Genomic DNA, 72,089 nt, shown 5'->3' on the forward strand with positions numbered 1-72,089 from the left:
AGTTACTATAAACTTGTAACTTTTTTTTCAGCTGGAGAACTCATTGGTTTTGTGTCTTCTGACTTTGAAGAATTCCTATGTGAGAGGTGGTATAAATGATCATTAATGCTGCTTATGGGAAATTTAAGGTGGAAGGAATTTGCTTACTGGCTTTGCAGAAAAGGTGATTTCCTGCCCCATGACCTAATTGGTCAGGAAATAGATAAGTCAATCTTCTCTATGCTCATTTTAAGCGGAAGTTTTAGAAATTGGGGCACTTACTCCCTCTCTCCTTTTTTGATGACTGTGATATTTAGACCTGCCAAAGCAATATGACTTCATTGTGCTGGAATTAGGTTGATTTCAACACAAATTTAAAAAATCAAATAAATGGGCTGGGTTTTAAAAATATTTTCATTATTGGGGATTTTTCGTTGTCACAGGATTGAGCCCGCAGAAGTATCTGAATAAACAACATAGAGAAATCTAATTGATTTACTGTGAAGTCAGGTCTCTCTAAGAAAGACTGTGGGAACATTCATTCCCCACTCTCTCAGAGACTCTTTTAGGTAAGTCAAAGCATGTTCCCTTTCTGTGTTTGCTTAACCATCTGTAAAATGTGAATAATAATTCTTGCCTCCAGGCAACCAAAGGTTCTTGGTGACCCTTAGATGAAGATACTCGGTATGTATAAATGACAGACACAATGATGATCAAACGCTATAGATACAATCTGGGAAGAAAAGAAGTTTAATCATCATCTTCTACATTGTTTATTCTGCTAATAATGAGGCAAGCTAATAAAGTCCCGTAATGAAGTGGTTAAAACAACAGGATTTGGATTCCAGAATCTCTTTCATAACTACATACTATCTTTTGGATCCAATTCCCCACTCCTTTGGAGTGGGAGTAGGTTATGAAGACAAATTTCTCACAAGGCAAGGGGCTTTCTCTCTGCTGTGTTCACACAGGGTGTGTAGTCTTGTGCAATCAGACTGGAGGAGGATAATCAGGTTGCTATGCAGCCTTGATTTCCAAAAAGGTAGTGGGCCTTTGGTACCAGCCCGTGTCAGTATTTAGAAGGGGCCTGTTGGAGGGCCTTCAATGAGGAAGCTTCTTCTCTGAAAACATTTCAATTTATGACTCCCGTGGCTAAGCATTTCTGTGAGGTCAAACTGAATCTCCAGTACATAACATAAAAGTGTCTGCTGTGTAGCAAAAGGGTCAACTTTAAAAGAATAGGCTTTTCCATGTTAAAATAAATTAAAGTGTAAACAACGCAGTGACTCCCAGAATAGGAACACGGGGAAGGAAAAGTTCAGGGCTTAAGAGAGCTGGATATTCTGGACATTTGGTTCCTCCTATTCCTACAGATGAAAGGCAACTTAATGAGCCTAGAACGAGGAAATTAAAAAAAAAAAAAAGAAGAAGAATATTTTGAGGACCAAAAGGGAAGATGGTATGTTACCATTGGAACCGACATTCTCTTCCTTATCTCCTAGCTTCACGCTCTAGAGCGTGTTCTATACAGCACATGATCGCAATGGCCAGCTTCTGGCTAGGAGGCAGGACCCTGGAGCTCCATTCCTGACTTAGATGTGGGCTTTTAGACAGACCAGATCCGGGGAGAGTGATGGAACCAAGAACATCAGAGGAGGCCTTGGTAATAACCTGTATTTTTACCTCTCTGGGCCTCAGTTTCCTCATCTAAGACAAGAAATGGTTGTTCAAAATGATCACAAAAGTTCCTGCCTGGGCTAAGAACTTTGAATCTATGGTATTTTAAGGACAAGAAATCAGTTCCTCATTGTGGACTTCTGTTTTTCCAGGAAGTTTAAGAATGCTCTACTCCAGTGATTTTCAACCTTTTTCATCTCATGACACACATAGACTAATTACTAAAACCCTACGGCACACCAAAAAATATATATATTTTTTGCCAATCTGACAAAAAAATAAGTATAATTTTAATTGATTTACAAAACAAATAATAATACCAATTTACTACCCTTTTTGCTCCAAAGTGACTTTTTAAAAAATCAGATGCCTATACTTGTATATAAGGATTCCTGGTACCAAGATTTAACTAATCAGACACAACTATATTATGCAACGTGACCAATAAGATGCAACTCTCCTATACGGCTCATGTATTTATGGTTCAAGATAGGGCATTCACACCAATTGCCTATTGTTGTGTTAGCTGTTGTCATTTATTAATTTGACAATCTAAGGGAAAAGAGGTCAGTACTCCTGACTAAACAGTAAGGTATTACATGTTTTTAAATTTTTTGTGGCATACTGGTTGGAAATTGCTGCTCTACTCCATGCGCTGTCTTTGAATAGCTGTGACTGACCCAGCAACCACTTAAATCTGACCAGAGTACAGACATGTGGTCCTTTTCCTGGGAGCAGGTTGTTCTCCAGATGAGGCTGTTTCTTAGTCTTTCCTACCTAAAAACTTAGGAAGGGTAAACCTTTGTTGGCCAGTGGCCAAGTCCTAGCAAACACAACTTCATAATAACAAAGCTTAAAGATGGGAGTCTGAGTAAGAGAGTAGAGATTAGAAGAGAATTATCATCATTAAATTGTTTCTCCTGTTTAAAACCGGGGCCATGGAAGTTGCTGAGCTTCAGCATGTGCTTTTTTGTTGGGTCATTCATTCGAATTGGGGAAGTGACTGAGAATCTTGGTTAGCCCCAAAGGAAAGATGAAGTAGGGAAATACTTAGATCTGCTTTGTCCTAAATTTCCCAGAGTATCTTAGACTACTTCTGTTTGTGGACCAGTAGCTCTTGTTCTATTCACTGCAGAAACGGAGAACTTCAGCAACCAATGTTAAAGAGAGTAAATGGGGTATAAAAGAGAGAGGAAGACTGCCTGACATAGGCTATTTCTAGAAGAAGCATTCAAGATGACTACACGCTCTGAGAGGTCACAGGACAAAGGTATCACATAGGCTCAGACATCTATGCTCCAGCAAAATTAATTTCCTTGGGGGCTTGTGGTTCACTAACTGAACCTGTGAACCAGCTGTATTTAGTGTGCACTCTACTTCCTTGGGCCTCTAAAATTGACAATGGTCTGTAGGTCAAGTTCCAACGGAAGTGATATTTCTGACCTAGCTCTATAAATAGAGCACTGGAAAAAACCCATCAGCTGCAAATGGCCCAGGGACCACACGCTATCTATTAAGCAAGTAACCGCAGTCTCTGTGCTGCCATTTTAGGTGAGAAAAAAAAAAAAATCTTTTGTTATTTATAATCCTCAGAACTTTGAGATTCTCAAAATACTTTAAAGCTATTAGTTTTCTTTCAGATTTATAAATAAAGGATCTGAGGCATAAAACCACATAATAACTGCCTCAATATCATCTGCCCACTGAGGAAGGCATCTGGCCTGGTAAAGAATAAGGCTCCTTCACTTTGGTAAAGCGGAAAATTTCATTTCCAATGTCTCCTGGCTGGAGGTGAATGCAGCTCAGAGTCTTTACTTACACAACACACCTAGACTGATCCAAGTTTCCATAAAACTTGTTACTGAGGAAGGTAAGAAATGTGAAGAAGACACGAAAAGGTGGGGCAGTCAGAACCTCTGGAATGCAAGAGTCAGGGATGGATTATTCCTTCACAGCAGAAGGCAGAGGCAGAGTCAGCTAATCACCAGGATGGAGACTGGTGTGCACCAGCACAAACCACTGAAACAGGTCGGTTGGCTTCTGTGGGGGGAGATAATACTTTAACTTTACCAGAGTCTTAGAACAGTTATACAAGTTATCGTCCAACCAGGACACTTTTGAAAGTGAAACTGGGACTTTTAATAATTATATCGGGGTAAGAGATATATCTTGGTTCTGGGCAAACCAAGAGGTATGGTCACGCTACAGAGATACCATGTAGCAAATGTCTAAAATTAGCACGAGGATGCTCACCCGACAAGAACATGGTCAGTCTAGAATCCAACTCGTTTATAGGGGATACTGTGTGGGACTTCTCTGCTATGTGTGCAGTGACAGCACCGTCTTTGGAGATAGCTGGAAAAACAACGCTAGGTTTGAACTAGGGTGTCTGAATAGAAGGAAGCAATTTCCTCTCCACCTGGCTCAGCTTCCCACATTCCCCAGGAGGCCATGGCTCTGAATCCTTTCTCCAATAATAATACAGCTTTCCTCCTGCTACCTTCTATTTTTAGGGGGAAAAAATCTGGAATGGTGACCTGTAGCTAGGTCTCCTGACCCTTTGAAAAGAACGCTTTAATTAAAAATAAATTCACTCGCTAGAGAAAACACATACTACCCTTAAGTAAATACTAACAAAATAGGACAAAGAAAACCCAACCCCAACCATTTAAGGGAATCAATCTGCGGCATTTTCTTTTTGAATTTAGGCTTCGTTCAACATAAACCAGGAAGATGCTTATGTGAAACAGGTTTTCTTTCACAACAGCGTGTCCTGTCTGCTCACTGTGTGTAAGTGAATTCCTGCAGTCGTCCCATCAGGCATGAGCTTTGCTTTTCTACTGCCATTGCAGAATCTGAGGCAGCTGGATTCTGATCTGATCATCATCTCATTTTTGGACCATTGGGTATTTTTTCAAGTAACTTTTTTTCCTTCTGGCTGAAGCAGAAGAAATACTTATTCTGATAAGTATCTTATTCTGATTTCAGATTGTTTATTGTCTTGGCTGGTGGGAAAAGAATCACGCTCAGACATGCGCAATCAGGCCACTGCCTTTGGAGAAAGCTGGACAGAGTAAAAAGTGGCATATCCTGTATCAGTTTGAAACTACAGTGCAGTAATATTTGGTAGCTTTACATAGCCAAGGAACTGGTTTGTACAGTGAGTAAGCCAGGGGATAGCCCACTTGACTGATGAGCAAAGGAACACACTAGTGGGCATGGGTTTGCCTTTGGGACTTCAGCACCAGGCAAGCCCAGGACCTGGGAGGCCTTGATTGACACACAGCTGGGCCCAGGTTCGTTTGCTTTTGCTTCAGGCTGGCCCTGGATCACCGGCTCTTCGCAAGTAACAGGGACAGAAGGGAAAAAGAAATGCTGTTTATCAGGAAATCTGTTCCTGAAGAAAAACATTTCTGTGAAAACATCAGTGCCTTAATATATCATTAATGCAAAAAAGCATTTCAACTAAATGCAATGTCTAATCCTAGACTGGACTCTGGACTAAAAAAAAAAAAAAAGAAAAGGCAAAATTGCCAGACAGACATTATTGGGACACCTGGAAATGTCTGAATGTGACTGGTGTGTTAGATAACAGTATTATATCAATGTGAATTTCCTGGGTGAGATCATTGTACTGTAGTTATATAAGAAAAGTTCTTGTTCTTTGGAGATAAATGCTAAAGTATTTGGGGATAAAGGATCATGATGTCTACAACTAACTCTCAAATGGTCCAGCAAAGATAATAATAATAATATTATAAAAATATATTGATAACAGTAATATGAGATAAAACAAATACAGCAAAATGTTAACAATCTAGGTGAAAGGTATATGGGAGTTCACTGAACTTTCCTTGGAAACTTTATGTATGTTTAAACTCTTTTTCAAAAAAAATAGTAGGTTGGCCTACCCTAAGAGTCGACCTGGATCTCTGATATAAAATTAGGACATGGGCCCGAGCCAGTATGGCTCGGTATGTTGGAGCATTGTTCCATGGATCAAAAGGTTATGGGTTCAATTCCCAGTCAGAGTACATGCCCAGGTTGTGGGTTTGGACTCTGGTTGGGGTGCATATGAGAATGCAGCCAATCAATGTTTCTCTTGCATCAGTGTCTCTCTCTCTCTCTCCCCCCTCACCCCCCCCCCCCCCCCCGCCCCAAAGCAATGCAGGTATGTCCTCAGGTGAGAATAAAAAATAAATAAAATAAAATCAGGACATGGGACTGGCTCTCTGGAGAAATTTCTAGGGCATTGTTTTATATGTTTCTTTATGCATCAGAATCACCTGGTTTACTTTTAAAAATGCAGAATCCTTGTTGCCATCTCACTAATGAACCAGAATCTCTGTGGGGTGAGCCTTAGGATTCTACTCTCCCAGATGATCCCTATGTACCCCAAAGTTTTAAAAAAATTATCCATTAGGCATTTGCTATTTTGCTTGCAACTGCAGACTTCTCAGGCTCCATGGATGGTGCATATACTGCCCTGGGCATGTTTGCGTTAGAACATTTCCACCTGGTATCTTGTGATGTGGTTCTGCATCCTTTTCACCACGAAAGATACCATTCTGGTGCATGTCCTTTGGCCCAGTTGTTAGGACTCCTGTCTGCTGACTTTAACCCCCTACCCTCCTTCCCAAGGAGAACAGAGGAGAGAGAGAAATGCTCTTTAAAAATGCCATAATTCATCTGGCCAAAGTTATTCTTAGAGGAGCCACCCCAGACCCTAATTCACAAAGTGGAGGAGGGGTAGCTGACAGCCTGCAGCATGAAACAGGACGGGGCTAGCGATGGTCCGAGCTCAGGCAGAGACTCTCATTAAGGTCCCGCACTTGGGACCCGTGACCTGCCTTTCTTCTAGATGGCAAACGTAGCTCAACTTTGGGAGTTCAAGCTTCCCTTTGTTTCTTTAGTGACGACAGGAACAGAGTGTAAGTAAGTAAAGGAGTAAAGAGAATAAAGTGGGACAGCAGATAGAAGCCTCCAGGTGCTTTGAAAACTCCAGAGTACTAAGGGCACCTGATGAATTCAACATTAAGTACATGAACACATACTGCTTCCCTCCATCCCACACTATTGGGATAGTCACTATTCCCATTTCATAGACAAAAGAAGTGACTTGACAACCGGAAGCCACCTGGCCAGAGGCAGAGCGGGGGCCCGCGCCCAGGAATTCTATGACTCTCCACTGTCCCAGCTGCCTCCCTTTTGGCATCAGAGATCACATCATTGTGGAGAATGCTTTTAATTATCACCTTGCCCAGAGCGCAGAGATTTATGGTTATGCTTTCCTCCGGCCCCATCTCAAGCACCCCTTTGGGAAGGAGAATGCTCATGATATGAATCAGGATATTTGCAGGCGTGGGAGGGAATGGAATGCTGGCGTCACACGTTTGTGGCCCCTGAAGGCTCTGAGCAGGGGTTGGGGATGGGGGTAAGAATCCCCGTGATCTCAGCACCCTAAGTTTCCAAAGGTTCTTTGGGTTTATTTTCCCAAACTGGTAAATTGAGCTTGGCTGCCAAGTTTCTTCATTTCAGCTGGTGTTTCCCTGAACTCCGGGGTTAAGAGAAACTAAGTCAAGGCTAAGAGAAGCTGCTGCCCTTCTCCCTTTTTGGGGTGTGCGCGTGTGTGCGGGCACATAAAATGCGAGCGATACCCCCACGGCCATCATGTTAACGTAAGGCTCACAACAGACTGGAGGCACAGTGAAGGGAAAACTCCACTTATGGCAGAAGTTCACAGCAGCCCCCAGACCACACGCGGCAAGCTCTGAGCAATGCGCAGACCGCAGGGTGCAGGGGAATCTCAGGCAATGGAGAGAACTTTAACTTCCTCAAGTATTTCTTCACAAGAGCATCCTGATCCCGAGGGGTGCAGCCTGCACTTTCAGGCAGCAGGCACATGGCGGGAGAGGGAAATGATGAAAAAAAACATGCTGATGCTAACAGGGTTATTTTAATTGGGGGAACTGGTTTGGTGGCATTGGATAGTCAGTACACATCTGTGAAATATGAGTTATTAAGCAAAGCAATTTTTCCTTCTTCCTTGAAGGCCCCTGTTTATCTAGAGATGGGAAAGAACTATAGGTTTACTGAAAATGATCAGATTCAGCAAAGTGATCAAGACCACCAACTTGGTGTAACTTGTCCCACATCTCAGATGTCAGTGGCTATAAGACATTACAGCAAAGAGTGATGAGGTAACAGTTTGGGATAATTAAGCTCCAGGCACTAGGCTCGATACTTTACATACATTATCTCTGTGAGGGAGGTACCATTATCATGCCAGTTTTCCAGGGAAGGAAGTTGAGCTGCACAGAGAGTACGTGGCTGCCTACGGTCACTCGGCAAGTGGCAGTGCAAGGATGTGAACCCAGCAGTCTGACGAGTCCCTTCTTTTATTGTTTCTTAGAAAGTATTACAGGAATGACTATTTGTCTCCTTCTCTGGGAGGGAGAACTCACAGATAGCCCTCATCCTGTTTTCTAGATCCTCGTTTTCTTTTCCTCATTGGAGTTGTAACATTCAATTTCTCATTCAGAGTTGTCAGTGCCCGTCTGGAAAAGCATACTTGAATATATTCTGTCCCTGTTGTTGGGAAACTCTTTGACATACGACAGGTTTCTAGAAATTGATAATGAAGAAAAATAAATCTCCAGGTTCTGTAGATTTCCAACAGAAAATGTGTAAAATAACTTTAGTTGCCAAAATCATGACTGGCTTTTCCTTCTATGACTCAGATCTCCACATCTGGTTCACCTTCTCTGCCAGAAGTACATGGTTTATTTATCCTTTTTATATTTTAGGGTGTTTCTATATTTTATAACATTTCTAAGTAGAATTGCTATGTTAATTATCATTGCAACCCCATTGATAATTACATTCCCTGTATCAGCGTTAACGCTACAAAGAAAAATGAGCAGAAGGTACGGGCGATAGGGTCAGAAGAGCCCCACAGGGAGCCAGCGAGTCCATTTTCTCACCTGCCATGTGTAATGTGTTTGTGGGACGGGCAGGGAGACAATGATCACAGTCCGCATTTCCATGCACCTACTGCAGTGTAGCCAGAAACGGTTCCTGGTGCCTTCCCCGAAAAAAATCTCTCAGTCATCTCAACAACAATGTGAAGCTGGATACTATGAGGGCCCTTATTTTACAGATGACAAAAGTTTCCCCACATTTGTTCAGCTGGCAAGCGGTGGAGACACGACTCAAACGCTGACAGTCGGGCCCCAGAACCGGCGTTCCAGCCTCCCCATGAGCCTGAGGAGCTGCCAGGGCTGGCAGTCCTTGTTCTAGCTGACTCCCCATGTCAACAGCTGAGTCTGATGTTTTGCACTGTATGTACATTTGAGTGGATTATTACAGTGTCCTTAGCCAAGGAGGGCCCATAAAGTTTTCAAGACATTACCATAGACTCATGTTTATGAAACAAAGTAATGGCACAAACAGAAGAATCACATATTTAGCAATTCTTTTTTTAAGTAGAAGATTTTATCATCATTGTTCTTAAGGAAAGTGACATGCCTAAGGTCGCACACTTAGTCACGGGTCAGTACTGGTACAAACACCCCTTCATATACAGTGCTGGAGCCTCAAGACCTGTTGCTTTTCCCAGAAGACATCACGGCCTCCCGCCTGCTCAGGCACCTCGATGCACAGCTCTGCGTAAGACCAAAGGGATCACCGCACCCACTTCGCAGCAGCCCCAGCTCTAAATTAAAAACAGCACAACAGCAACAATACAGCAGCAACAAGATAATCGCAAAATAAATGGCGGAAAAAACCTCTGAGTTTCAAAATTTCCTTACACTGATCATCAAGGGAAGGAAAGGGAGGGTTCCTTCTTGAAAGAGGCGAGCGCCTGCCAGCAGGAACCTGAACTGTTATTATTCTGTGTTTTCTTTTTGCAGGACTGAAAAGTTTTTCTATCCTCCCCCTTCCCATCCCTATCAAGAGAATATCCCCCAAGACAATCACAAACTTGAAAAGTCACAAACTCTGGCTTCCAAAAAAAAATTTAAAAATGAAAACTCAAAACCCCACAGTGGTCACAAAACAGCTTTGTGGGAAAGAGGGGCAAGTTTTCCCTTAAGAGAGGCTAATTTCATCGGGTTGGGAAAGGAGAGAGATGAGGGGGGAAAGGGTGGGAGCGCAGAAGAAGGGGAGGCGGGAGAGGAGGGGATAAAGGAGGAAGAATCGCTGGCTTTAAAAAGCAACATTGTCCAGAGAGGTGAAAGGGAACAGATGGCCGTGGAGAATGTGGCCCTCAAAGCCTTGAAGAAAGGGGCGCTGCTGACAGATCTTGCTGTTTCCCATTGATGCCTGAATGTTCTAGTGTGGGGAGCTGAGGCCAGTGCAGGGGACAGACCTCTGTTCCCAGAGGCTCACTGGGGCACTGGCGTTGAGGCTCCCTGAGAAAAGGAGCAGGCGAGGGGGGCGGGGAGGGCAAGCAGCTGTGGCCACAGAGGGAAGGCCAGTGGGGGCGCGGGGCTTCCACAGGCTCCTCTTCTGGCCGGGCCGGGAGGTCAGCCCAGCGCCGGTCTTCGCCCTGGCAGAGGTGAAGGAAAGGACAGCGGCCGGGGCCCAGGGTGTCAGCACCCTCTCCTGAAGACACTCTGGTGGCGGGGCATGTCTGGGGCAAAATAGATACCTTGGGGGAGGAAAATGAAGAAAACATTCCAAATGCTTTTAGGGGACTGAGATTTTCGACTACAATAAACAAAAAATGTGTGTCTTTGAAAGAGCTCAGAGGCTCCTGCCAAGTAAATCCCACGCTATTTCATGGAGTCTCAGGGCAGAGAAGTGATCTGCGGAGGAAACACAAAAAGGAGTTGGTGGCAGGCTCAGCGAGGAATCCAGGGGCTGGTCTCAGAGGTCTGAGTCAGCCCCAAGGAGGTGCTGAACTCAGAGTGGGGCTTTACCCGATCCAGCGGGATGACAGGAGGGGCGGAGCGGCCTCGGGCGCCCCGGGCGTGTTCACTTGTGCGCTCGGGACAGGCATCTGGATGGACTGCTTTCAGCTCGTTGCCTGTGGTTGCACCACCCTGACGGGTGGTACTGAAGACTCACAAGTCACCACAGAGTGACGCTCTGGCCTCTTGGCGGGGGAGCCCGCCAGTCAGGCCTTGCAGATGGAGGCCTGGAGAACGTGGGCAAAGAGGGGGAAGGGCTGGAGGAAGCCGTGATTACAAAGAGGCCCATAAACTTCAGGGGACAAAGATGAAATCACGGTAATTTCCTTAACATAACTTTGATCTCAAAAATTTTTCTTCCAAGTGACCTCTTGACTTCTCCCTACACCCTCCAAGGGACAATGACGACATGCAGCCCTGCTCCTGCCCGCGGAGGAGGGAGCCGCATTCATCCCGGCTCGCTGTCCAGCGGGCCCTTGGAGGGCCGCATGGACCCACACAGCCCTCCGGTTCCGGGTTTCCCTTCTCTTCTCCCCGGCCCTGAAAACGAGGGAGACCTGGACTCGGAACTGAGGGTCTAGAAACAGGGAGACTTGGGTTTGGAGGAACAGACCCTTCATCAGAATGATCGCTTGCAAACATTCTCACATGGCTCAGCCACCCGCCCTGCCCCCACCCCCACCCCCACCCCAGCCCCTCGACCTGGCTAACGCTCAGTGGGAGGAAGGGAAGTTGAAAGGTGGCTCTAAATCTATTTAGCGACCTGGCAAGGTTACCTTTACTGGGGCTAGGTCTCTGTTTCCACGTGAAAGAGGCTCTCACAACGGCCCCAGCAGCCCACGTGTTGTACTGTATGTACATCTGAGTTACTGGGAAAATTCCCAAGAGCAGCCCAGTAAAACAAGGTCAGCCACGATGGAGGCTTTGCCTTTTATTTCCCTGCTTCATCCAAATTGCTCCCCGGGTGCTTCAGATGTAGAAGCCCCACTAATCAACCTCATAAACAGCGCCCCTCCACCGCTTAGAAATCACTTTGTACAGCTCCTAAGTGAAACTCCCCCGGGGGAGAGAAGATGCCCTGGGCTTGAACAATCACACCATAACAGCCTCAGTATCAGAAGAGAAGACAAGTACACTCTGACATCCCAATGGAAACTCCTGGCTGAGTCCGACAGAGAAGAATGTAATTACCTTTCCCGGTCTGAGGGTACGCTAAAGAAATTGGAGAAGTGGAATACCTATTAGGTCCCCACTAATCCTCCTCCTAAATTCAAAGCAGGGCTAGTCCCTGGAATTCATTTCTCAGTATTTTTACCCTCCACTATTGTTAACCAGCTCAATTGATAAGTGCTTGCAGCTAATAATGCTTTCTACTGAGCTCACCCCCTCCTCTTTCCCAGCCGCTCAAAGCACTTTACAAATATCACCTCATTATTCTTTATAACACTCAAGTGAGCCTGATAGGTGGGAAGGTTCATTATCTTCTTACCAATAGGGGAAACAGACAAAGGAAGAAGTGACTCGTTTGCGCCAACAAAGCGGAGGCAGAACTGGAACTAAAACTCAGCGTCCTCCTGACTCCAAACGTGCACATGTCCTCTGTCAGCTTGTAAAGCCGCTCTGCTGACAGGGCGGATTTTCTGGCTGTGGGCTGTGTTGTAATCAACAGGTCCGCAGGACCGGGGCACTGCCTGGAGGGGAAAGGGCAGAAGATGAGATAGAGAAGCCCCATGTGATGGCCTTAACTAGTTCGGACAGGTCGCTTCACCCCTGGGCCTCAGCGCCCAGGAAAAGGAGGGGGTTTGATGAGAGGATCTTGAAAGTCCCTTCTAGCTCTTAGACAGTCAGCGAAGCGAGAGTCTCAAAAGCGGGGCTGTATTTTTCACCAGCTCCTTGGGACCGCCTGGGCTTCCTTTCTCTAGTTAAACCTGAAATAGCACCCTTGTGTCTTTATGCTCTGGGTCAGCCATTGTCCACCCACAGGATAGCGGGGATCAAATCAGTCAGCGTGAGGTGAAAAATGGAAAAGGGAGTCCTAGGGCTTCAAGGCCAAGGATGAGAGCGAAAAGGAGACAGGCAGGGAGCAGGGAGAGAGAGGCCTGGAAGGGTCATGAGCAGGAGACCTGGCAAACAGCACTGAGCTCTGCCTGGCCCTACCCAGGGGCACTCCCTACATTCCAGGGAACCAGCGATAAGGGCTTCAAAGCATAAGAAGGCCTCAAAGAAACAGGGTTTGCTTTGGTTTTTCTAAACACAGAACTCACTTGCCAACCCCAAACCTATGCAAAAAATGCCACAGTGTGCCCTATAGTGGCAGTCTTCCACTGAAATGGAACTTTATTTTAATGAACTAACATTGATGTGCCTTCAAGTTAATTAAAACCGATTTTACAGGTGGCTTGATAGTTTAGAATTTGTGTTGCTGGAGCCAGATATGCCTGAGCCTTTAGAAAACCCCAGAAGGATTGTATCTCTCTGATCTTTTACACTCTCTTTTCCTAAATGATGCTTTGATACTTTGTTGCCACAAAGAAAGCTAGAGGGAGAGCACATTTAGTAAAATCAACATTTGTTTGTCAGAGAAGCAGCCCCCGCAACCAGAATAATGACCTTGGAAAGAGTTTTGGGTGATGGGCCGATTACAGCGACCGAATATAAAGGACTGACTGTGCAGTTGCCAGAGAGAAACACATTTTTGTAATATCTCAGTTGTTTCTATTGGCCTGGCCTTCCTTGCACTCACCATGGAACTGAGTCAACAAGTTTACTTGCTTTTATTTCAGTCATTACAGTGTATTCTTTTCTTTTCTTTTTCTCTACATACAGGAAGAAAAGGAGAAAAGAACAGTTATCTCCTGAAAATCAAAGGCTTGATGATCCAAAAAAAAAAAAAAAAAAAATGGGTATAATTTTATTTATCTTCAAGTCCAGCTGTAAAAGCGACTGTTGCAAGCTTTATTCCATCTGCTCTCCCTGAGGACCTCAGCCTGACCTTGTGGAACCTTCTTTCTGGGAAGTTAAAGAATTTCCAGGATTAGCTCAAGTCCCGAGGCTGCCAACTGTGACAATCTACAAAGCTCTCTTAGGTAATGATTCAGACCCCATTTCTGCTCAAGGCCAAGACAGTCCCTAATGAGTCGGAAATATTCTCATTCCCTGGACCTCGACCAGAAGGCAAACTGACCCCGGAAGAATTTCAGAGGGGCAAGCTCTCTACCTCTGCATGCTGAAGACAAAAAAGGATGTTATCTGTGACATCAGAAATGTAACTGAAGATTAAGAGGTCGTCAGAAACAACTCTAAAAAATAATACTAGAAGAAAGGAACAGGAAGGAAGGAAGGAAGGAAGGAGAGAACAGAACAGAGGGAGAGGTGGGGAGGGGGAGAGGGAGAGAAAAAAAGAAAGAAAACCTCATAAATTTAATACTAACTATCTCCACCACCTGACTCTGGAGGAAGGCATCTCCCAAACTGAGCTTTGAAATTCTCCGGCAGGAGGCCAATAGTGACCAGGTAAAATGCCAAAGTCCTCTCACCGTCACAACCCTAAGACCTCAGAGAAAGAGGAAGAACAAGTCAATACTCTCAGTTTACTGCCCGGAGAAGAGTAAGGCTTTAGGTCCTCCCAGGATGGCATTAGTTTAATGTCGTCTAGAAGTTCCCCCCAGTCACGCCTCAGACACTGTCTTTCCCCGGATCTCCTACTCAGCACAGATACTTGGGCAGTTGATGGAACATCAAAGTAAACTTCCTTCTCAATTCTGTGACCTCCTTAAGCCTCAGGTTCCCCCATTTGAAAAATGAGGGAGCAGCACGTCCTTCCATCTCGGAGATGCCCCACTACCATTGACTCTCTGCACAGGTCGGCTCCAGCATTCCCCCAGCCACACTGTGTTTTCTGTCTTTTAAGTTTCATCCAGTGCGGGTCCCCAGGGGTCCCTGACAGAGTCTGAGGAGTCTCAGTTCACGGTTTCAATCTTCGCTGGCCAGCAGGAATATTTCCTTCTCTTCACTCCTGCCGAGGAAGGTTAACGTCAAAACACGAGTGTTCCAGGTGACCTCGCTCAGGAAAACTCAATGGCATGTGCCAGTAGATACAATGCAGAGGAGGTAAGGATGAACACCCAAATGGGAAGACTTAGCATGCAAACCAAAACTACAACCGGGTAAGCACTCAGTGTGAATATCTAGGAAATAAATGGGTATCTTTTAAAATAAATAACTAGAATTTTAAGTCTCAGATGTTTCCATGGGCCCAGGTTCACAGTGTAGTTATGACTTAGCTCAGAAACAGTATCCATGACAACGGATTTCCACAATGCTAGTTGAGGAAATTTTAAGAACAGTCAGCAACTCCAAGGAACTTCTCATTCAAGAACTCCAAAATGTTATGTAAGTATTATTTCTTATGATACCAAGCAGATGTGGAAATTAGACTTTCCATTTGAGAAGTAAGGAACATTTTTACAGACTTGTCTCAGGTTATAGAATAAGCTGGGACTTGAACAGAGACTCCAACAAGCCGCTCACAGAATTATCTGGATTCCTGATAGGTTTCATATTATCAACCTATACTTGGGCTTAAGCCCGTAGAGAAAAAATCAGAAGATTCCCTGAGAAGCAGAGTCCCCTCTCAGTCTTGAGTGCCAGGCCTTCCTAGCCATTCCCCGGTCATTCGCTTACCTTTACTCAAAGTCTCCTGGAAGCCTGGCCAGGATGGGCCATGCCTATGACAATGGCTTATAAAGATACTGATGTATGTTCCTGATTTTAAAAAAAGAATAAGTTTCCACTTTTCTATATTGCCTTTCTGGTCAATTCAGAATACAGCCTCCTTAAGATAGACTAACAGAATGCTTTGGTAGATTTGATATGCTAAACAATAAAGCAAATCACAAAATCATATGTACACTACGGTCTAATTTTTGAAAACAACTTACATAAGCATTCATATGCCTAGGAAAGTGCCTAGAATTACAAACGCTGATATTTTACATTATCTTACTTTAACAGCATTGTAATTTTTATTTTCTTTCTTGGCTATCTATATTTTCTATTGGTTTATACAACATGGATAAATGTTATAAACATGATGCTAAGCAAAATAAACCAGCACCAAGGAAAACCTACTCTATGACACCTTTTATATGAAGTTCAAAAACAGGCAAAACTAATCCACAGTTGTAGAAACGCAGACAGCGGTTACGTTCAGGGGTGGGGGCTGGGAGGTGACAGGGGAGCTTCTAGGGTGCTGTTCATGCTCTGTTTCTTAATCTGGGTGCTGGCTGCACATGTGTTTTCACTGAGAAGGTTCATGGAGTTGTGCCGTTATGATGTGTGTCATTGAAGGGCCCTGATTTGCGACTGTCGCCGTCCCTCACACCTCCCTTGACAACCCTGTATTAACGGTGACTCTGGGGATCCACGCTCTCAGCGGACTCGGGCTCAGTGTATGGGTGGAGGGATCAGCCCGCACCACACAGCCATACCGAGAGGCACCCTTCTGCACGGCACTTACATTCGTGCAAACAAGCTCCAAGGGGCTACATCTGCTAGAGAGATGCTCGGGGAAGGCCCGGCTCTTGTGACCTCTGGTCCTGATCCAAAAGACCTGGCACAGAACAGGGGGTCAATACATATTTTTGAAGTGAGTGAGTATATAAATTCCCTTTCAAAAAAAAAGAAACTGTTTATAGCTCAAGTAGAACTTAACATGGGTGGTAAAGGGAAGGGAGGAGGAAGGAATACAGTGATGTGCATTTGACTGGTGATATGTGTCTCTGATTGTCCCTTCAGTTTTCCTCCTGTAACTGACGTCGGGCTAACTAAGGCACAGGGAGATCTGTGCCGCTGTAGATATTTGGTAAAGCCATTTAGAACAGTGTTGTCCGATACAAATATAATATAGCTCCCAAATGTAATTAAAACTTTCTAGCCACAGGGAAAAAAATAAAAAGGTGAAATAAATTTTAATATATTTTACTTATTACCACACTTCCAAAACATTATCATTTTAACACGTAATCAATATGAACATTAAGACACAGTACATTATTTTCCCCAATACTAGGTCTTTGAAATCCATTGTATTTTATACTTACAGCACATTTAAAGCACTTCCTAGCCATATATCTAGGGACTACTGGGTCAACAGTGCAGGTCTAGGAAGATACCTGTTCGGTGGAATTTCTTTTGGAAAAGATGAAATGCGGGGGGGGGGTGTAAAAAAAAAAACTCAAGAGGGACTGACTTGATGGTATGGAACACTGGTCCCATCTGTTCCTGAAGTCCTCAGTTTTCACAGGTATGCCAGTGTTCTTGCGGTAACTCCCACTGTCTACTTTAGCCACTTTGAGTATGGTTTCAGCCACATGCAATACAAAGAACGCTAACTGACAGAGGAAACCCATGCATAGGCGCACACTGCTTTAAAGCACAGTGCCTGTCAAAGAGCTGAAACTAAACGCGCATTGCTGAATTTATAAATCAAGAAATAAAGTTATTAACAAAAGCCCTATTCTGAAGGGTTTTCTGTCACTTGCTGTAGGTTGCAATCAATTTGTACATCCCTTTTGAGAACAAGTGAACCAAAGTTTAGTTCCAACTTGAAGTATTCCAGGTGCATTTTGGCTGTAAATTCTGAATCAAACAGGAGTTTAATAAGGCACAGGCGCTACAAGTTAACTGGACACTATCCATCTGAGATTGCTGCGATGTAAAAGAAATGAATATAACAGCTTTTCTAGCGGCCAACATACCTCCTGCTTCATCTCAGGGTTTGTCTTCCTACCAACACACATTTTATTTCTGTGTGTCTTCAGTTAAACATGGAACTGGAGTTTGAGGGAATGGGGTAGTGGTTTAACTTTGCTGAGAAAAAGCAGCAGTCATCCCTGATACCACTGTGACTTAAATGCCATAAAGGAGTTCGGTATTCGGTACTGTCTTTCATTCTGCTCTACTAGGTCCAGACGTGCATGGGATAGGTGATAGGAAGGAACACTGTTTCATCTTGATTCCAATCTTTCCATGTCACAAACCAGTCCTTGGGCATCCTAAATTGCTTATGCTGCCACAGTGCCAGAGGTTTCCCTGCAGGCAGTTCAGTGGCAGTAAGCTGGAAAACTTACTGAATTCCCACTGCTTGAGGGGAAACCACTTCTGGGACTGCGAAGACAGAGACTGAATAACATGAGGGGAGCCCTGGACCAGCTTTCGAAACCTCTGGTGCTAAAGGCACATGCCGTCCAGTGAGACGGGAGGAAAGGCCAACGGGCAGTGGGCAGTATCGGGGCAGATAGTACGAAGGGGCCAAAGAGCAAGCCCTCTGTCATCTTGTGCTGTTCAAATTCCTGGATGAGCCCTGCATGGACTGAACGTGGGAGGAAATTTGCAGGATCCAGTGTAACCCCAGCCATCCAGAGAGGTGTGAGATATTTAATAAGGGCCTAACAGCAAGGAGAGGAATGGGGAATGAACGATATTGCGACATCTATGTGAGTCATAGGCTTGTAAATGCTTTCTCTTCTGCAGAGCTCATTCGGCATTTGAGTGGGGAATTTAACCCAGTTGCCTACGGAGCTGTGCCTGATTTGCCATGGTTGAAAGGTTAAGGAGGTCAAAAAATCCTTAACCTCTGATACTCAAATTTTCTGCACATCATAATTATGAGTGGGAGAGAAGCTTCGCAGACAGAGCCCCCAGCAGGAAAGCAGGACTCCTGGGTTCTGCCAACAGCTTGTGTGTGGCCTTGCAAAAGAGCCTGCTTTTATCTCGGTGCTTCCAGTTGTAAAAACGGGGGCAACAGTAACTCACTTCCAAAGGAAATTGCCCTAAACGTTGATAAGAGCACATGTGAAGAACCTGCACACCTTGGAAAGAGCGCAGAGGAAACAGAGCAGATGCAGTGACTGAGGAACCCCCGTAAGTGACCACAGTAAGTGGCTAAAAGCATAGGTTCTGGAGCCCAGCCTTGCCTTTCAGTTCTGGCTCTGTCACTTATTAGCTGTTTGCCTTTGAACCAACTACTTAACCTCTTGGTGCCTCAGTTTCCTCATCTGTAAATCAGAGATAATAATTGTACCTACCAGCGTGTGGCACATAACGTAAATACCAACAAAATTTACTATTAATGAGAACTGTATACATTCATCTTTTAGGTTAGAAAAGACTTTATATACTCTCTAGTCCTCCTCAGAAAACACCCATTCATGGATGAGAAAACCAAGGGCCAGAGACATCAAAATAAATCAGCAGAAATGATGTGCACATCTTAGCCAGCTCATCAGCAGAGACCATGTCATTTCTGAACAACTGTTCTTAGCAAGTGACCTGTCATCACAGAATGATCTTAATGCTAGACTAGGACCAGAGGCAGGACAAGTCCCTCTGTGTATAGTCCTGAGAGACAAATTAGGCCTTAGTCACTCTTAGCTGCCCGGTGGGCCCTTCTGAGACACAGAGAGCACGAGGGTAGCATTTGGTTGTGGAGAACTTTCACAGCGGTCAACCTGAAATTGCCCGTTGCCTTGAAGGGGCGCTGAGAGGAAGGAAGGAAGGGGGTGCTAGGGGATGAAAGACCAAAATCTATCACACCGAGAGGGAGACTTCTCGAAGAAGAGCTGAGTCCGGAGGCTCGTGTTCCTGTTGTGAGGACCGGGGAAGCTTCGCCTCGCGGCGATGCAGCCGGGAAGGGTGGCGGGCCTGGCGAGCCGCCCACTGCAGAAAGGCTGCGGCCCAGCTGACGGGAGAGTCAGCCTGAGCCGCACCACGATTCCCTGGAGATTTGGATCAAGCTCATAGCCAGGGGAAGTGGGGATTAACACAATGTGGTGTCCGAGCTAATGACTTAGCAAAACAGAGACAGATGGCAATTGCAGTAACTTAACTCGCCCATCTCTGTTTGCAATGCACTCCCACAAGCTTCTCCTCTGTCCTCATGCTATCTAACCCTGCCCAGCCCTCTCTGTCCATCCCGGAAGATCACAGTCACAGAAAAATTATCCTGCATGAAAAGGAGCTGTAATACTGCTTTCTAAACACTACTGTCACGCACCAGTGGGGGATACTGGGTGGGGGCAGGGGAAGAGGTGTTTCAGACCCTTTGGAGAGATACTGACCTCTGGTTGCAGAGGAAAAGCAAAGTTACTTTTACTGAACTGTTGTTTTATCCTTGAGATATAATTTCTGGTAACAATTGTTTCACAGGGATACAGTTGCATAGGGGAATGCTAAAAGGGGGTGTAACTTGCAACTAGGGGATGAAAACCCCAAAAGGGAACCTTTATTCTGACCCCAAAACAAGTTTTCTGTAGTCAGGACTATACGCTGTGGAGTAGCTTCCCGCCCAGGCACTCACACAGGTGATAGGGGATTTAGTGTGTGCTTAGACCAGACATGCCGCTCTTGCCACTTTGGAAAGCAAACAACCGCTTTACAAATTACCTACCGCTCTGTGCCTCCTTCAGGGTCCTTTCCAGCTTCTTTTCCAATGATTGCTGTTTCCCGGGGGCATTTACTGTGCCAGCTGCTGGGAGACTCACGTGGTGCCAAGGTCGGCCAGGACAGAGCTATACTGGAAAACCCTGCCTCATCCTTTTGAAAATTGGTTCACTTTTATAATAAAGGTCTCTTTGATAATAAAATTCCAACCATGTAAACAACAGAAGACTTTCAGGAAGAAAAGGAGGCTTAAAAGAATTCCCGATTCATGCGGGTTTATTTTTCCCCTATTCTACCTAGTTATTTCATTCAATAAAGTAATAAAAAACTTAAAAAATCTGGTTAAACTTCACTGATGCAAATGGGTTTTGCTTTTACAAAGTGAAAAGCTGACTCATGAGAAAAAACTTAAGTGGTCACTGAATTACTCAACAGAATATGTACTAAGTAGGCATACTGGGAAAGAAGCTTGTAAGGAGGGTACTCCTCATTCCCACACATACTCCTAAACCTTCCTACCCAGGGACCCTCTTGGGGGTTACCTGCTCCCTTCTACCTTCTCAGAACAGAGCCGTGGGACTGACACAAGAGTACAAGAGCTCAGCTGTAAGAACTTACCGTTTACCAGATGGCAGGGTCGACTTTAGACTAAATGATGTCAGGGAAATACTTATATTCTTCCCCAATCACATGTCTGAGAAGAAGAGGCAACACAATTTGCTGGTGGAAAACTTGAACAGAGAGTGTGGAGAGTACCACTGTGAGGGAACCAGAAACAACCTTCTTGGAAACAGAAGTTTATCGTGGAGCCCACTTTCCAAGCCTAAGGGGTCAGCCACCTGTCACGGGAAGTAGCCAGGCACGACCCCTTGTTAAAAGAGGAGGGCGGTCTGAATGTGTCAAGCTGGTAACTGACTGACACCGAGTTCAGCGACGTTCCTCCAGTCTGTGTATCTGGATTACATTTACACCAGGGGTTCCTTAACCTCAGCACGGTTGAAATTTTGGGCTGGATGAGTCTTGTTTGTGGGAGCTTCTGCATTGTAGGATGCTTAGCAGCATCCCTGGGTAGATGCAGGTAGCATTTCCTTCTGGTTATAACAACCAAAATGACTTCAGGCCAAATGTCCCCTGGAGGGCCACACAACCCAGAGACGAGAACCACTGATACACTAGCTGAAGGTTCTGAAAAAGTGAAAAAGGGAGACATCATAATCTTATAGTTGCTACTTTGAAAGTCTAACTAATGACTTGTAAAATATATTTCTATCTTGTTTAACTAGATTCCAACTCATAAGTATCCAAAGATATTAAAATACTAAAGGAGCACTAGCACCAAATGACAAGAGGCACTGGTTCCTTCCAACGGGGAAAAATTTAAGAGCAAATTAAGAACTAATGACTTTTTTTCCATTGTAGTTTCTTATCTAGAAAGGGATCAGAGTAAACTGAAGAACTATAATGAACATAAACAAGGCTCCTGATACCTGAAAGTACAGTGGTCTGAGTCTGAAGACCAACAGGGCTGGGCCCAGCTGGGCCAGAAAAAGTCATGTGCTGGTGACTTAATAGAAGTTTTTTTCAGCCCACTTGTCCCCCAAGGGTCCTTTCAGCTTTAACCATGACACCTTCCTCTCCCAGGAAGCTATCAACATGCCATGAGTAGGATATGTCTTTAAAGTGCTATTTTAGAGTAAATAGGAGACTTCTACATTGGTCCAGTCGGTAAGATGGCTGGTCCAAGTTAATGCCAAATAAAGGAATACAATCTCATAATCTCCATTTTATTAGCATTGGTGAGCAAATCAACTATACTGAGTAGAATCTAAAGAGTACTAAGTTCTGAGTCCTTGTGGAGCAGATCCATCTTTTCATCTAGATTTGGCAGAATACGTAACACAATGTCATCTGCAATAGCTTCTCCTTCCGTGGATGAATGAAGAAATAGCTTATAGGGAAAGTGTACTCTGTGGCTTTTAAACAGAAATTCACCATGGTCAATTTAGGGGAATTAGAAAAGACATCAGTATTGCTTTCAGTGATGCTCACATTAGCGAAATCCTCAAAGAAAGAGGTAAAAACAGATTTCCCAGGGATGCCCCCTGGGTGAAGTGGACAGACTAGGACGCTGATGAGCCCAATTCTAACCAGCTCACTCGCTGAGTGATTCTCAAAATCGCTTACTGTCCATGGGACGCGGTTTTGTTGTCCAAAATAAGAGACCATTTCCCGTACCTAAATTTGGTGATTGACTGGATAAAGACAGGAGAATACATAGGGAAATTGGAAAAAGTGAGGGATTCAGAATAAACACCGAGCCCTGGCAACCCTGAGACGGCCAGGGGAGACTTGGGGTAACGTTCTCACTGCGATGACAGGGCTGGCGGGGCCGCCGAGGGCTCCTGAGGCAGTGATGGCGCAGGCACGGCCCAGAGACCTGGCTTTTCTCTGTTTCCTTTTCAACAGGGGACTCTCACTGAGGCTGTTCGAGCCAGTGATCCCTCCCCAACCCCCACGCCATCTCTCTGTGGGGAATTCTAATATGATTAATTACTCTTAATTACACACACACACACACACACACTGACATCCTGAGGAAACCGATGAAAACTACCTGGCAGAAAGCAGGGATGTGTATTTACTCTAACCATCTGGGGCCTGCTGGGGCACTAACCACGCTCCTTGGCTTTGACTCCCCAAGTGAGATGTCATTTCGAGACCACGTGTGTGGTCAGTTAATCATGTGTGTTTCCGTTTGGCTGGGTGAATATGCTCTGCAATTTCACTTTGGTCCCCTTGCATTCTTAGCTTTTCAAGATGACCAAACACCCCTGTCAGAGAGGAACGACTGGCAGGGAAAGCGGCCTCCTCATAGGCCCAGCAGAGCCAGACAACACTACGTAGTTACCAGAGGTTACGTAGAAGTACGCCAGAAGCATGAGAACATCTCCAGAACCCCAGGGCTTTGAGAAAGAGACAATTTTAGAGAATGACAGTGAAATAAAACCCTGGAATTTCAGAAAGTGGTTCCAGGGACAAGGAGAATGTAAATATAAAGTGGAATCACTTTTTCCAGGCAATCCACTTTCATAAATAATGCAGTCAAATGATAATAACTAGCATTAGGAGTCATGTGATACACAAAATATATTTAGATACACCACAACCAGTGCCAACAGTGGAAGAGGGCGAGTGGGTCCCTTCGTGACAAGCAGCCTCCCTTTTCACCCTGCTATAACTTCATGACTCCCGTGGGAGCCAAGTTCACCAGGCTGGCAAGAGCTCCCTTGATTAGAATGTGATGCCCCTGGTCACCAATAGTTCTCTTGGGAAGTGAAGGGAAAGTAGCCAAACCACACTATGGAAGGAGCAGACAGAACAGCTCTTCCCTTTCCATTCGTTCAGACATACCTGGCCGCAGAAACTGTCTTCCCACCAACTTTTCTGCTCTCCATCCCGACCTTCCAGCTTGATGACATTTATCTGCCTTTCCTTACTCGCACACACCTCCGTCTTTCCTGTCCTCACCCTATGGTGGGAGTGAATATTCCAGTCAGCTCCAGGCAGACAGAGTGCCGCCAGTGTCCATATTTGCTGTGAGGCCTAGGAAGCCCATCATAGACAGGAAGGCAGGCCAAGGCGGCGAGGGGACTTCCTCTGCTGGCCTACAGTGTACCCCTCTCTCTCTGAGTTTCCTGGTCTTGTCTCCTTAAAGCACTTGGCAGTCTTTGAGCAAATCAAGACTTAGTACTTGAAAAAAAATGTTGGCACAAATCTGTGCAGCAAAAATGATCTCCAGTGTAAAAATTGCAATCAGAGGGATGATTGGGGTGGGGGGAGGGGTTTACTCATTTACTGACTCATTATCCACTAAATATTTATTGAATAACTTCCATGTCCCAGGAAATGGGTCAGGTGGGACCAGCTAGGTCTTTTAATAAATAATGGCATGAGGCTAATGTCAGGCTGGGCAAGGCTGACAGTGTCAGTCTACCCTTGAATGAGAAGCTCCACTTACCGTTTCCTGAAACAAATAATAGTGGAACAGCACAATGTGGCAAATAGCTACTTACTCTATCTATGTTGCTGTTATTGGGTGAGAAGCATTGTTGGGAAGACAAGTAAACTAAGTCAGAAGGTAGGAGACACCGTCTCTGGGCCTGAGTATCTCCATCTGTAAACTGGCCATCACACGACTTGCTTCATTTACCAAGAGGTTGCCGAGAGAACCGAACGATATCATGTATACGGGAGAAAGCACTTTGTACACTATAGAAGAGGAATGCACACGTAAACTACCGTTCTGATGACTTAATCTTGAGCACACTGATAAGGGAAGCTCATCCCTTCCCTTTAACCGACACAGAAACCTTTAGAGAGGAAGGTGGTCTCTGTCGGGTCAGCCACGAATACATTAAGTCATCTGAGTCTTAAAGGGAAAGGGAAGTAAGTAGCTACTGGAAGAAACATGCTCTTTATAAAGTAATATATAGCAATTGAAAACAGAAAATATTTCAGTTATAAAACAAAGGAAGCCCATGTGCTAAAAGACTTAAATATATTGGGGTGATTGAAAAGTAATTAGGTTGAATAGCGTGAGGATAAGAAAGTTAAAGCTAATATTTTGTCCCACCTCTACAACCAGTTTATAAATATATGGAAAGAGTCCAGTGTTTCTGAAACTGGAGTGGTAAACAGGCTCCTTTTAAAGGGGAAAATAATTTGAGACATCCAAAACACATTTAAAAACCTCTAGGAGACCTCAGACTGAGCCTAGGCAACCTTAGACCGAGTTTCAGAATCACCAAATAAGGAAACCTAAGATTTATTTTTTGAAAACATCTTTTGATTGCAAAGTATTATCTTTATAATAAAAAAAAATCTTTAAAACATAAAAAATTTAAGATCTCATAGAACTTGCAGACCTCAAGTATCCATAGCCCCCAGTTTGGGAAATTTTGAGCTTTGCCTTACCCCTTCGAAGAGACAAAGGGACTCCCCTAAGCCACACAGATGGCTATTAGCAAAAGCAAGCCATAAGCCCAGGTTGCCTGATTCCTAGAGCAGGGCTTTTCCTTCTTTAGACAAGGCCTCCTCTGTTTGTGGCAGAGCTTACTATCTGCCCCAGACAGATAGTGGTATTGTGTCAGCCCAGAGACGGGGAAGCAGATGGAGTGGGAAGGTTGGAAGGGGAGGTGATGTGGGTGTGGCTGATACAGAACAGCGCTGCAGCTGGGCCGTGATCTGTGAGAGAGGCATTTCCAAGGCTGGATTCTTCTGCCCACCATTGAAATAAAAATACTTTGGGTAGAAAACACAAGCAGTTTTAACAGTGGTAGCATTTCTGCTGAACAAGTTTGGGCAGAAAAAGTAGGAAGAATATTGTCTTGAGCTAAAAACCGGAGAGGGATTGCAGAAGGTATGAGGTTATAATTCAGGGTGGCCAATTTAATCAGCTCATATTCATTAAACACCCACAAACACATGGTGCTTTACAACAAACCCCTTTCCTACTCGGAAGCATCCACAGGCTGTGTTAAACGGGCCACCCTGTACATGTTGGGACTCTGGCCAAGTGTTAAGGCAACTGCTTCCCTTCCTAAGAAAAATAGGGTAGATTTTTAGACAACCACAAGTAAAGGCTAGGGCATCTAGTTTTACATCCCATCCGAAAACTGGTAAAGATTTAGGAAATCTTTTTTTCCAAGAATCTGTTTGAAAAACTCTATACATGAAACCTTCCATTTCAGACCAGTAATATCCTATACTATCTACATTCCCAGACTTTTACCCTGCAATTTCCCTGGATGCATTTCCCCTCCTTATTGGAGCTGAACTCAAGTGCTTTATGAATAGTCCCACATAATGACTGAAGCATTATGGCCCTTGAGTTATGTATAATTAGCCAATCAATGATTTTGGTCACTTCCGGCCCTTGGATAATGAACTCATTGTAACTACAGAAAGCATGTTCTTACCACTGCCTGTTTAAACTGCCAAGAATATTTTCAGCCTTACTGATTTATCAAGAGACTTTTGATCACTATCCGATGAGAGGACTGACTGGGCTTGCTCTCTTGACGTGCCCCAGGAGGTGGGCTTTGCAAGAACACCAGGGATCAATGCTCCATAGGTTGCCCCACTGGGGCCCCTGCCCAGCCATGCTGGCAGGGACTGTGACTTTTCCAACATATCTCTGACGCTTCCAAAGATTGTGACCTGCACAAGAGGGCATCAGCTTATTAGGAAAGACTAAATAATCGTCCTACCATCAGACCGTTCTCTAATAACTTTCTCTTCCTTGCATGACAGCATCCACTAGAAAACCCAGCTCAGGACAAGACGCAAGGCATCCTAATTATAGCTTATAATACAAGCACACAGTAGGTGTTCAACTAAGCATTGCAGGGTAATTGGTTGTTTTTCATTTTTAATTTGCGTTGGGTTAAATGAATGGTTTGGGAAAGTGAGATGGGTTCAAGTGGCAGAAGGTACAAAAAGGGAGACAGAATAGCTTGTTTGCAGTGGCTCTCCATGTCTCCAAAGATGTGAGCAGACGAAAACTGGCGTTTTCTCAAGGCAGTTAGCAGAACAATCATAAGATCTTTATAGTAATAAGGCTCCTTTAATAATGCCCTCACTTTTTATAAGATTATTAGGTGGTCCTGACAGCTTTGCCTTGGGCATGGATAAAATAAATAACAGGCAACTTATTTGGCATGTCCCTCTAGTTCAGAAGTAAGTCTGGGGCTCTTAGGTCCCTAGGAGTCCCCTAGACTGAGAAATAGAACATTATCAATATTCTGGAAGCCTCTTGTATACTCCCTCCCCAACAGCATCATCATCTTTTCTCCCACCCAGAGTTAACGTTTTATTCTAAACTTAGTGATTTTTAAAAATTGATTTGAGAGACAGACAGACAGACAGACATACGGAGAAATCAATTGGTTGTTCCACTTGCTTATGCATTCATTGGTTGATTCCTATCTGTGCCCTGACTAGGGATTGAACCCACAACCTTGGCGCAGCAGGATGATGCCCTAGCCAGCTGAGCTACTTGGCCAGGGCTAAACCTGGTGATTTTCATTTAAGCTATAGTCAATATTTCAAAAATTCTATCAATTTTACACAGGATAAGCCTTCCTAAGCCAATAAAAGGGACAAGTTTCTTTTTATTTTTCACTGAAATTAAACCAGCGAATTCATTAAGTCATTCGACAAATGCTACTTCAGGGCTGACTAAGTGCCAAGCAAAGACTTAGGCCCTGGGGAGGTAGCTGTGAACACGACAGGCAAGGTCCCCATCCTCATGGAGCTTACACACTAGACACACGGAAATAGCTAAACAAATAATTAGTTACCACTGTGCAGAGCTCTGTGGTGAGTCAAGGGTACTCTGTGAGGTGTAACTGGAGGCCACAACCCTGGAGTGACCACAGGGTCTGGGACAGTGTTCCTGAGAAAATCATGGGAAGCAAAGAACATTCAGCATAAGGACTTCTAGGTATTAACAAGAAAACCGAACTATTATTTAACCATTATAGCTTGTTCACTAGACCTGAAACTTCAGAATGCAGGGTCTGTAAAGAAAATCACAAGAAACAGTGAAGAGTTTGGAAACTACTACTCCAGAGTGACCCACTAGCCGTAAGGCTAGGATGGGGGAATTAGAGTGTTAGGAAATTTCAACCACCACAAACAAGGAGATTAAAGGAGATACTTGCTCCCCGGCTCCCCAGCTACTTCCCAAGATCGAGCAGCAGACTGGCCCCAGGTCTAAACAGGGTAGTGCGAAGCTTCGGCTGCCGAAGCAGTTCCATCTCCACTAACCTTTACAAACCATGACTGTGTCAGTTTTTCCAAGCAGGAGAAATAGATGGAAAGCCAGGCCACATCTTAATAGGGCCCCGGTGAGCTAATGGGTGTGATTATTTCATTGTCTCGGATTCACGCCAGCCTAGGCTCATCAGATACAGGCACAATCCAGGAGAAACATGACCTCACTTTCGACATGGGACTATGCACTCAGATGCCAATAGGAATTTAGCGATCCCTCAGCGCAGGTAAAACTGAGCTCTTTACGGTTCCAGCTAATGAGAAGCATACCAAAGTTACCTAAAACAGTAAAGCTAATATTGACATTAACATACTAGATACTGTTAGGGTAGGGGAAGCCAGGAAAAACTTCTGAGACCGTCTGTGCTAAGTGTGTCACATTCATAATAAGGTGCATATTTCAGATAAATTGCCATCTCTTTAAATGATTAAGTACCAGATTTATGGAAAGCTATAACCCCACCAGGACCACAGGGTTGTTAAGTGGTTAGGGTTGTAAAGGTGAGAATCTCAAGATTTCAGTTGTGCCACAAATTGTACACTGCCTTGCAAAGTCTTTTCCAAGGTAACCGTGCACCTAAGTTTTCCCAATAGAAGAGCAACTCCATCACTGAGATTGCACAGCTGTGAGATGAGCACTGTTGTTTGCGATCAGAAATGCACATGGACTCACTGATCCATTTTCAGAACCTTTTCACTGTATCATGTCAACATCCATTGGGAGACTCCAGAAAGTACAACATAAGGCTCAATGCATTCAAACTGCAGTTTACAGAAAGTTCAATCATTAGTCATTCAATAAACTCTTCCTGAGCACCTACTATGTGCCAGAGTCAGACCCTGTACTAACACCAGGGATATAATAGTGATTTAATAAAGACTCACTCATTGCTCCAGCAGAGCTTATATTATGCCAAGGAAAAGCATCGTGACTGACTCAACTCTGTTGTGAGCTGCACACTGGGAAACTTAATTTCCTCATCTGTAGTTAATATAACCTGTCTGGGATGTGAAAGTGCCCAAAATTACATCTGACCCATATGGTGCCTAATAAATGTTTGCTCCATCATTCCTTTCTCCAAATCATAAAGAAAATAATGTTTACAGAGTTGCAGAAAAAGAGATTTCACAAATACAAATTTTGGTCAAGTCATTCTTATCATTGATTATATATAATAGGCAGTGTGGTGTAGTGGAAAGATGGCTCGCTTTGGAAACAGCAAGACCAGAGCAAGATCTTTGACTCTCCCACTTACTGGATATGTGGCCTTGACCAGGCTATTTAAACCTCTCTGGGCCTCCATTCCCTCATCTCCAAAATGGCAATGACACCTCTGACTGGTGTGGCTCAGTTGGTTGGGTGTCATCCCTCAAAGTGAAAGGTCACCGGTTCGATTCCTGCTCAGGGAGCATGCCTGGGTTATGGGTTCGGTCCCTGGTAGAGATGTGTACATGAGGCAACTAATCGATGTTTCTCTCTCACATCAATGTTTCTCTCCCTTTCTTTCTCCCTTCCTTCCTCTTTCTCTAAAATTAAATAAATAAAATCTTTTAAATAATAAAATGGCAATGATAGAGTAGTTTGGAGGATTAAACATGTTGGTAAGTTCAATATACCGAGGGTAATCAATAAGCAGTGGCAAATGACTGGGTGATTAGCAAGTAATGAGGCTACTACACACACAGAGTCCATCTCAACGGAACTGGTTGGATTTAATCACCACAATACTACTTGCATGGGCTCTCTTCCATTTACCTCACTTATTCACAGAGATACAAAAATACACATACACATCAAAAGCAAACATCCTTGTCCTGAGCACAGAGCACTTCGGAGCAGGATCCCTGGGGAGCGTCGGTGAAAGGGCTCTGTGACCATGTTCAGGAGGAAAGTTCTCTTTGGCTCTTGTGCCGCCACTCCTTCAGGGGCTTCAGAAGAAAAGGACAAGAAGACTCCTTTCATGGCACTCTTTCTTCTTAATCATCCACAAGCCCAGCTTTCTTGCTAATTATCAGAACATCAGACAAAGATCTTCGAATATCAGAATTCTAAATAAGCCCAGTAAACGGAATGCTTTTGAACAAAGCCCAAATACCTGCCAGGGAACACAGTACATAAACACCTCCTGGGAAGTCCTCCAGCCACCATTCTGCCTCCCTCTGCACCCACTGTTTGGTCTGTAGTACATGCAGCTGTGAGAGCCCAGAGCTCTTTCACAAACATGAAAGACGCACAGCGTGGGTGTGGAGTGACTTCGTTTGTTTGGCCAGTGTCTCTCAGCAACCCGGTACAGGACAGGATGAGTTGGGTCAATGATGCCCCTGGGAGAGCCAAGGGACATGCCTCAAACCCCTGGGCTCCAGCCAAATGGGGCATCTTGGAAGAAGGCAAAGGCCGTGCTGGCCTCCTCACTGCACACATACTGTTGGGGGAGGTAATCAGGGGCAGGGGAGTCCTCAGAGGAGGTTCACGTGACACATACACCCCCCTTTCGTCCTTCCTTTACAGATCCCACTCCCCTGAACTCACGGACCCGTCAGCCCCCCGGGGGACTCCTACCAGGTTCCTGGACCCACTCTTGAGTAATTACCAAGTCTAGACCTGGGACGTGTTTTCTCACGAAATCATGGAGGAGTCAGAGGCAGTGGTGGCCAAGTATAAAGATTTTCTGACTAGTTCCTGTCTTCTCCTCTCTCCAACATTCCCTTCCCTTTCCTGACTCTCCGCTGACCATCTCATGTCTTTTCAATGAGAAAAGTGAAGTTATAAGAAAAGCACTACTTCATCCTCACATCATCAAATCTGCTAAACTGCTTGCATGTACATTCATGTGGCCTTTCTTCTTGTCTGTTCCAATGAACAAACGGTCCTGCTTCAACCTAGGGGCAGCCCAGCTGCTTAGGCCTGTATCCCATCCCTTCCTCCATCCTCCAGGTTTTGACGCTAGTGCTTATCCTTTTTTCTCTCCAGCATTATCATATATTTCCTTTCTACTAATCACCTACATCATAAAAAATATATAATAACACCTTCGACTTCTCCAGCTACCACTCCATCTCCTTGTTTCTACTTGTAGCAAAACACCAGTTAAAAGTTGTCCCTGCTCCTTCTTTTCCCTTCGTCTGTCCCCTCTGAATCTCTCTTGAACCTGCTCCAACCACACTAATGTCCCAAATGCGCCCCTGAAGCCAGGCTTGTCAGGGTTGCCATTGACTGTATCCTGCCAAATCCACACCAATTCACCATCTCATGCCAAATCCAAGGGTCAATTCTCAGTTCCCGTTTTACGTGTTCCCTCAGTAGCATTGAGTCTAGCTCCTCCCTTCTTGAGATACTTGCTTCGCTTGGCTTCCAGAAAATCACACTCTCATGGATTTCTTCACCCCTGCTGTCTCCTCCTTGCCAGTCTCCTTTATAGATTTCTATTCTTTTCCACTTGTAAATATTGCTGTATCCCCAAGACCCGTCCTTAATCCTCTTCTCATCCCTAGGGAATAGTTCAAGCCATTCCCCTGAGCTCCAGGCTCCGGTGTTCAGCCGCCTACATGACATCTGCACTTGCAGTTTAGCAGACATTTCAAACTCAGGTTTTCCAGGAGAGAGCTCCTAACCCCTACCCTACCTCCACCCCAATCTGCTCTTCACTCCATCACTCCTAGATTTTTGATCTAAAAAAAAAAAAAACAAAAAACCATGGAACTCCATAGGGAGGGAAAAAACCCCACCATTCCCAGAGTTATCTTAGACTCCAAAATCTAGAGAAAATTCTTATTTTTTAAAAAAAATATTTACACCCAATCTATTTGCAGGCCTTGCGCACAGTCTTATCAACATTTATCCTGAACCTAAGCACTTCTCACCGCCTCCGCCACCATCGGCCGGTCCAAGCCTCCATCATCTCTTACCTGAGTTAATGTCATGTTTGCTCACTGGTCTTCTGGCTTCCACTCTGGCCCCTAATAGCCTATGTTCCATACAGCAGGTTGAATGCTCTCGCTAAAATGTCAATCACGTCCTCTCCATCCCTAGCTAAAACTTTGCATCACACTTAAACTAAATCCAAATACCTTACCTTGCTTCACATACCGTAGTAGGTACTTACAACCTATCCAACTTTCCAGCCCAACCAGGTTGTTGTGAATATAAAACGAGATATATAAAGAAACTTTAAAATTATTAGGTGCCATAAGGAAGTGATGTTGTAGTTGCTATGGTTATTACTGGGTCAATTGACCTCTGGAAAGGAGTTTTAAATATGTCTTCTAAACATAAACTGTAATTCCTGCCAATGGCCATATATTATTACAGATTGTATAACAGGCAAATCTTTTCGTTCTTGTTAGTAGGTTCAGTCGTTACCCTCCTGCTATATATTTCACTTTGTCTTTTTCCCCTTCTGGATATGGGATGTCCCCTGCAGGAAACAGCAGCTGTGTCACTAACCCTTGGAAATGGTCCAAGGCCATTTCCATATCCTGTGGGAGAACCATCCCCTCAAAGTTTGTTTTTGCAGCACAAAGTAAAGATGATTTTTAAAAATATACATTGTATACAGCACTTTTTGTCCAGAAGTGACTTCTATGTGACCCAGAGAGACGACTAGGCCGCGGTCTCCAGTTCTGCAACTTGCACCGAGTGAGCCGTCACAATGATGCCACTCATTACTTCAGCGCACTGGGCTCTAGAACAGACTCCAGCCGCCAGAAATAAGGTACAATGGTGGCAGTGAAAACGAAGGACGCGGTGCTATTTCAAAGGAGGACCCCTTTTCCTTTCTGCTCCTTCCAGGGAAAAAGGACTCATGGGCATGGACAACAGCGTGGCGATTGCAGGGGGGAGGGAGGCACAAAGGGGATAAATGGGAAATGGAAGAAAGTACAATTAAAAAATTAAAATTAAAAAAAAAAATAAAGAACAGGAGGAGTTTATGGAAGAGGAATGTCACTGACTAAAATTGCACCAAAATTCCAAAGCCACACAATTAACCCTTTCTCCCTTCTGAAGGGTATCCCAGTGCCACGTGTTACCTAAGAGGGCGCAATGGTATGACCAGGACAGGGCCTGAGAGGACACAGCAATGCTTTTGGATCACCGGTACTAACTACTTCCTGAGCGTTTTCATTTTCTTAGGAAAGTTTTCCATAACTCAGCTCAGTGGACCCAATCTATACAAGAGCTGGTGTACTGAAGCGCAACATGCCAAATCTGAGACAACGCCAAGAAAATCCTGAGGGTGGTTTCCTAAATGGGTTTCTAAATTTTACAAATAGCCAAACCCACTGGCACTAAGCTATTTGCCTTAGGTGACTTTTATTTTTAGATGAAAAGTCAACAAACACATGAACAATCTGGGGATTCAAGCAATGGGCCTAATGGGTGATATCAATATGGAACCACGTCTTATCTCCCAAGAGGGATGAGTCACCGGCCTGTCTTCAGGACAAGCCAGTGCTAACTGCAAGGGGAAAGCTGGGTACTGGCTAAACTGTACAGTCAAGGGGTGCAAGAGGCTGTTGTTTTTTGTGGTTTGCCATCTCACTACACACAAAGGGGGGAAAATACAATAGCCCTAACAGAAGAGAAGAGAACAATAAACGGAGTCAAACAGCTTCCCGGAAATGAGCCACAAAAATCCCAGGTTGATTTTGCAGTCACACTTCAGATGTTTGTAATCTAGTTCATTTAGCTTTCTTCAGGCTTTCCCTTCAAATTCTTAGATTGAAAATCTCTCTTATAAATTCACTGCTCTCTTTCATTCCTTTATGCAGAGTGTCTCCTAGTTTGGGAGGCAGGCATGGCTTTCTTGCATCAGGACTTCAGATGATTTATCTCATGCTACTTTAGGGGTGAAGTAAAGGCACTAAAGCAGCAGCCCTGACAACAGCCACGGAGCCCCTGGCACCACCACAGCCCCAGTACAGGGCCCATGGGAGCTGCCGCTAAGCAGTTACACCACAGCGGTCCATGCGGCCGCTGCTGGTCGTCCTGAGTTGAAAGGAAGCTGGAACCTATTTGCCACCTCTGGCTAGGAAAGGGGGGGGGGGCAGGGAAGACAGAGAGAAAGAAAGAAAAAATGGAATGAAACACCCCACTTCACAGGAAGAAAAACACGGTCAATGGCAAAACCAAAACAAATGTGAGAGAATTCAAATAGTCTGCCTTTACTCTTACAGGTGAACAGAAGCCTAAAGAGTCGGCTACGACTGGTGGGAGTACGGACAAGGAGGAGAGCGTGGGCTTTGCCTTCACAGGCTGCGGGATTGTGAGGAATGTGCGATACTGCTCTGAGGCTTTCTCATGTGACTACGTAGGTAAAACATCTGCCTCGCAGTTTTCTAGCAATATTATAGGATAAAAATTTAAATAAATACTTAGCTCATGGTTAAAGTTAGTTCCTTTTCTGAGTAGCTTTCTGGAATTCTAATTCTTAGAAGCAACTCTACCCAGCTTTAGCAATATTTCCTCAGCAAAAAATACCAGCTTTAACGTGAATCAGCAATAAATAAAGAGCAGGATTCTGCTAACTCTTTGGTGGTGGACAGATCTATAACAGTTAAGAATTGGTTCTAGAATGTACCCCCATGAGATCTTCTTTTCTACATGGTTGCCAGAATTCTCAGAATGTCCATCTCTTTCAAGATACATTTCAAAACAATGTATTTTTCAGAGGTTTTCCTTTGTTTCGCTTTTCTACCCAAGCTGTGACACCAATAGTTGCCTCTACCACTAATAATCCCACTGCCTCAGGAGTCAACCGAACCACCTTTGAGCCTTCTCTGCTCCAACAGAAAACATGACGAGCCTGCATCTTCTGACCAGACTAATCATCAACTTAACCTTTGTGAAATCTCTGCCTGGAACAGTCTTCTCCATTTCTCTGCCTCATGGACTCACCTCTTGTTACCTCCTTTAGCCCAATTTGAACCTGCCCATTCCTGGGAAGTAAGGGCTCCCTTCTCATGTGTTCCTTCAATCCTTACGGACCTGTATTTCACATATCTGTCCATGGGTTTTTCATATATATATATATATATGAAATATGTATGTGAAATTTGCATATGTATATATGAAATATATATAAATTTGCATTTTTGGTTTGCTTTTTAAAATTTTCAATTACAGTTGACATACAATATTATATTAGTTTCAGGTGTACAACACAGTGATTAAACATTTATATAACTTATGAAGTGATCACTCCAACAAATACCTTGTTATTCTCTCAAGCCTGATATATAGTAGGTATTAAATAAGTATTGAGTAAACAAATAAGTAAATAAAAATTTAAAATTCCTCATCTTCTCAGATGGCCCCTTACCACTCACACCTAGCAAACAGGCCTGGGGTAAGACTTGGAGTCCCCCCGCTCACCTGTAAGAAATAGGAAGATGGGGAGTCTCACATACGTCTAATTCCGTCTAGATAATAAAACTGTGACCAAGGAAATGAATATAGAGCATAATTTATAAAACTATTACTGTCCCTGTCTTCTAGACCCAATAACACATCTCACGAGCCATCTGAGGAAGTGGTCAGTTTGTGGAGGCTTTCAGGTTTCTGGCTCATCAGACAGGACCACAACAATTACGGGGATCCCACAGCGGTCTCAAGCCCCTCCCCACATTTTACAAAGAGCACTTCAAAATGCTCTGGAAAAATCTGTTTTTTATGTCCCAAAGCTCCGGAGAGTGAAATGTTACAGTTGGAAGCTGCCTGAAGCCCATTTATACACTGAGTTATTAATCCCCTTCTTATATGTTTGATATAAGCCCTAGGGCACTTGGGAGGGTGATCCAATTACCCAATTCAGAGAATTGCCCTTTTCTTTCAACCGAGTTCAGAGCTCTGAAATTTTGTTCCTCCGATGACTTTTTGTTTCAGTCAAACAAGGTCACAGAAGAGGCCAATATCTGCCAAGGCCAACAGGGGTTTCATTTACATGCCTACTAATGTGAGCAACATAAGAACCTCTTGAGAGCATTAAACCAGGGTGTGGGACAACAGCCTGTTATTTATTTACCAGCTCCCAAAGCCACCAGTGCCAGTTTCTTGCTATTCAACATTTTTGGTTACCATTTTGGACTTAATCAAACTCATCTTCTGTGCATCTGGAAGAACACAGTGGAATTTGCCAGTAGGCAAGGAACCTCGAGGGAGACGCTCAGATGCGCTGAGAGGCTGCTTGAGGCCAGGCCGTCCAGGCCCAGTCTGCACTTCGCGTCAAACACTTGCAAAGGTAGCTTGTTAGTGTAGTTCAGGGATTTTCTTTTGCCACTCACCATTTGTCACAAGCCTTATATTATTGATTTTTATTCTTCATTTTTGTTGTTTCCCTCACAATGAATACTAAAGCATGAATCGTTCTAGATTTGGCAGTGACTGGAACACTTCCATCATGGCCAGAGAAAAGATGGTCTGGCTAAGGTCCTATCGATGTCAAAGACATAGGCTGTCTGTTGGAACGCACTGTAGTGTGTTTGTTATTTGAAGCTAATGAACAGTTGAGAACAAGCATTTAACAGATGATCCAGAGAAATAAGGCGGTAAGTCAACCCATGTACTAAAACTTCTAGGACTCCCACTTCAGAACTCATGAACAATTAAAATGACACTAAGGTGGTTAAGAGTTAATCTTACGAATGTTTATTAAACTCAAGGATAACTAATTATCAAAAAAATGTTTCTTCAATTTACCAAAAAGCAATACCAGTCTTTGAATTACTCTGTGCAATCAACAGAAACATCTGGAGAACTCTCCTTCCTGCCTAAGTACTTCGCAAATGTATTAAAATTATTAATGGGAAAAGCCAGGAAATAAAAAGGTAAGGGAAAAAATATTATATCTTCCCAGTGGCCCAATCATAAAGCAAACAGTTTTTTAGGCTGGTATGTTAAAGAGGTGACAAAATTTTATTAAGAGCTGAAGAAGATTTGATTTACCAAAAAAGAAAGATAAATTTAAAAGGAGGAAAAGATAGTTTTAAAATATAATTTAGGTAGCCATACAGTTTCTGAGATATATTGCTCCGATGAGAGACTGTCTTGACTGCCTTTTCTGGAACAAGGAGAAAGAATTCATAGATCACACTGATTAGTTAATGATCTGGAAACTAAAGGACCTGTGTTTTAATCTCAAACCTTGAAATTAATTCATCATGTGGTTTTGGAGAAGACTTTAATCTGCCTGACCTCGGTTTCTCCATATGAATATCTAGATTATATGATACAGCATGACTCGCCAAACTTTAGAAAGCCTTTACCAATAATGACGCTTACACATAAAAGCACTTAGGTTAAACTACCTCGAGCATTTTGAAAACCTAACTGCTCATTGAGGAGCATTAGACAAACAGGTCAGTTCTGTGCTTTCTAGTGATGTTATCAGGGTGTGCACAGAAATAGCCTCTCATCTTTCCTCACTAAGCAGCTAGATTGGGCATAGAACCTGACTTCTCTTTACTCCCTATTTCATATCCATCCCTTTTCCTTTCCACATATTTCCCTGAAGCTCTGACATTAAAGCCTACGGTCTGTTCTGAGGTGGCCCACAATGCTCCCCCTTCACTTTCATTTTGCTGTGAATTCCAGCCCTCGACATCCAGACCCTCATACTTTCTTCGGGCCCTGGATAAGATGAGAAAAGTGCTGGAGCTCCACACCCCGCCGTGCACGCACCGCAGAGCAGCCGCACCACAGCGGAGGCAGTGGGAGACATGGCCGCCTCTCGGCCCTAGTACCTGCCACTCCCTGCCTAACGCTGCCCAAAGGACGCCGGGACCTAGGCAGCGTGAGAGGGAAAAGGGTAACTGGCAGAAGGGAAAACACGATCCTGGTCTCAAAGCAGCAATAAAAATAAAGTTAAACCCTCACACATACATACACATAAGATTCTTTATGTCTTCCATTGAAGTTGCCTGAGTACTTCACACTGGAACTACGTGCAAAAGGATTTTCTGAGAAAACCCACACACACAACAGACCTTACTGCTCCCTTGAAGGAGCTTATTTAAGGCAAAACAAGGCCTCCCATCATTCCTGTGAGAGATCATTGTCCCCCTTGTTGCCACAGCGCCCTGTGAGGCTGTGGGAAACAAATGACCTCAGAGGCACTGCAGTGTGTGTCACTGCAAAAGAAAAGAGAAGCGAGGGGGCTGGGGGAGGAAGGGGGGCTGCTGGCGAGCGAAGCCCTCCGTGGCGGCCGTCCTCCAATGATATCCCTCCAGGCACAGCAGGAAGGAGGCCCAGGCCCCAGGAGCCTCCAGCCAGCCACTAACGGGATTAGGCGCCCATTCCCCAGAAGCCAAGTGTCTTTCTGGAGGTCCTGCTGCTCACCCTGGTCAACCTGGCCTCTCATTGGCCTCCCAAACAAAGTGCCCTCTGATTGCTAGTGTCTCACTCCATCTAATGGGTGTCCTGAGTCAAGAGAGGGCTCTTCTGCGGCCTGCGAGGAGGGAGTGGCAGCCGCAGAGGGAAGAGGAGGAGGGAGCAAGGCGGGAGATATGGGGTAGCTGGGGAAGGGGGCTCAGGACAAACAAGCGAGTGCAATCCCAAGAGAGGGAAGATGGAGGGAGGGGAGAAGAGGGTTAGGATGCGCTTGATGGTGAAGCAAAGCTGAAGTAAACACTGAACAGACATTGGTTCTGCCACCAACTGTTGCCAGCATTGGAGTAGGAAGCCCCCTGGGTCCTTGCGGTCACTCAGGGTGCGTGCACAAGAACAGGTAGGTGGCCCAGCCAGGTGGCCCAGCCAGAGGGTGCCTTTGCACAGCACAAGTCTCTCGCTGACTCCAACACATCAGCGATTTCACCTCTTCTTCAGGGTTCTCTGTGAGACAGAGTAGATGACGCCATTTCCATTCTACAGATAGGCACATAGAAGCACAGCAGTGAAGTGTAGGCTAGGGGTCTTAAGTCGGCAGCTCTGCCTTCAGCACACACACCCCCTCACCACCACCAGTCTGTTTCCAGCTCTCCCTGGGAGATGACCAGGCTGCTGGTAGGGCATCATACTTAACATCCAGAGCCCTCTGCCCCTGGCCGTTCTGCTTGATGTCAGCGTGACAAGCAGAGACGGGGAAGGAGGACAGCCTCGGCTCTGGGAGAGCGCGCTGGACGAGCAGGGCCAGAGCCTGCACACTTGAAGGCATTCTATCTCCACACTGGGGAAAATTTAGAAAACACAGCTTAGTGGAAAACATCAAACTATTATATTTTAACCTATATATACACAAAACTATATCATACAGTTAATGTATGAAATTCCTTTTATGTATGTATTGCCTATGCAAATGTGTAGTGTATGGCTATATCCACTTCTTTTTACTGACTGTTTAGTCAATTCTGTTTTCACCAAATATTTACTCTATGCATAGTACCAATTTTTGAAAAAGAGCTGCAAAAATTGTGTTTATACCTAGAATTTGTTTTGGCCTCTGTAAACAGGGAGACACGGTGTTTTGCAGCCTCAAGGGTAAATGAGAATGGTAAGGTAGCTGAAAATGATAAACAATTTTGTAGCAAAAAATCTTCCTCAGGACACAGCCTCAGTTGTGGTAACGCCGTTTTTTTTTGTGCCAAGCTGACAACTGAGAATTAACGGTTTGGAGGAGCTGGGTTTGGTGCACACAGGTTCTTCTGGGTTGGCCTCCTCCTCCGGGAGGGGGGGCCTGGGGCCACGCAAACACACCGCAGACACGGCCCTTCACAGATACACGCACTCCCGCAAAAACACAAATGAGAGGTAAGAACTGGGACGGGGCGGGGGCGGGATTCATAGGTAGCATTTCTATGATATTTCTTTTAGGCCTGGTGCTTACTTTGTTTCCAGAGTAGTGATGATGACGAACGAGAATAGGCTCTGGAATCAGAAACGTGAACCCAAGCTCCCCAACTTAACCGCTCTATGTCTCCACTTCCTTTCCTATAAAATGGGGTTGGCAATTGTACCCACATCATCAGATTCCTATGAGAAGTAAGTGGGTTAATACTGAAAAATCCTTAAAACAGCGTTTGGCACATAGTAATAAATGTTAGTTGCTGTAGTAATTATTAATATTAATTAATGTATTTTCCTAGTCTCACTCCCTCTTAGGAATTTCAGGAGCCCAGTCAAAGATTAATAAAAATAATGACAAGAGCTAACATCTACATTTTTTGAGAACTCACTATGTACCAGGCACTAGCAGTCATTTATATGTGTTATACGTATTTAATTCTTACAACAATTCCATGAAGGAAGTTCGTAGGCATCTTAAGACCTCTGACAGAGGCATTGTATTCATTTGAACCATATGATATGGCTGCTCTTAAACTGTTTTCGATCTATAGAAACAGTGACTTCATTTAATTTAGCCTAATTTTGCGGGGGTGTGGGGGTGACTATAGAGACTTCAGGGAAATGAAGACTAGTTTAAGGAAAGAGGATACATTCTTACCCCATCCCGACTCCCCCAGCTAAAACACGATGAGAGGTATGACTCTTAGGGAGAAACTGGAGACAAGATGCTATCAAATACAGAAGAGAGGGAACCCAGCTAAGGGACCAAGTGTAAAAGCAGTAGCTCTTGAAATTCCTGGACAGATTTCCCCAGGCTCAGGAAACAATCTCAGGGCCATTCATTCAATCAACAGGTATTTATTAAGCATCTGCAATTATAAGAGGTTCTGAGTGAGAGGGGAAGTGAGTAAGAACCTGGGTTCTAACTTTATTCCAGCCATTTGTTAGTAATGTGACCTTGGCCAAGTGTCTTAACTTCTAAGCCTCAATTTCCTCATCTATAAAATGGAGGTGCCACCTCCTATGATGTAGGGTTGTGGGGAGGATTAGAGACATGTGAGAAACACCTAGCACAGTGCCCATGGCACAGGACCAATAAAGAGTAAGTGTGATTATTATTACTACTGCTGCTACTAATACTAACACCGCTGCTGCTAATACAAATATCACGGCTGCCACCAGCACCACAGGCATTGTGCTGGGCACCTAAGGCTGGGGCTTGCTTTCAAGGATTTCAGCCAGTGGAGGGAAAGCCCATATATGCCAGGTGGACTTCACCCAGGGAGGGGTGGGGAGAAGCATTCCAGGAGAGAGTGGCACTTGCGAAGGCAGAGAAGCCCATCAGGCAGGCCCTGAGCTGGGGGTCCTCGGCCCCGGGTGTGTCTGGGGGAGGGGGAGGAAGGAGGAACGGGAGAGGGCCTGGAAGCTGGCTGGGCCCCGGGGCCCAGGAGAGCTGGTAAGTGCATTTTCTTCTCCGCCTTCACCAGTTCAAAAACAAGGAGGACTAGACAAGTTTTAGGAGATTCTTCTTTTAACTGCCAAAGAATTTATTTCCTTTCTGGATTGAGTGTTTGTTGTTGGAGACCCAGGAGCCCAGCCCAGGCTGACCAGGGTTCCCCTGCAGCCTGCAAACACGGTGAAAGGTCAAAAATAAACAAGCCAAAAGTATCCAGGCCAAAGGCAAACCAGAGAGGTTTTTTTTTTCTTTCTCCTTCTTCCAGGCACTGAAAAGACTGGTCTCTAAAGTCTCTATTTCAAACAAAAAGAACAGACAGTTCCAGCTTCTAAATACTGGCAGAAAAGAACAGCTACTCTTTTTAGAGAGAGAAAAAAACACACCACCCACCACATACAACTTTCAGCCACATTTTTGCCAGCAGCATTCAAAGTGATTCCTTTGAGTTAGCCAAGAGGAGCCCTCAAAAGGCGAAAAAACCCGCAACCACACACGGCTTCTGAGGGGGTGACCGCCCCTAGGAACGGCCAGGCCCCGCGGACAGCAGCTGACGGCCTGCCTGCCCAGCCCGCTGTGTCCAGGCAGCAGCTGTTTGTGTTTACCGCTCACCACCTTGAAGCAGGAAGAGGGGGATTTCGTTTTCATTCTCCCCCCGTGACTGCCACTCTCCTCTTCCCCGGCGCCCCCCCAGCCCCCTCCCCAAACAACCCCGAACAGCGCTGCCTCCCCTGAGCCAAAGGAATCCAATCACCCAGAAAGGGGGACTTTATGAGCTTTCTGGGGCTCTGGGCGGATGGAAAGGATTAAAGTGAGGTGTGCTTTATGTCTTTTGTAGTTTATTCTCCGCTGCCCCATGGAGTAGCCAATTCCCCAGCCTCAGACAGGTCTGCCTGTTCCTCTTGGTGGGCTCTGTTTGCCTTTCCTCCCCCATGGTTTTTCGTGAGTTGAAGGGAGGAGGCAGTAAAAGTTCACTTCGGATGCATCATTAAACTTGGAGAGGCTGGTCTATGGCAACTTTGAGCAGGTGGGGTGTGCTGGGCTGTTGCAGCAGCTCCTCTGGGGGGCGGGGTGCATTTGGGGCGCCCCTGCTTGCTGGGACCACAGCAGAGAGGCGCAGCCCAGTCCCACCTTCTCTAGGACCGGTGTCTCCAATTAGCACCGTGAAATACTTCTTTTGTTAGGGACATTCAAACGCCATGGTACCGTTATTCATAAAACAGAATATTCTCAAAATAGCTCTCTAATGATTTTGAAATTTTTCTTTACTGTAGGTTTTTACATCATGCAGCCTAACTGAAGAATAATTCCTAGCCCAAGTCCTGCATTCCATAGACCAACCAGACCATAGTCCTCCTGGAGTTTTCAGGCTGGACTAACTAAACAAGCACCTCACAACAGGAAAAATACAAAAAGATGCTCAATCTCTCTAGTAAGCAAAGGAAAGCAAATATAAATACCAATGAGATATCGTTTTCAGTTAAGGGACTCACAAAGATTGAAGAAAAATAATAAACCCCAGCCTAGGTAATAGGATGGAGGATAAAGGATTTACAAACACAAATGATGGGCAGGCAAAGTGATACCTTCATGATGGGTAGTTTGGCAATACATGTAAAAATAGAAACATGCACATGACCCACCCATATCACTTCAGGAACGTATCCTAAAGAGATAATTAGACAAATATGAAAATATGTATGTAAAAGGATGTTCATTGCAATGTTTGTTTGTTTTTCCTGACAGTAAAAAACAGAAAAAAACCTAAATGATCAACAACTGGATAAATGGGTAAAATAGGTTATGACAGAGTTACGTAATGGCGTATCATGTGGAGCTGCTCTAATTCATGGTGTTGGTCTTCATTTCTGACCATGGAGTTATCCACAGCGGACTGCGGAGTGAAAGAAAACAAGGTCACAAGCAGCCAGGACAGTGTCATCTTGCTTTCTAAAAATGGCATGTGTCACTATGAGCACGCGCATGCTGAGAGACTCTCGGAGAGCTGCACATCACAATATTGCCTCTCTCAGTGGTACGATTTAAGCCGACTGTTTCCTTCCTACTTTCATGTTTAAAAAAACTCAGAAACAACAATAATGATGTCTACTTTCATCTTAGGGGAAAAATAATCCCAAACCACTGGACTAATCTGAATCTTCAAACTGTGACCAGTAAACCCGATGAATTTGATTCAGTTTAGTTCTGAGGAGGTATTTACCAGAAAGACAACCGTGGCCCAGATGATATTACAAAGAATTTATTAACATCAGGGATAGGAGTGGGTAGATGAAAATCCCCAGAGACAGGTGGGTGGATTTAGCTGGAGAATCTAGTAAACGTCCAAGCCCAAGTTCTTTACTTTCTGTTGTTTCCAGAGTCAGGTGGTTATGAAGCTGGTAATAAAATAGTGACCTAAACTTTCCGGGCAGATTGGGCTTTTGATTACATTACGATGAACTTTAAAATGCTCAACTGACTTGGAGGATATTGGAGCTAATCTGCCATTCAGTGAGATCTGTACTGATGTTTTCTTTAGGCAATATAAGAGTTAAAAAAAAATGTTGCCTCTATACATAGGCAATATATGACATGGGATAAAAAAATAAAAAAAATAAAAAGTTTGCACTAGCGTTACCAAAGCAGGGGTGACACCTCTAGTATTTCTGAGCAGCTGCCCGCACCCGTCCAATGACAAGACCGTACTAGTCACTGTGCATTTTTCCTAAATGCTTCAAGGTGCTCAGATACTGCTCTAAGACGGGGATTATCTTCTCATTTTACAGAAGGGAAAACTGAGTCACACTGAGGCCAGAAGGCTTACGCAAAGGCATTTCAGACCCGGAGCCTGAAATGGAACTCCCAACTCAAAATTCAGTCCTGAATCCACCATTTCATCTTCTTTTTCATTCTCAAACCATGAGTGAGCCCAGAGGCTGGCCTGCTGCGCATCCCAGAGGACTGGCCTGCCCCGCCCGCCCCGCCAGGCTGCATACATCTTTGGGCTTTTAAGCTTCTGAGTGCCCAGAAGTGACTACATTTTTCTAGTTTAAAACACATTAGATGATGCAAACGTTCTTGTAACAGGCATGCCACCTACATAGCGCCACAAATAGCAGTGACTATGGCTCATTTTTCTAATATTCTTTATTACTTTACAAGTAATCTCTTTGTCAGGAAAATATTACCACTGTAGTCAACACTCCTAAATAGTGTTTGGTTTCATGGAAGTGGTAATGAGAAAGGATCGCACATTTGTTTGTTTGTTTAACATCATGGGTGGTTCTTAGGTTGTGTACATGTGACTAAGGATGTTTCTTACAGACTCGTGAGCTTGGGGCACCCCACGTGGTTTCACCAGTTGGGTGGCCCGAGCTGCTCAGAAACCTCTTAACAGAAGCACAGCTACGTGGACACAGGGAAATTCTGCCCGAAGCAGTCCCCTAGAGCGGCAACTTTTCAGGAAGATTTTAAGGGTCGTGTTGACAATCCTGTGCTGTCCTCCCCCTTGTTGCAAGAACCAGACAGTGACCCAGACCCCTCCCCGCAACACCCCACTCTGTCTGTCATAACTTGGCTCCACCACTACTTCCAAACATTTATCCTCTCTCTTCTTGACCCCATAGCTGCCTGAAAACCCACCTTCTTCAACCTTGGTCTTTGATATCATCTTGCCCAGTGCAGGTCTGGGTCTCTGGTGGCAGACCCAGCTGCGGAGGGGGGAAGGGACAAGAGAAAAAGTCCGTATACCTCAGCGGTGGCACGCCAGCCTCAGTTCCAGCCCTTCACCTGTGTCTTCCCCCCGCTACCATCTGCTACACTGGCACACGCACACGCCCAGCCCAGCTCCTGGGACTAAATACCACGGAAGCTACTCTGTTGGCTCATAGGGTCTCACTAAAATGCAGCTAAAGATGATTTCAGTCCTGTCTGAATACAGGACTACCATCAATCCATCACTTTCTCTTTCTCTGTGGGGATAAACTGGGTGGCCATAATTTGTCTTCTAAACTTCTTAAAGGGAAAGGGAGTGCTAATGACAATCATGCCAAGATGTCAGGCACAAAAAACAATGATCTCAGAAATGGGGATATGTGGTCATCCTAGGTCTAAGGGAAACAACACAAAATAAGGACAGGCTAGGGAAGAGGCCCAGAGAGGGCTGTTTTGCTCTCAACTTGCTTTCTGACATTGTTAGTAATAAAAACCCTTAGAAATTTCCAAAGAGCTATGTGCTTGCTTCAGGAACTAAAAGATGAGGAAAAGTTTTATGACAGTACTTATTGGCTAAATATGGGGAAATAAACAGCACCACCTCCCTCCTCCCCCATTACATCCTTCCCCCACTCTAACCCCACCCCATTCCTATGTGCTGGTAGTGAAAGCAAGAGACACAGGCTGGCTGATCCTTGGGGTCCTCAGAAAAGATAAAAAGGCAGTGAGTGGGTTCCAGCGCAGATCTACAAGAGCCTCAGGGGGCTTGTACTTGGAGGTGTCCCAGAAACCCCTGGAGCGCCCTCTCTGACACCACTCAGCCACTCCCAATGACAGCAAGGTGGACAGTCCTGTCTCCCAGTGCCTGGGAAGGAGGATGGACGGAGAGTGGAGAGGAGTCCCCAAGCCCACGCCGAGGCAGCAATGAGAGATATCTGTCCTGTTGCCCCAAGGTTCTATTGAACATAACATCTCACAGAAAGAACCCTGATGAAATTCGGTCCCTGGTGGCATCAGCCTAGGAACCCAGGGGCTTCTCTGGGGAAGAGTGTTTTACAATCCAAACAACCATCTTTTATGTGACATCTTAGAGCCCATCCACTAGTAAGTTGGAAGGGTAAGAACAGGTGTTTCCATGTGGACAAGGGGGCGGGCTAGTCACTTCCCAGGTTCTTGTTAGCTTTCAGAATATGTCCGTATAAGGCACGTGAGCTACCCTTAGGCCAAAACAGTCAATTATCACAACGGGTACCTAGCAGTTACAGAGCTATGGCACTGCACAGCTGTTCAGGCCCTTTTCTTACTATACGCTCTCTCCTCACCCAGTCTCATCCATTAATTCATTCTATCATTAATTTGCTCAACTCACATACATCCACACTCGTGGCTCAACTGCCATCTATAGGAAGGGGACTCTAAAACGTTTATGTCCAGCCCAGACCTTTTCACTGAGCTCCAGACTTTTTTATTTTTCCAGTATATTTTCTCATTGTCTCAAAGGTGCTTCAAATTCAATGTCTCCAAGGCCAGGTTCATAATTAGACCTTGAATTCATTCCATTCTCCTCCTTCCCACTACCATTACCCAACAACTTACCAGCATATCTCACCTGGACAATCACATCTGCCACCCAGCAGACTCCCTGTCCCCTTCTCCACATTTCTAATTCATTCTCTACATTGTAGCCAGAGTGATCTCTCCAGAAAGCAACCCTCATCACCTCATCCCACTTTTTGCTTGAAACAAGTCAATGGCTTCCCTTTACTCTTAGAATAAAGACAAAAACCCCACCACGGTCTGCTCCCTGACTGTGGTCTGCTGCTGACTCGGCCGTCAGCTGCATCTAACACTATGCATACCCTCACCCTTAAGTGTCTTGCATGTGCTGTGTACACTCTGACCGGTCTTCAAGCTATGGCCTCCTCTAATCAATGCCTGCTCTCCCTTCAAGTTGCAGGACATCTCTTTAGCAAAGCCCTGGAAAGTATGTTGGATTCTCCTGTAATGCTCTCTTTTAGCCCGCACACCCCTCTCCTCTGAGGTAACGATCACAACTGTAATTTGTCATTTACTTCAGGCTTCTTTACTTCATGACTGTCTTTTCCTCTAGACTGCAAAGTGGACGAGGGCCATGCCTGTCTGGTTTTCCACAGGCGTTCATTCAACACTGAATAAAGGAAAGAGGGAAGGGAGGAAGCAAAGGGAGGTCTTATTCCCACACTCCCTCAACATCTTCTGTACTTTTCTACTTTTGGAATTCTGTTCATGGCATTCCCTTAGTCTAGCAGAGTCTTCTCCCTCCTTCTAGTTAAAACCCGGTTTCTCCCTCAAAGCCCAGTTTAAACGTCACTGTCCTGTGTCTGTCCTTCCCTTCGCTTATGGTATTCCTTGAATATGGTCTTGATTAGGGTGATTTAATACACAGTCACTTTTTGAGAGGGTCCTGGTCTTATTTGTCTCTATTTTCCACCACCACTCCTATCAGCAACCTCCGGGCTTAGGACAAGGCCTTCACAAGTTTATTGAAAAAAATAAAGTTCAATGGAGGCCCTGTTAATAAGATTGGAGCCATAAAGGAAGAATCCTTCTTCTAGAGTTAGGGGACGCCAGGTTGTCTAGTCACACTGCTGCCCAGCGCCATCCTATTGAAGACTTTACCAAAGCTGTACTAGAAATTCCACTAGACATTAAAAAAAAAAAAAAAAAAAAAGAAAGAAAGAAAGAAAGAGAGAGAGAGGGGGAAAGAAAGAAAAAAAGAAGTCAAGCAAATATAATTCTTTCATTCCAATATCCCAAGATCTAAAATCAGCCAAATATTTAAATGTAAGTATTACAGTGAGTGCGTTCAGTGGGTGTGATGGATGGAGGTGGAGGGCGTGAGATACCCGGGGGCAGCCATCACTTCCCCTTCACTAAATCAGGGAAATGTCTATCTTCACTTAATTCTATTTACTTAACACGAGCCTAAAGAAAACTTGTTTCATTTTATCCATCTGTCTCATGGTTGCCACAATATAATTTTTGAATGAAATTTCTAAATGCAGACCACACACGATATTTCAGTGGACCTAACATTGATTTATGCTAAGAGTGGAGGACGGGAGGTACCCTGAAGAAAGATGCTTAGCCAGCAGTTTTCTGACTGGCAGGCTTTGCTTGCTCCGCTATCGCAGCAGGCGGATATAGTTTAGTGTCTCAATTACTTCTGGATTTGGCCTGTTCAAGAGTCATATTATCTCTGCTATACCGAATAGGCATGAAAGTCAAAACTGTGATTCCTAAGACAGCCATGGTGATAGAATATAAATTAAAAGGCCCTTGCTTGCTTAGCCTTCATCTGAAAACATCAGAATGCAATTTGTTAGACAGATTCTATAATCTGCAGATGAAGGCAGTTATAGGGCTCAAGTTTATCCCGCGTTAACAAGCCCTAATAGTCTAGTTCAGCTCAGACATAACAAACGGAAATGGCTTTAAATTATCCTTCCCTAGAGACATGATTTCATAAGAGAACAAACTCTATATGAGCACAGAGAGATTTCCAATGTAAACATGTGGTGGAAGCTAAAAGCTGCAGCCCGGTTTCAAGCCTGGATATGCCAATGGCAGGGTATTTGATTTCAAAGACACCGATTTCCTCCCAGTGCAATACCATGCAGGCCCTTTTTTTTTTTTTTTTTTTTTTTTGCTGACTACACTTTGAACTGCAGAATACACATAAGCTTGCATATATGTGTAATTTTATAGTTTTCTTTCTAGCTAGGATATTAATAGATTTTACTTAGCATTTTCCATGCATAAGTATGACTGGGATACAGATGCTTGAGGGATAAAGTTCCTCATGGAAAACACAAGGCTCACGCATCACCTGAGCTGTCTGAAACGTAGACTAGCCTCTGAGGCTTTGGGAAATGTAGGGTGAACAACCTGGCTTTCCCATGTTCGAGAAGAACATCAACCCAGCTCCCTCTGAATCTGAAAAAGTGAGGATGGGAGAATCCCCTTGCACGACACAGAGAACAGAAGATCCTAGCTGTTCCCTTCGGGGCTAGCCAGGTCTGAAAAGCCTCATGGCAAGGCTTTGCAGTGCTCAATCATCCGCTGTCCTTTAGGCCTATGGGCCACAGGAGGTCGGCCTCCTCCTTTTGTGTGGTTCACTGACTGGGATAGTTTTTATATTCTGAAACAGGGAAAAGACTAAAGAAAAACAATATTTCATGACATAAAAATTATGTGAAATTCAAATTCAGTGTTCATAAGCAAAGTTTTGTTGGAACAGAGCCATGCTATTTGTTCATGTATGTCTACAGTTGCTTTCACACTGCAATGGCAGAGTTGAATAGTTTCTCCACTATTTATCCAATAGTTGCAACAAAGACCAAATGACCTGCAATGCAAAGACTAAAATACTTACTATCTGGCCCTTTACAGAAAGGTTTGTTGATCTCAGATCTACACTATGAAACAAAGGCAATATTAATCTTCAATTGGCATTTTTAAAGAAACAAACCTATGTATTATGCTTAGAAAGTCACAAGTGAGTTAAATATTCCTTATGTGTGTATGAGAATCTACCTATTTAAAGTTGAAAACTTTTGTACAGTTTCTCCCCAAACCATTAAGTCTTGCATGAACCATTTAGACTTGAGATCACAAAGTCAAATGAATTTAAGAGCCATGAAGAAACCACAAGTAAGAAATCTTAATTTCTATTAAAAATTTCCCAAATTTGAAAATATTGTTTGACTCTGGCTTGCTGGGCATCAGCGTACAATCCGATGCAGGCCATGAGCATACCCTGGACTTTCCCCTTTTTGACCATCATCAACTGTAAGAATATTATCAGCGCTTTGCAGAGTATTTTATATTTTTAAATAATTTTAAAAAGTAGTCTATATTTACCATCAGAACCTATCACAGAAGCTACATTCATTTTTGTGACATGAATAAGCCTGGACTTTAAACTCTTTGATGGTTGTCCTTTTCACTTAAATTCTTTCTGTGCCCCATAACACAAGCCATGCGATGGTCACTTGGTAATAAATACTTGCTGGCTTTTCCACTATTTTTCACTTCTTGACTTGATTTCCAGAGCCAGAATGGGAGGTTGCGCACAGTCATTTATTTCATCACTGCCCTGGAGAGATGCATATTTAATCCACTCCAGAAAAATGAGGCTCTCTAAAGTTTCAAAGTCCTCTCAGTCCACGCAAATGCCCTCTGCTTGGATCCCCACACAAATACCCTCTGCTTTCTGTGTGTGGGCATTTACTAGATGAAGACCAAAAGTGACCCGCAGCCCTCTGAACCCTGCAAGAAACAAAGGCTGCTAACATCAGTGGCTGAAACTGCTGTAGGCAGAGCCTGCTGCTGTGCACAGCCTGCTTCTAAAAGCCAAATCTTCACAAAAGATTAAAGCTCCCCACCGACCATTCTGTAGGAGCAGCTAATTTTATATCCTCCAAGGTGTAGGAAGTTAAGGAACACTGCTAACGAAAATCCTTAAACTGCCATTCACTCATGCATATAGACACGCATCCAGTCCCAAACACTTCTGGATCATTGCTGAAGCATCAGGTACTGTGCCATGTGTCAGGAAACAAAACTAGCACAACTTGCGTGCGGGCCCCAGCATCTTTCAGTCTACTGGTGGCAAACAGAGCGACAAACAACTCATGAAAAAAAAAAAGCATGATGCACTACAGGTCACAGAGGGAGACACAAGGAAGAGAGTGCTTGAATCTTCCTGAGGGTGAGTCGTCTAAAAGGCTTCAGAGAGGTGGTGACGCTTGGGTTGCGTCTCAAAAGTGGAGCCATTCTTGGAGACTGGAAGGGGTAAATTACAGGCAAAAGAGCAGCAAACACAACCCAACAATGCAGAATAGCCTAGTCCATAAGAAGCGCTCTGAGTGCTTCACAGAGCCTCTAGTGCACGGGTTTTGGGGGAGGAGGGATGACGCAGGAAGGAGGACGAGCGAAAAACCATTTGGAGAAATATGGCTGAGAGTCTGGCAGCCGCCAGATCCTTAGGTCCCTGTGTGCGCACGAAGGAGCTTGGACTAAATCCTAGAGCCAGGAAAAAGCCATGGAGGGATTTCAAATGCAAGAGTAACACGATCGCACCACTGCATTGGAAAGCAAACCGGCCCTGACACAGACAGGGGGATGAAGGGCTCCAGGGCAGGGCTGCCGGACAGGAGAAGGCGAGGGGACGTTCAGGCATGAACTCAGACACGGGACGTGGGACTGGACATGAAAGGAGGAAATCTCGCATGTCATCGTGTGCTATAGGGAGTGGATGTTTGGGGAAAGAGGCAGCAGAGAGGAAAAGAAACCCAGGTTGACTCCCAGGTTTTCAGCTTGGCGATGGGGTAACTGGTGGAGCTGTTCACCATGAGAAGGGACAGAGGAGGAGGAATAACATGTTTTTCGCTTAAGAACAACAACAGTATACAGCACCTTCAGGATTATACTCTAGGCTAGGCAACCATACCAAATGAAACTGTGTTTCAGGGTGTCTCAAAAAGTCCTTCTGTCCTTGTGGCTTTTGAATGCTATGAATTAGATTACCATGAAGTCACCTTAAATCTGTTTTGGAAAAAGATGAGCTATAAATAAATAATATATAAAATGCCAAAATATTTACTTTTAAATTCATTCTCTGCACATATCCAAATATAAATACAGGATCTTTCTAAAGCCTTTTATGAGGTTTGAGGGGACCATTACATTATACATTTTTTCCACATCTGAATTCTGAACCCATCAAAAGAAACAGGAGATGGAAGACACTGCTTGGGTGCCCGGCAAGAGCGGGCTTCCCCCAGACCGGACCAGGCGGCAGCCCGTGCCTCTGTGGCTGCTGTGGGACCGTACCCCAATGCGAGCCGGCCCTTCCTTATCCTAAACTCACCAAGCAGAGGAGCCATCCCACCTTCCCTGCGGAGGAATGGCGAGGAAGCAGAGACAGGCCAAACTCTTCCTGGTGGAGAATAATGTCTTTGTCTAACACACTTTTAATTATAATTATTTCCCTATCTTAAGCAGTACATATCATGGAATCCAATGCCATTCAATAAGCTTCAAGTGGCTTCCGTGTTCCAGGCACTGGACTAGGCCCTGGAAATAAAGAGATAGAAGACAAGGTTCTATCTTCAAATGTTCACACCCTGTTTAAGGAGGACAGATCTGTAGGAGGAAGACAACCAAGTGACAGAGCAGAGGGGCAAGCATAATGCTGGGAAGCAAAGAGGAAGTAATAATCAGGTGTGACCTTGGGAACTGGAGACAATATTAAAAAGCGCCTTGACTTTTTTCTCTCACTACTTAGAATATTTCAAGCTGTCATTCCTTTTTTATTAGTGAAGGTTTTTCATTTGCCACAGGATGTGAAAGTGCCTGGCATGCAATTGTGTAATGTATGTGTGGACATCTGTTCTTTCTTCCTATTCAACACCTCTTCCTCCTTCTCTGGCCACAGAAGGCTTCCTTTCCTTTGGGGAATTGCCCCAGCCCCACCTCTGGGGCCCTTGTCTTCCTGCCACGGGGGTAGGCAAGTGATCCAGTGTGCCAACTGGACTCTTTTTGGGAGTACTGACTGAAAGGCAGACAGTAAAAGGGCCTCATGACTTTTCAGATCCTAAGTGATAAGAACCAGGGAAACCACTTTGCCACTATATGACAAAACATACTGAGAATAAAACCAACAGGAGGAAAGCAGATCAGAGCAATGAAAACAGTGGTAGAAACAATGATGATACTGTTGGAAAGCCAGTTAGACCAACCCCGTAGACTTCCCATTACATTAGCCAATAGATCCCATTGAACCTATTACTTGCAAGCTGGATGATACAGGATTTATCATAAGCTAGCAAATCACTTGAAAACATTTCCTATAGATTCTTCTTATTGTACATTTGATGTAAGATATTAAAGCTGAGATTTCTACAAACTTTATTAAGACCCTCACTGCTTCAGTGCTATATGTTCTAGGAATTACCATTTAGTCTACAAATCACAGTGTTATTTAATGATGAAGCTACCCTGATACAGCATCATTTATCTACTATCACTTTTAGTTTTTATTTTTCCTATATGTCATCCTTATAGCTCAACTCCCACTAATACATGTGTCTCTGATATCTCTGATTTGTTTATCCATTGTGCACTTTTCTGGCATTACAATTTGCTGAAATATAGTCATGTTTGTTCTCGATGTCCTTTAGAGACCAAATTCATTTTCAATTCTAATTTAGCCATTAACATTGTGCTGTATCTTAACATTCTCTCTGCCCAGATCATTTAGCGGTATCTGCAAGGTTAAGTCACCATCAATACGTGGAAATTGCTGCTTTTCACATTCCCTGAAGGTGAAATATCAGAAGGCTTTCAGGGATGATGCAATGAGTGCAGCACAAATAAAAGTGTGGCATAAATGCTTCAAAGACGGCTGAGAATCTGTTGAAAGTGATCCACGTTCTGGAAGGCCTGCAATAAGCAGAACACCTAAAAATGTTGGAAGTGCATGGACCGCAATCAGTAAAGATCGGTGACTGACAGTGTGAAAACTAGAAACTGATCTGGGCAGTCCAAAAACTACTGTGTCCGAGATTTTGATGCAGGATCTTGGCATGAAACATGCTGTGGCAAAATTCATTCCATGGCTTCTGCTCAGAGCAGAAGGAACATGTTGCTGCAGTTGCTAATGACTTGATTCAGACTGCTACCAATGAACCAGATTTCCTCAAGAAGGCCACAACTTTGAAGCATTTCTTCTGCATTTTACTTTCTTTACCAAATTTTTATCTCTTAGAGAGCCAAGTATCGTGGATATCTTTGGCTATCCCACATATGCAAGATGATGGTTAAGATGATAAAAAGAAAGAATAAAAGCTTGTCTACTTTCCTAGGTAACTCATTCCAGTGTTCCAAAACCACCTGGAAGTTATTTCTAATAAGTATTTCTAAGCAAACACTACTAGCAAATACTATTGAATACTAACCCTGTGCTGGCACTAAGTTATAGTCCCCTCTTTTTTGAACCCTATGTAGACAAAGAAAAGGCAGGAGCCTTTTCTATAAAAGGTCATTACACGGTCACATATCAGCATTGACTGTGATAAACTACCTCAAATCCTTGAACCATGCTTTATTTTGATGACTAAAATTACATACATTATAGAAAATGATGGTGCCATTCAATTGCTGACTTCCTCTGCTAGAGAGAAACAGCTTTCCTGAGGTTCTAAGTGTCTCAACATCATAACTGATTCATATTTATAAGAGGGAGAAGCAGGCACAGACCGAGATAGCATGTTCGATGTTTTAGTGGTATCTGCATGATTAAATCACCCCTAATTTGTAAAAATCATTGCTTCTCCCTTCCTTAAAGGTGAAAATATCACAATAAAGCTGAAATCAGACATGAAATTATTTGGTATAACTGCATAAGAATATGGCAAATGTAGAGAAACACTTTATCCAAATAGCCTCCTATCCGGACTCACACATGGATGGGCCCTTGACAGCCATGTTGAACCATGTTGCCTTATGGCTTAAGGGTAGACACATTGACTACTCGAGGCCAATCAGATCTTCTTGTAGGAATTTAGACTGAGAGATGCTAGTCAGCCTGAACGGAAGACATATGAACTTGGGTGCCATGTTTGATCATGTGCCAGCTAAAAAAGGAAAGCGGATTTAAAGAGAGAAGCAGACCTCTGGATCCACAAGGATCTGAAGGGAGCTAGACAGACAGAGGGATGCACTGGGGGAATGGGACTCGCTGCCTGGGTCCTTGTCAGTATTGCAGTTCCAGACTGTGGCCTCTCAGGAAGCCCAGACAGCTCTTATGCCCTTGAGTTCTGTGAGATTCTCTGAATGACAAATTCCTCTTTTTTTGTGAAGATAGTCTCAGTGGGTTTCACTTATTTACAAATATAAGATTTCTAACCTACGCAATAAGACAGTGGTCCCCAATTCTGGTTGAGCATAAGAATGACCTAAAGAGGTTTTTAAAAACACAAATATCCCTGCCCTGGCTTCTTACTCAGTATGTCTGGAGTAGAGAGAGCCCAAGCAAGTGAAATGTCAAAAACTCAACCTGAGAACTATTGCTCATAGAATAGCAACCACTACATAGCAGCAGAAAGCTAGACATCAAAGGGAAAATGACATTTCAGACCAAGATAACAATGGCAAAAAGGGAAGAAATAACAATAGGATGCAAGAGTACACACCACTTCCACAAAGCTGCGTGGCGTAAATGACTAATGTTAACATCTACTTCCACACCGAACAAACTGTGGTCAACTTCAGTCATTTGTCATGAAAGAGATTTAAAGTACCAAGGGTTCCAATTATTGCAGGTTTGATTTACATATCAATAAACTATCCCCTGCAGCATTGAATCTAAATCATTTTGGTACCTGGAAGCATCAAATCTTTAAAAAAAAAATTTTTACTTAGCTAGACAATTATAGGTTGTGGCAAGAGGCTAAGCACAAATGAAAGTAAGATGTGGGCGTGTGCAAAAGAGGCAATTAAGTGGGAATTTGGTATAGAAATTCTCCCCTGCACAGGAAGAAATTGAGTCCAAAAGTTGATTGTATTCATCTGACAGCAAGATTAATACCCAAATTATGGAATAAATTAGTTAGTAAATTAGTAAGTAAAACTACAAATCTCTTATTACTTTGACAAAGGAATTTATCAGGTTTAGAGAGTGGATCTTTTCTGAGGGAGGTGAGAAAGATTACTATCATATTTGTAAAAAATTATTTTCAACAACCATAAAAAGGAAATTTATAATATACTCTATAGTAATGCATCTTATAGGAGCTACATCATTTGGTTAAGAAGTGCTGGGAACAGATAAAGGTATGGTTAGCAATCTTACAAGTCCTGGGAATGAATTCTCCACCAGTGCGTGGGTTAGTGTCTGACAGGCACATCAGGATTAATGTACACCAGCAGGAGTTTCAATAAAGTGATGCAGAGAAAGAGGATCTGACCTGGGACTTGAAAACCTCCTCCACATAATAGACTCAAAATTGGCAGCACGTAGGACTCTGTCATCATTTTACGTTAAGGTTCGAGACATTTCTGTCAAAATGACTATAGGAATTTGGGGGTTATTTCTTTGTTGAAAAACTTTAGGAACTTGCAGGTCATTGATTGGAGAGCACCATGATAGTAGTCTGGGTATTGGACAAGCAGACCCCAGAGCGCTGAGTCCTCTACTTCAATCGTCAGCTGCATGACCTTGTGTCTCCTTTGTGTAGCCCCATTTGTACCAGAGAGGAATAAGTGTTGAGTGAAATATAATAAGAAGAAAGCATAATCACTATCATACATTTATAAATTGTTCTGGACAACTAAGTGATCTTACCATTTTGAATTCTGCTTTCTTAACTGCAAAACTGAGACTCGTCCAAGTCAAATACAAAGAAAGATACTAATGACAGCTTTGAGAGATAGGTATGTGGTTTAAGGCAAAAGATGGAAGAACTATAATTAAATGTTCAGTTTGCTCAATAGTTTGTTGTACATGTGATGTAATAATAATAGCTAACATTTGTCGAATGCATATATCAGACACCATTCTCACGTATTACATTATTAACTCTTTTAATCCACATTACTGGCCCTGAAACAGGTTCTATTATTATTTTCACTTCACAGTGGCATAGAGAGGTAACAGTCAAGGTAAAACAGCTGGGAGTGGCCAAGCCAGGATATACACGCAGGCAAAATATAACTTCGGTTGAACATCTTAACCTTCATGCTATACTGCTTCGCAGAATGCAGTGACCACACGGATCTTTCACATCTGTCCTTCTAGTGTCTTAAAAGTATTGCTGGCCTAATGGCTATTTCTGTAATGCCAAACCCAGGGTGGTGCCTGCTTGTCCACAGTAAAGACTCTGTAGAAACGACCTGTAGAACTTTCATTACTTCCCACATGTCAATGTCTTGTTACTGCGAAATCAGTAGTCACAGATTCTGGTCCCTACTCTACCTTTAATTAGCCAGGTGAATTTAAACAAGCCTCTCAAGGCCTCAATTTCCTCATTTAAATAAAAGAATCATATTTGATTATTCCTGAGGCTATTTTCCAACTCTATGAAGTGCTATGAAAAAAGAAAAAGATTCCAGCCCCTTCTACAACTCTCCAGAATGTTGGGTCTTATCAGTACTACCTTTACAGAGATTGTAACCAGCTCCAAGCAGATAAATTAGTTATGGTGCAATCTCTTAGTATCATGAAGAAAAGCTGACAGCTTCAGGATTGGAGAGATGCAATTCAGAAAATTACTGAGGACTAAATAAAGTATGCTGATTATATATTAATCAAATGCATGGATGGCTACTTACTTTTTTAACTTTGGAAAAACTTTCAATATGGAAAAGTATAGAGAAAAATATAACAAACATTATTTCTACATTTTTTTCAGTTCTTTTTTCTTGTTCTTCCTTTTTTGGTCTTGTATATTAAGAAATGTATAAAGATGAAGTAATATAATTGCATTTCCTTCTCTTGCTAAAAATCATTATCAAAAATTTGGTATTCCCTCTTCTAGTCTCTTTTTTATAGATATAAATGTAGTCTTTTTTGTATATAATATTATCTGTACATCATAGAGTCTATCTAAGGCACACATCTAGAATTGTATTTATTGTGTTGTGGTGCTTGTGCCTTTTCACATCTAAGTAGATGCTGCCAGATTATTCTTCAAAGCCATGCTTCCAACTCACTCTCCCATTAGTAGTGTGAGTTCTTGTTTCCTCACATGATCACCAACATTTAGGGCTTTTAAAGTTTGTTTTGTTTTGGGTTTTTGGTTTTGGTGGGGGAGACCGACGGGTAAGAGTGGCATCTCATTTTGGTATTAATTTTTATTTCCATAATGACGTGTAGAGTTTAATACTCAGGTTTCTTCTAAAAATTGCCAGGTGATAGCCTTTGCCCATTGGATTATCTTTTTCTTATTTATTTGTATACCATCAATACACCTAACTTCTTAAGGCTAGAGAATCATAGGTTATAGGTTAGTTTGGGAGCCCCTGGTTGGTCCTGATTGGGCCAGCCTCCCCTCTCCCCACACCCCCAATCTGTTGGGAGGCTTTGTAGCAAAGCCTACATTCAACCGTGGAAAGGGTGAGATCATTCTATTAAGGAACCACAAACTGGTTATTCAGCTAGGTGCACAAGTTGTAGACAGACAGAACTCTTGAGCTCTTTTTCATTTGCCTCATCATTGCTCTGGTCATTCTGCTGCTCTACACCTCTATTTCCTAGTTGTTAGGAGGGAGAAATACATATCAGCCTTTTCACTATCTCTTATGGAGTCACAGAATGAAGAGGGAAAACATCTGGACTCTCTCGAACTGTCTAAAGAAAGGTTTCCCCTAGATGAGATGATTTAAATACGTTCCTTCTCAGCTTACAGAATGTTTAAGAAAAGTGCAGATGAAACTGAACTGAAATGAAATAAGAAAAAGATACTTAGTGTAATTTCTCTGCACCTCAGTTTTTTTCTTCTGAAAAACAGGGAAATATTTTTGTTTTCTTTGCCCTGGGGCTAACTAGAGAGAGCCTACAGTTAGAAATACAGCAGATGTAAGTAAAATGTTCTCTTCTGGGAGGTGAGTGAATAGGCGGCATAAGCCCCTTCCCCAGGAGAGCTCAGGTCTTCTAACACACAGGCCTGAGGCTGCTTCGTGGTTCTGTCCCCTGGCTTTCTTGGTGGAGAAGAGCCACGCACCCTACAGAGGTTTAGAAAGAAAACAATGCTATGAAAGGGAGCTTAGTCTCTTTGGGTTTTCTTGAAATAATGATCTTGTGTCAAGCCTTGACTGTTAAAATGAATTATATTTTGATTAATGACCTTTATGCTGTTAAAAAAATAAATGACCAAAGTGTGTGTTTATATATGCAGAGATGTATATTATACATATGTGTGTGTACCTCATTTGTGTTTGTGTGTATATACCAAGAGTGAAAGAGCCAGCTGTTTTAGCCATTTATATTTGGGGGATGGGTGGGTAATACAGTAAGTTCTGTTGAAAGGAAATTATGGGAGAGAATCTGATACCTTGAATCATTCAACAAGACAGGGTTCAGAGGGCAAGTGTGGAAATAAACTCAAGAAACTAGCTTCCTGTTTCTAAATCAGTTTTTTAAAAGTAAACATATAATGTGAACTCTTTTTGGAAGTTAGGTTTTTGTGGCTGTTGTTATTTGGAGGTATTTTGTTTGCTTGACTGTTTGGTTTTGTTTCTCAGTTGATTTTTCTTGCATAACACCATTGGGAAATGAGTAGGGATGGGCTATGGTAAGATCCCTACTCTCAAAATCACCATTTCCAGTAAATTCTTCCTCCAGTACTTTCAGCAACAGGTTTGTGGACTTGCTATTTCTCCTTCTTCTCAATTATTTCCTGTAACTTGCAAAACACAGATCTAGAAATTATCGTTTGAGTTTATTTAGAATAGCTGATTGTGAAGTCAGTCAACCTCTGCTTATTAGCGGATTCACTTCAAGGCTGGAAAGCCTCCCGGGTAAATTACTTTTAAGCGACCATGTGGGCTCCATGAAGGGGAAATGACTACTGCTGCTGTGTAATATGCAGAAACTGCAGCCTCTAAGCAATGTGGCCAAGGACGTCGCAGACCCTCATTGTGAAGCTTATGAGTAGATACGCGGATGCATGAAAACCATAGTCAGAGGAGCTCATACTTACACAAAGCATCGAGAGTCGTCATGTAGTAGAACTTAACATAATGGCCCGAGTAGTATAGATAAAAAAGTGGTGCAACATATGGCCTTTAATTATTTTTTAATCCTAACTTTTAAATAAATCTAGATCCATCAAAGCCAGTACTAATGCCGAAGCTATTGTTCTTTAGAATAGATTTTCCATATGTAAAAGTAGAATTGTTTCTCTAAGTGAAATCTATTTTCCTGAGTCTTGATTTGAAGTCTCTGGATCCCAAATTAGGCTAGTCAAGTTACAGTAGGAAATAAGCCAGATACCTACCAGAGCCAACATTAAATGCTCCTGACTCAGTATGGAACCCATACACTTAATTCTACCCTTCCAGAAATACTGGCACCAATGCTAAACTATCCCATGATTTGTCTCATCTATATAGTTAATGCAGAAACTAATTATGATTTGCTGCCTAACAGCGAAAATGAAGGAGCAGCATATAGAAATCCTAGGGTTTATCATTACTTTACCGCTAGGTTTTTTAATTGTTTTTTCCCGTGATGTGCTGTATGTCCACATACAGTATTTGCTTCTTCACAGGCACGCGACGAGTGTTGCAGTAACTCCCAGGCAGAACTCCACCTAAACCAAACCAGCCAGTGTTTGTTCATCTTACCTTTTAAGACAGGCAGCAAGTGGTTTCACAATTCTTTTGATAAGCAAGTTCTCAATCTAGTAATCACAGAACCTTAGTGAAGAGGTATCTTAAAGGACACCGAGTCCAACCCTCAACCACTATGAGAATCCTGTCTGCTTGAAAAAAATCCTTCTTTTGTACAAATGAAATCTCTAAGGCAATTTTCTCTTCATATACTCAAGGGGAGGAGGAAAACATCTGCCACCTCTTTCTTTCTAAGAACTCTTTCTACGCTTAAATACCATGTTCTCCCTTCAATCTTTTTTTCTTTAGGTTAAATAGCTCACTTTCATCGTTCTTCAGAGATCTGATTTTCCATGCTTTTAATCATTTCAATTACTTTCCACATCCTCTCAAAATGCAGAAGCCTAAGCTGGGCCTGGTCGCTGAGTGAGAGCTTTGCTTCCAAGCATCTCATTAGTGCTGAATATGGTGACTCAGTTTTCCATGCAAGGCTCCTGTTAGCATAGCCTAGCATCCTGTTATTTTATTTTATTTTATTTTATTTTATTTTATTTTATTTTATTTTTAGATTTTATTTATTTTTAGAGAGAGGTGAAGGAAAGGAGAAAGAGAGGGAGAGAAACATCAATGTATGGTTGCCTCTCATGCGCCCCTCAATGGAGAACTGGCCCACAGCCCAAGCATGTGCCCTGACTGGGAATCAAACAGGCAGCCCTCTGGTTCACAAGCTGGCACTCAATCCACTGAGCCACACAGCCAAGGCGCATCCTGTTATATTTTAAAGTGTGCTTAAAATATGCACATAAGTATATATATACACACATATATGTGTATATATTCATATGTACATGTAAAATTGATTCTTTACTTTGACCTCTTTAACAATATTATCAAAAAACACTTTAAACATGAGCTTGTTTAAAAGTGAGAAATCCTCAAATCATTTAGGATAGTTTTTTCCTAAGGAAAAACCCAGACCTCACAGGGTTCTGACATTTAATCACAGATGCCACACACAGCTGGTGATACGCCTTGTTATCAGCCCCAAGTATCCTAGAAGGCCCGAATCCCACGGGTGTATCAACCAGTTCTCTGGAATCAAAGAAAAGGAAAAAGAGTCTGTGCAGTTCCTGGGGACTCATGGCTCAAGCTGACCATCGCAGCGTTTTAGTAGCTGTGGCCTCCTTGGGGCTAGAGGTTCCACAAAGTGTGGAATTCTCAGATGCATGGGTGTTTTATACTCAGGAGTCTAGGTTAAAAATGACAGGGTACCAACTCAAACTGCTGTAATGGGCAAAACAAAACAATAGGTAGAGCCTATTATGGGTCACACTACCGAGGCAGCTGCACCCAAGCATCCGAATGATGGTAAGAATCTGTCTTTCTCCCCTTTTAACTCTGCTTTCTGGTGTGGTGGCATTCCTAGGCGGGCTCCCAGTAAATAGTGGCTAGAGGCCTACATTCTACCAGGTTAGTGACCCTAGCAGAAGGGACAGGGAGGGCCGTTTCCTGGTGGTTCCAGCCCTACTCTTATGTTGAATTCTCAAATCCTCAGCTTGGGCCACATGTATATTCCTAAACCAATACCGAAGCTCTGCTTGGTCTGCTCCAAATTCAGAGCCAAACTCTAGAGCCAGAGGGCGGCATCAGCCTCCTGTGAACCACATAGGTGGAGACTAGGAATGGGGAATTCACCACAGGAAAATTCAGGTGCTTTTTCCAAAAGAAGAGGGAAGGGAAGAACACAGGACTTTTCTACTCATAGCCCTTCAGTGTCACCTCATGGCTTTCAGGGGGCCAGTATGGAATCAGTAAAGGCTTGAAGAAGGAATGTGCTGGCTAGCAGCCTGGCCCTGGGGGCCCACTGGCCCATTACCAACATAAGACCCCAAACACTTAACGGCAACCGCAGCATTGTCACGCAACAACAAGAGAAAATGCTTGCTGGCTTGGGATGGGGAGAGGAGGTGAAGGGGAAAGTGTTGAGAAGATACAGCCTTTTCTATGTCGTTTCAGGGAGGGCAACCTGAGAATCAGAGAAATTTCTCTCATGGGTCTAAGAAGAAGCATATGCTTAAAACCCTTCATGAAAATTCCCTTAGCCATTTCTTCGATTCCTGATTCGGTGAAGTTCTGATCAAAATTTTGCAGTGACCTTAGGGCAGCTCAGTGAAACAGGCAGGATGGCCAGAGGAACAGGGCTGGATAAAGATGTACAGGGCAGCCTATGGGAAGGCGGGGAGAATGGGGGCTCCACGGGGAAGGGCGTGAGTACAGGGCTCTCGGCAGAGGGAGGACAGTTGTTCTGGGAAATTACCTACCTCTTGAAATTGATTTAAGGGGTTTCTTGCTGAATCCCATAGTAAAATGAAAGCATATTAGTGCATAATTACAAAATTCTAAGACTCAGAGATACTGGGCTGAAATGTGCCACAATCATGTTTACTATGGCACAGTGATTAACTTTTAAATTCTAGTTTATTTTGCCTTTTATAATCACAGATATTCGTTTGCAATTATGACTTGATATATAATTTATGACTGCTTTATACTGTGTTTTAATAATACCTTCTCAAAGATTAATATCCACTCATAGTGGTTAGAACTTGAAATAATTACAGTGTGTTTACCTTTGGTTCCTTGTTGGGTCTTAAGTTAATTATAAAAATATTTGTAAGTAATAAAAATAACCTCGTTGGTTAATATGGGCATTGGTTTTAAAAGCAAAAGAGAACCAGGAAATTTAGTTGGATTCCCAAAGGAGCCTTTGGTTGAGAAAGGTTTGGGAAGCACCACGCTAGATGCCTCCAAACGTAATATACTCTTGGCCTAAGTGTAGATGGAGAAAGCAGTGGAGAGGAAAAGAGAGGGGAAATGGAACAACTCTCTGTGCAAAAAGAAAAAAATCTCTGAAGAATAGCATTTTTATTCCCTGTGTGCTGTGGAGGAAAACAAGCTAATTTACACACAACTTCCCCTTTTAAAAAGGGGCTAAACTAATAAGACATTGAGAAAAATAACTGAGATCATCAAATTGATGGAGTAATAACTATGGGAAAAATATTTTATTACCTATTAAAAATTTAGCTTGCCAAAACAGAAAAAAAATGGAAATATACACCCTCACCTCTAAAATCAAACATGAAAAACATGTTTGCTGGATATCCTCCTGTGTGCCCTCCAGGTTCACGCTTCGTCCCTCGCCACCCTGCTCTGTGCTTTGGAACCTGGCCTGCGGGACTGCATCCACAGGACCCTTTCCTGGGTTCAGCCCCTGGGAGCACCAGCGGGAGGCTGGAGATGGTAGAGTGGCCTTGGGCCAGGGGTTGCCTGCACCTCTTGACAGAAGGTCTCAGATCCTGCTGGGCAGTCTTCCCAGTCTCCTGTTTCCAGAATCCAGCCCATCCTCTGGCCCTTACCAGGTCTGGGTAAACTAATGGATTCCCACTATTTCCAGCCCTGGGCTATTGCACAAGCCCTTGTGGCTTCCCCACACCCTGTCCACTCCACTAAAAGTACTCCTGTGAGTATTCAAGTCTCCTCAATGATCCACATCAAAGTGTGTCATCTCTCTCGTGATGAGATTCTGGCTGATGTAATACGTAATGTATTCAGTTGAAGAAAAAAGGTAATTGGGTTATAGAAAAAGTACTAATGGCAACATGTGCCTCATTTTATTTCTAGTCCTAACATTTACTATTTATTTATTTTTTATTAGAGTTGAATGCAGGCCAAGCCTAGGCATAAGGAGGTTTATGACCAGAAAGCCTTCAGTCCCCTACTCACAACTGGGACATGAATACAGAGTGGGCTGGAATGGAGGCCGCTTGGTTCTGATCACATCGACACGTCCCCGGTGCCTCCTCCTCACTGTCCTCAAAATTCCTACCTCATCCTCATAACCTGTGACCCTTTCCTTCCTAAGAGTGTGCAGGACAGCACTAAGCACACAGTTAAGTTCAAGTGGGGAGATGTGATTAGTGACTAATAAGATGATTCAATTAGTATTTAGTAAAATATGAAAGGAAGTTGTTATAACCCCATGCACTTCAACAACAGGAACCACGTCTGTCATGCTTCTGGTCCCCACACCTAGCGCAGTGCCCATGAAAACACTTGTTGAGGTGAATTAGTGTTAAATTCTCAGGGCAGTAGGTTGGCGAGTACTATGAGTAGCCACACTTGAGTGTCCTGAGTGTACATTCCGGCTGTGTGCACAGGTTCCCTCTCATTCTTCTTCGGAGGACATCATCAATGCCTCCCTCAGTGCTGTGTGACCTGTTTTGGGTCTTGGACGTCCCCTTTTGAGAATCTGACCAAAACAATATACCTGCTGCACAGCAACAGGTAAAAATATAGGTCCAGGACTAAGGGGAAAAATATACTCTTAGTTAAGATGTTCTATACAATCCTGAAGCAGACCCGCTCCCTGTGGAGAAAAAGGGCAGGGCCCAATGTGCTCCACAAGGAATCTGAGGAGGTGCACTCCAGTCCAGACTTGGCAAGAATGGAACCGAGAGGAACGTTCTTTATTCAAACCCTAACTTCTGATGATGAATACCTATGGCTGTTGCTGATGTTAGCCCTCATAAGGGCTGGGCACTATGCCAAGTGTATGCATCTTGACTCACCTGGCTGTCACCACATCTTTATCAGGTAGGTACTATTGTTACCCTCATTCCTAAATAACAAAGTTGAAACACAGGGAGGTTTAGCCGATTTCTCAAAGTCTCAAAAGTAGCTTATGAAGTGACTAAGATGAGAACTCAGGTAGTTCCACTCAAATCCTTGAGCTCTTAACTCGTCTGCTACTGCTTCCTCACTAATGAGCTATTACCTGCCCCTAACCCCTCACCACCAATGGAACTTCATTAGCACATATTTCCAGAGCATCCACCCAAGCGTAAGGCACTGTGTTGCTGTGGGAGAGGCAGAGATGTAAGAAATAGAGTTTTGCCTTGATCGGTGTGGCTCCATGGGTTGGGTATTGTCCTACAAAACCGAAAGTTCACTGGTTTGACTCCCTGGCCACAGCACATGCCTGGGTTGTGGGCCAGGTCCCTGGTTGGAGGCCTGTGAGAGGCAGCTGATTGATGTTTCTTTCCCCCTCTTTCTCCTTCCCTTCCCCTCTCTCTAAAAATAAATAAATACAGCAGAGTTTTCCCTGAAAAAGATACACGTGTTAGGGGTGGGCATAGTCAGGTTGGATACCTCACTTGCATTAATAACACCACATGGCACAGGTGAGGAAGAACTGTGACAAAGCCTAAGTGCTGTTGAGGTGAAGTCCTGACTGGATGGGCAAATGTGGCCAAGGGGGTGATATCAACTTCCAGGGAGACGGAAACTGGAAAAGAAATCCAGGTGAAAATGTGAACTGATGAGTAGAAAAAGTCATAATTTAGAAGGAAAAAGTATATTCAACATTAATCTATAACATGGAACACAAAAGTTTATTTCCTACATATATTATTTACATGACATAAAAGGAAAAATGTTATAGAAGTCAGGTCTTTTGTGTCATTAGAAGATGCCACGGAAAAGCAGGAAAGTTCAGAATGCAACACGTAGGCACTGAGCCCACTGCCAGGTTGAGAGTGTGTGAGGCCAGCACATGCCCATGGGCCGGGCCTGGTTCTGGCTCTCTGTGTGTGCCAGGTGCTGGAGAACTTACCCTCAAGAAGCACACAGTTTACCGGAAAAGACGAACTGCTTTGCAATTTACTATAAAACTTCATGACACTGGTGATAGCAGGGGGTGAACAAAGCGTCTACACAAGAAGAAGGCTGGAAGGTTCATCAAGAGTCGTCCTTGCCCAGATATGCAGGCTGGGAGCAGATGATTTGTTCAGCCTACCTGAGTTCAGATGGCCCATTCTAACACTATGTGAGTCAACTTTTGAACATAAAACAAAGAGGTTATTTGAGAACCACCAAAGCAGCACTGCAAGTAAACTACACACAACCAACTGATAGGTTGGGCACTTATAAATAAATTACATTATGGACAACTGTGCTTGTGGTTTCATTTGTGGTCCTCTGAGAAGGTCAGTAAAGTCTCCTAGCCACTGGTAACTGGGAGCGCCTGTCCTAGCTCCTCTTCTCAGCTTCTTTTCCTGCCACACCTGGCTGTCAGTGTAGCTTCTGAGCTACAAACTCACAATGGTATGGCCTGGTCAACAGGGTCTCTGAACACCTACGGCATATTCTCTTAGCGTCTAAATATCATGGCTGAAGGTCAAGCTCGAATTCTCAGAAAATGTCTCTGCGTCTGCTTCTGCTTCTGCTCTCCGGGTACAGGGCATCTGAGCATCACTTCCTCAGAGGCGGGGCTAGGCTTCTGCGGTGCTTTCTAGTTTGTATCGTGCCACCTCTCAGTTCTCTAAGGAATGCCACCCTTAGCTGCCAAGGCCTCGGACTCAACATCACAAGTCGGGGCTCAATGCAGTATCCAGCACATCATAAGCACTCAGTAAGGTTTACTGATGAACGAAGAAACAAGCAAATTGAATGGTCACATCTTTGGGTCTCTGAGGGACCCTGCCCTTGGCTGCATGGGCAACAATGCTCAGTTGCAACAGACTGACCGACTGTCCAGCCCCTTTGCGAGTACCAGTCGCCCCCTGAACATTCCTCAAGTCGCACCTGCTTCCACTCCCAGATCTCATGGTCTCCCTGGTGTCCCTCTGTTGGGGTAAGGAAGGCCTGTTTACCCTGTCCCTGGGCTCTCCTTGGACTCAGCCCTTCTGGGAAGCCTGCCCCCTAGGGACAATAGCTGTTTTTTCTCTCCGGTTCTTGCTTCCCCTTTTGAAACTCTCACAGTTGTCATATCTACTAGTCAGGGTTATTAAAAGCTTGAGGCATTTATGAGCATCAACACTACTGACAAATAGGGAAAGAACACAGTACTTTTTAATGCTTCTGTCTTCGCCAAATGTACCTCTAACATGTGTGAGTTACATGGCCATGTGGCTTTGTGTAAATACATTTATAAAAGTGTAGGCATACATGCCACTGTGCTGGATTGGCGGGATTTACTTTTACAAAACACTTTTTCCCATATCATTGTATTTAGCCATCCACCCAAAACTGCACAGGATACAAATAATAGCACACTACTGTTTTATTTTTGTAGAGAGTGCCACCAATAGATATGCTAATGTCTCCATTTTGCTCCAACCTGTACACCTTTTGGCAGAGGGGCTGTGGTTCCTCCAGCTCTGAGTTTCGTTCTTTTCCCACTAGGCCTGCAAAGTTGGAAGATTTTCAGAGGCAGCACTTTGCTTTATAAAAAGTGTATTTTAATTATCTTTTTTTAACCAAACTTTTTCAAGGTGCTAATTAAAAGCGTTCCGGTAGTCGTGCAAAGCCAACACCTTTCAGCCTCGCACGCGCAGGCACCCCTCCTTTCACCCCATACTCGAGCCCCAGCACACGCACCCGCCACCCCAGCTCCCCAGCGGTTTGGCCTGCCCTGGCCTATGCTGCAGGCTCTTACCGTCCCAACACGAATCAAGGAGCTGGCCTTTCAAGGAGCACATCTAGGAGGCCTAGTGGCAAGATTTGATGAGGTGCCATTGAGCTCCAGGCCAACAGTTTGAGTCTTCAAAAGTTCAAATTAGCCAATCAAAACACATTTATTGACTACTACTTAGGTACAGGCATGAAGAATGATACACAACCATCAGAAATGTGGCCTGCACCCCTCCAAAGAAGCTTCTAATCTAGAAGAGAAGGCTTTGCATTTAAACAGATACCTGGTAATACTGGCCACATAAGCTGAAAGCTAATATGAGGCAGCAAAGGCAACTAGATACATGTAGATAGAGGCAATGGGGCAGGAAAAGGGAATGGGGCACTAGAATGAAAAATAATCAACCAATCGGTCTGGCCAAAATACAGGTGAGAAGGAGCACCTTCGGAGCAGATTGCCCAAGTCCTTGTGAAATTACGGAATATGTTATTCTGAGGTCCTTGCAAACCACCACTGGGATTTATTTGGGACATTTAAGATGTCCTACAGAAGGTGAACATAATTATTCAGGCATGGGTCAAAAGAAGGACATTATTACTATTATTATTAGCTTCGTTATATTTATTTATTTAATTAGTGCTTACTATGTGCTAAGCACTGTTCTGAGTGATTTATAAATATTAACTCGCTGAATCCTCACAGCAATGTTATGAAGTTGGAATGATTATTTTTACAGGTGGGGAAACAAAAATGCAAAGTTTAAGTGACTTGCTCGAGGTCTACGCCTAGGCCACCTCTCCTGCTCCAGAGGAAGAGCAGATTATGGACCGAATGCTTCTGTGTGCTGAGGCCCTCAGAGGCCAAGAAACAGCAAGGGCAGAGACCGACCAATCAATATGCCTTCTTCTGAAATCGTCTAAGAGTATCGCTCCCTGAATTGTTCCCGAGAGCCCCTGTGGCACCAGCATTCTGTCATCCAAAGGGAGGGAAACACTAAGTTTGCAAGTTTACCAAGTAAATAAATTGACGAAATTAGACCCGAAGTAGGGAGGGGGGTTACACAAGGACAGAGGAATGTGAAGAGGGAGAACAAAGGAGAAGGGAGCGGCTGGGCCGGCCTAGTCTGGCAGAATAGAAAGGTTACTTTTCGCAGACCTGCAGGACTCAGGAAGAAGATTATAACATCATGCCCCTAACTCTACTGGTTTTCCTAGTTTCCCGTTTTTTGGTTTTATACTTCCTTTTAGAATTAGATGGACTTAATTTCTAACATTGTTGGAAGTTAGTGGTTAAAGGAAACAGGAAGTGGGAGAAATGTATCACAATGGGGACTTGGAAAGAGATGAAGAGAGTGCAGAGGAAAAGAGAAGACCCGTTACACTGCCACACAGGGAAAGAAAGATGAGAAACATGTCGGGAGACAGTGGAGAAAGGCTCAGGTCGCTTCTCACAGAAAGAGTCGATGTTCTAGTGTGACCCAATGAAAGAAATTCTTCTGGACCCTTGGGTCCACAACCCACAGTTTGAGAAATGCCATTGGGAAACTTGGTAGACCACACCCACTGAAATATTTTACACTTAACAACTGTGGCCACAGCAGATGATGGGAATGGAATGGCCAACTTCATGAACTTTCCCAGCTGGAACAAGTAAATAAAACATTTTACTTCATGAGTTCAAAATGCTGACAAATCATGTTATATAAGGAGTGTACCAGGAGGACCATGTGCTGGCTCAAAAAGAAATTGGTGTCAGGCAATATACTTTTGCTATTTCTTTACCAAGAGGAAGGCTGGAGGAGGGGATGGATGGGGCAGAGGGGCCACTGCCTTTGGCAGGTCAGTTGGCTGAGCACTACAGCAGCTCCGCAGAGTTTAGACAAATGTCCATTACGAAACAACCATGTGATTCCTATGTAAGCTCATCTTGGAGCCGTTAGCTATTTACAGTCTCATGCTTGAAAGTCTCTTCGGGCTCTTTAAAGATATTAAAATGACTATACATTTTAAAATGTTGTAATAAAGATCCTGGGCTTTCTGCCCCCTCTGGTTTAACCATTTTCATATAAAATAGAAAGCAAGCAAAGTTAACAGCTTCCAGTGCCCAAAGCTCTCCGCCTATTGCAGAGCTGCATAACACACATGGACAAAGAAGACTGCAGGCCAGTTTCAGATGGAAAGTTCCCTATCAATTCCTGCTAGTAAGAAACAAGGAGAGAAAGGATGATTACAATATCAGGCCCAGCTGGGGGTTCGAGGCGGGCGTGGAAGGATGGAGGAGTCCAGTTGTAAGGGGACCATGGGTGTAGTGGTTAAGCAAAGGAGTTTTGGAGTCAGGCTGACCTTAGTGCCAATCCCAGCTCTGCCTTTCAGTGGCTCTGTGACCTACCTCAATTACTTACCCTTGGGGGCCTTCATTTCCTCATTTGTAAAATGGAGGTAAAAGTGCTTGTCTCAAGGTTTCTTAGTGGCAATATGAACTCATGCAGGTCGAAGTAGGTAAGGTAGTAAAGCAGTGGCATAAATTAGGCTCCCAGTGAGTGACAGGTATTATTATTCCTAGACACATCTACTCAGTGCCCCCACTTCATGAGACCAAATAGGAATTTTACAGGAGAGAGAATTCAAGAGGGTCCAAAGCTCTGAATTTAAAGGGCGCCCCAGTTTTGAACAGACCATCTGCGGTAAAGCTGGGGAAAAGAAGCCACCTAGGTGCCCTGTGAAGCAGGACGCGGAGCTGGAGTGGACAGAGAAGGGCCACTCCCAATCAAATGGATCCTCAGAGCACGCTGCTCAGAGAGAAAGAAATGAAAAAGGGCTTCTTTCGTCTTCGTATGACTGGCCCAATTCTATTTTCAGTTTCATGTCACATATTGTTTTGTTTTGGTTGAAAACAGATAGTGACTTTCAGTAATCATAAAAACTCCCAGTCTCCAAGGGCAGCCCTTTTATTGTAGAAGTAACACAGGGTTACCAGATTTTGCAAATAAAAATAAGGACATCTAGTTAAAATTTCTGATAAACAATGAATATTTTTTAGTGTAAGTTTGTCCCAGTGCAATATTTGGAATGTAGTTATACTTGAAAATTACTTGTTTATCTAAAATGCAAATGTAACTGGGCATTTTGTATTTTATCTGGCAACCCTACACAGTGGCCAAGAAACTGCCCTTTCTAACCTGCAAAGTGGCAAAGGAAAGTCACTTTCCACCCATAATTAGTACTACATTGGAAAATAGCCCCTCCCCAACCCCCACGGTTTCTAGGTCTGTTCCTTCTCAGTAAATACAGTACTAAATTTATAGGCTTTAAAAAATATATCACTTCTCCACTCAGGGATTTTTTTTTTTTTTCAGTACCTCAGTCTAAAGGGAAAAAAATCACACACACAATGGAGGGGATTTCCCCTCTAGTGGCAGGTAAATAAGTATTAGTAAACTGACTTTTAAGACATGGCACTTATAAAAGTACTGACCTCTTGCCTTTTTAGCTTGTCTAGCAAGGTCAACAGGATACATTATGTTCTTTCAAAAATCTCTCTCCTTTATTCTTCATGGAAAAAACCCCCCACACATACAGAAATTATATTTCCCCAAATGAAGCAGCATTTTCCTTGGCAGGTTCAATGCCACAAAATATTGAATACTATGAAATTAACCTCGAGGGCCTGAAGGGCAATGCCCAACAGGGCTGGTCATCGTCCCTGGCTACGGCTGCAGCCTGGCTCTTCACACTGATCCCAGAGGGAAAGCTTGGCCATGCCGTGAACAAGGCCACACAGTAGGTGGACTGTCCATGCAAACAAACAAATGCAAACTCCCTCTTCCTTGGTTATATCAAAACCAACTAGGTTCTTTCCTCCCTGATTGAAAGCCAACAGTATTCCTTACTTTCCAAAATATCCAAAAACAACCCCAGGTTCAAGGTCCTTAGCAACTTAAATTTGGAAATAGGCTTACCCTGTGGAGACCTGGGAATTTAGCAAATGATACCATTCTTCTTTTCTTTTTCTTCTCAGTCCCCCCATCTACTTCCTAATTCTACTCAGGTACTGACATTTTCCCTTCAAAGACTAGCGGTCAATGTTTCAAGTTTGTTTGTTTTTTAATCTTCTTGAAAGTATCATATTAAACTTCTGGGCCAGGGTGCAACAGGCCTATGGCCAGGCTGAGCTGAACAAACAAATGGAACTGGTTCTAGCTCACCAACCTGGCACAAAAATGTGCGAGTCAAAGAAGTGTGTTTTTTTTTTAAATTTTTAAATTATATTTTATTGATTATGCAATTATAGTTGTCCTGATATTTCCCCCTTTGCCCCACCTCCACCCAGCACCCCCCATTTCCTTGGGCAATCCCCCCACCATTGTTCATGTCCATGGGTCATGCATACAAGTTCTTTGGCTACTCCATTTCCTATACTGTACTGTACATCCCCATGGCTACTCTGTAC

Source organism: Pteronotus mesoamericanus, unplaced genomic scaffold (assembly GCF_021234165.1).
Source record: "Pteronotus mesoamericanus isolate MK-2021 breed Mesoamerican mustached bat unplaced genomic scaffold, CSHL_Meso_final contig_182, whole genome shotgun sequence".
Classification (NCBI taxonomy): Eukaryota; Metazoa; Chordata; class Mammalia; order Chiroptera; family Mormoopidae; genus Pteronotus; species Pteronotus mesoamericanus.